The 72,089-nt window shown below is 51.2% G+C and overlaps 1 protein-coding gene across 1 annotated transcript; it reads right to left on the reverse strand.

The window, feature by feature from the left end:
• Positions 1 to 8,914: 8,914 nt before the first annotated feature.
• TMEM151B (transmembrane protein 151B) lies at positions 8,915 to 39,426 on the reverse strand. Its single transcript, XM_073564918.1, has 2 exons — positions 38,852 to 39,426; positions 8,915 to 11,022 (listed from the first exon to the last, which is right to left on the reverse strand). Exons 1-2 carry the CDS (start codon positions 38,930 to 38,932, stop codon positions 9,583 to 9,585), a joined length of 1,521 nt encoding a protein of 506 aa, XP_073421019.1. The 5' UTR covers positions 38,933 to 39,426; the 3' UTR covers positions 8,915 to 9,582.
• Between the last annotated feature and the right edge of the window lie 32,663 nt (positions 39,427 to 72,089).

Raw genomic sequence — 72,089 nt, forward strand, 5'->3', positions numbered from 1 at the left:
GAATATTACCGCCTGTCCACCCCTGAATATTACCGCCTGCGACTGCAGCATGTCCACCCCTGAATATTACCGCCTGCGACTGCCGCATGTCCACCACTGAATATTACTGCCTGCGACTGCAGCATGTCCACCCCTGAATATTACTGACTGCGACTGCAGCATGTCCGCCACTGAATATTACTGCCTGCGACTGCCGCATGTCCACCCCTGAATATTACTGCCTGCGACTGCCGCATGTCCACCCCTGAATATTACTGACTGCGACGGCCGCATGTCCACCCCTGAATATTACCGCCTGCGACGGCCGCATGTCAACCACTGAATATTACTGCCTGCGACTGCCGCGTGTCCACCACTGAATATTACTGCCTGCAACTGCAGCATGTCCACCCCTGAATATTACCACCTGTCCACCTCTGAATATTACCGCCTGCGACTGCAGCATGTCCACCACTGAATATTACTGACTGCGACTGCAGCATGTCCACCCCTGTATATTACTGCCTGCGACTGCAGCATGTCCACCCCTGAATATTACTGCCTGCGACTGCAGCATGTCCACCCCTGAATATTACTGACTGAGACTGCCGCATGTCCACCCCTGAATATTACTGACTGCGACTGCCGCATGTCCACCCCTGAATATTACCGCCTGCGACTGCCGCATGTCCACCCCTGAATATTACTGCCTGCGACTGCCGCATGTCCATCCCTGAATATTACTGCCTGCGACTGCAGCATGTCCACCACTGAATATTACTGCCTGCGACTGCAGCATGTCCACCCCTGAATATTACTGCCTGCGACTGCAGCATGTCCACCCCTGAATATTACTGACTGCGACTGCCGCATGTCCACCCCTGAATATTACCGCCTGCGACTGCCGCATGTCCACCCCTGAATATTACTGCCTGCGACTGCCGCATGTCCACCCCTGAATATTACCGCCTGCGACTGCCGCGTGTCCACCACTGAATATTACTGCCTGCAACTGCAGCATGTCCACCCCTGAATATTACCACCTGTCCACCCCTGAATATTACCGCCTGCGACTGCAGCATGTCCACCACTGAATATTACTGCCTGTGATTGCAGCATGTCCACCCCTGAATATTACCGCCTGCGACTGCAGCATGTCCACCCCTGAATATTACTGCCTGCGACTGCTGCGTGTCCACCACTGAATATTACCGCCTGCGACTGCAGCATGTCCACCACTGAATATTACTGCCTGCGACTGCAGCATGACCACCACTGAATATTACCACCTGCGACTGCAGCATGTCCACCACTGAATATTACTGCCTGCGACTGCAGCATGTCCACCACTGAATATTACTGCCTGCGACTGCAGCATGTCCACCACTGAATATTACCGCCTGCGACTGCAGCATGTCCACCACTGAATATTACTGCCTGCGACTGCAGCATGACCACCACTGAATATTACTGCCTGCGACTGCAGCATGACCACCACTGAATATTACTGCCTGCGACTGCCGCATGACCACCACTGAATATTACCGCCTGCGACTGCAGCATGTCCACCCCTGAATATTACCGCCTGCGACTGCCGCATGTCCACCACTGAATATTACAGACTGCGACTGCAGCATGTCCACCCCTGAATATTACCGCCTGCGACTGCAGCATGTCCACCCCTGAATATTACCGCCTGCGACTGCAGCATGTCCACCCCTGAATATTACCGCCTGCGACTGCAGCATGTCCACCCCTGAATATTACCGCCTGCGACTGCCGCATGTCCACCACTGAATATTACTGCGTGCGACTGCCGCATGACCACCACTGAATATTACCGCCTGCGACTGCCGCATGTCCACCACTGAATATTACTGCGTGCGACTGCCGCATGTCCACCACTGAATATTACCGCCTGCGACTGCCGCATGTCCACCACTGAATATTACAGACTGCGACTGCAGCATGTCCACCCCTGAATATTACCTCCTGCGACTGCAGCATGTCCATCCCTGAATATTACCGCCTGCGACTGCAGCATGTCCACCCCTGAATATTACCGCCTGCGACTGCAGCATGTCCACCCCTGAATATTACTGCCTGCGACTGCAGCATGACCACCACTGAATATTACTGCGTGCGACTGCCGCATGACCACCACTGAATATTACCGCCTGCGACTGCAGCATGTCCACCCCTGAATATTACCGCCTGCGACTGCCGCATGTCCACCACTGAATATTACCGCCTGCGACTGCAGCATGTCCACCACTGAATATTACTGCCTGCGACTGCAGCATGACCACCACTGAATATTACCGCCTGCGACTGCCGCATGACCACCACTGAATATTACCACCTGCGACTGCAGCATGTCCACCACTGAATATTACCGCCTGCGACTGCAGCATGTCCACCCCTGAATATTACCGCCTGCGACTGCAGCATGTCCACCCCTGAATATTACCGCCTGCGACTGCAGCATGTCCACCCCTGAATATTACTGCCTGCGACTGCCGCATGTCCACCACTGAATATTACCGCCTGCGACTGCAGCATGTCCACCCCTGAATATTACCGCCTGCGACTGCCGCATGTCCACCCCTGAATATTACCACCTGCAACTGCAGCATGTCCACCACTGAATATTACCGCCTGCGACTGCAGCATGTTCACCACTGAATATTACCGCCTGCGACTGCCGCATGTCCACCCCTGAATATTACCGCCTGCGACTGCCGCATGTCCACCCCTGTATATTACCGCCTGCGACTGCAGCATGTCCACCACTGAATATTACCACCTGCGACTGCAGCATGTCCACCACTGAATATTACCGCCTGCGACTGCCGCATGTCCACCCCTGAATATTACCGCCTGCGACTGCAGCATGTCCACCCCTGAATATTACCGCCTGCGACTGCCGCATGTCCACCACTGAATATTACCGCCTGCGACTGCAGCATGTCCACCCCTGAATATTACCGCCTGCGACTGCCGCATGTCCACCCCTGAATATTACCACCTGCAACTGCAGCATGTCCACCACTGAATATTACCGCCTGCGACTGCAGCATGTCCACCACTGAATATTACTGCCTGCGACTGCCGCATGTCCACCACTGAATATTACCGCCTGCGACTGCAGCATGTCCACCCCTGAATATTACTGCCTGCGACTGCCGCATGTCCACCACTGAATATTACCACCTGCGACTGCAGCATGTCCACCACTGAATATTACCGCCTGCAACATGTCCACCCCTGAATATTACCGCCTGCGACTGCCACATGTCCACCCCTGAATATTACTGCCTGCGACTGCCGCATGACCACCACTGAATATTACCACCTGCAACATGTCCACCCCTGAGTATTACTGCCTGCGATTGCAGCATGTCCACCCCTGTATATTACCACCTGTCCACCCCTGAATATTACTGCCTGCGACTGCCACATGTCCACCCCTGAATATTACTGCCTGCGACTGCAGCATGTCCACCACTGAATATTACTGCCTGCGACTGCAGCATGTCCACCACTGAATATTACTGCCTGCGACTGCAGCATGTCCACCACTGAATATTACTGCCTGCGACTGCCGCATGTCCACCACTGATTACCGCCTGCGACTGCAGCATGTCCACCACTGAATATTACCGCCTGCGACTGCCGCATGTCCACCCCTGAATATAACCGCCTGCAACTGCCGCTTGTCCACCCCTGAATAATACCACCTGCGACTGCCACATGTCCACCCCTGAATATTACTGCCTGTGACTGCCTCATGTCCACCTCTGAATAATACCGCCTGCGACTGCCACATGTCCACACCTGAATATTACTGACTGCGACTGCAGCATGTCAACCCCTGAATATTACCGCCTGCGACTGCAGCATGTCCACCCCTGAATATTACCGCCTGCAACTGCCGCTTGTCCACCCCTGAATATTACTGACTGCGACTGCAGCATGTCCACCCTTGAATATTACTGCCTGCAACTGCAGCATGTCCACCCCTGAATATTACCGCCTGCAACTGCAGCATGTCCACCCCTGAATATTACCGCCTGCGACTGCAGCATGTCCACCACTGAATATTACCACCTGCGACTGCAGCATGTCCACCCCTGAATATTACCGCCTGCGACTGCCACATGTCCACCACTGAATATTACCACCTGCGACTGCAGCATGTCCACCACTGAATATTACCGCCTGCAACTGCCGCTTGTCCACCCCTGAATATTACTGACTGCGACTGCAGCATGTCCACCCTTGAATATTACTGCCTGCAACTGCAGCATGTCCACCCCTGAATATTACAGACTGCGACTGCAGCATGTCCACCACTGAATATTACCACCTGCGACTGCAGCATGTCCACCCCTGAATATTACCGCCTGCGACTGCCACATGTCCACCCCTGAATATTACCGCCTGCGACTGCCACATGTCCACCACTGAATATTACCACCTGCGACTGCAGCATGTCCACCACTGAATATTACCGCCTGCAACTGCAGCATGTCCACCCCTGAATATTACCGCCTGCGACTGCAGCATGTCCACCACTGAATATTACCACCTGCGACTGCAGCATGTCCACCCCTGAATATTACCGCCTGCGACTGCCACATGTCCACCACTGAATATTACCACCTGCGACTGCAGCATGTCCACCACTGAATATTACCGCCTGCGACTGCGGCATGTCCACCCCTGAATATTACCGCCTGCGACTGCAGCATGTCCACCCCTGAATATTACCGCCTGCGACTGCCTCATGTCCACCTCTGAATAATACCGCCTGCGACTGCCACATGTCCACCCCTGAATATTACTGACTGCAACTGCCGCATGACCACCACTGAATATTACCACCTGCGACTGCCGCATGTCCACCCCTGAATATTACCGCCTGCGACTGCGGCATGTCCACCCCTGAATATTACCACCTGCGACTGCAGCATGTCCACCCCTGAATATTACCGCCTGTGACTGCCTCATGTCCACCTCTGAATATTACTGCCTGCGACTGCCACATGTCCACCCCTGAATATTACCGCCTGCGACTGCAGCATGTCCACCCCTGAATATTACCGCCTGCGACTGCCTCATGTCCACCTCTGAATAATACCGCCTGCGACTGCCACATGTCCACCCCTGAATATTACTGACTGCAACTGCCGCATGACCACCACTGAATATTACCACCTGCGACTGCCGCATGTCCACCCCTGAATATTACCGCCTGCGACTGCGGCATGTCCACCCCTGAATATTACCACCTGCGACTGCAGCATGTCCACCCCTGAATATTACTGCCTCTGACTGCAGCATGTCCACCCCTGAATATCACCGCCTGCGATTGACGCACGTCCACCACTGAATATTACCGCCTGCGACTGCTGCTACGGTGTCTTTCTCCTGCAGCTATGGTGGCTGTCCCTTGCGGCTATTGTGGCTGTCTCCTGCGGCTACAGTGGCTTTCTCCTGCGGCTACGGTCGTGGTCTCCTGCGGCTACTCTGGCTGTCTCCTGCGGCTACTCTGGTTGTCTCCTGCGTCTACGGTTGTGGTCTCCTGCGGCTACGCTTGCTGTCTCCTGTGGCTATGCTGGCTGTCTCCTGCGGCTATCCCTTGCGGCTATGGTGGCTGTCTCCTGCGGCTACTCTGGCTGTCTCCTGCGGCTACGCTGGCTGTCTCCTGTGGCTACACTGGCTGTCCCTTGCGGCTATGGTGGCTGTCTCCTGGGGCTATGGTGGCTGTCCCCTGCAGCTATGGTGGCTGTCTCCTGTGGCTGTGCTGGCTGTCCCTTGCAGCTATGGTGGCTGTCTCCTGCGGCTACACTGGCTGTCTCCTGCGGCTACAGAGGTGGCCTTTCATTGTCAGTTATTCCTGATGAGGTTTTATCCTCCATGTGGAGGGTTGTGAAGAGATTGTTTTCGTAGCATTTGAGCCCCTCTGCCACAGAGGCTGGACAGACATCTGACTGGGATGATTTAGCGAATCCTGCTTTGAGCAGGGGGTTGGACCAGATGGCCCAGGAGGTCCCTTCCAACTCTACAATTCTATATACAAACCCCACAGAAACCGATAGGAACAGAAGTGGGGAAGCATGTGGCACATGGAGGTGCCGCCTGAACCCGATACTCTCTGCCTTCTGATATGTCCCAATTGTGTGCAAGACCCCTGAGAATGACCAGTCAGTAAAATGACTTCCTGAAAGGGAGTGTCAGCAGGGAACAATGTCCAGAAACCAGCACAGGCGCTTGGTGCATCGGGGCGGGGCCAGACATCTCTGTGCACCTGCCCACCTGCTCATTCTCCCTCTGTATCCGTCCTCCTCTGGCTCTATAACACCAGAGCTGTCAATCACAGTGGAGGAGGCGGAGATAGAGGGAGAATGAGCAGTTGGGAAGGTGCACAGAAATGTCTGGCCCCGCCCTGATGCACTTAGTGCCTGGGTTTTGTCCGGGCCATCGTTCCCTTCTGACACTCGCACAAACCAAACTCCTGTGACCGGTGAGAGAATGTAATAATATGTGCTAGTAAAACTGTGACCTGCCATTAATATACGTCACATTATACTAACCAAGCAACGAAGAAGACGATACAAGTAACCATGTGCGCAGCTGAAGGCATGGAGGTGTGCGCATCTATCCCATAATACCAATATCAATTCTATATAGCTAATAACTAATCGTAATATATGTATCTCCAATCCAACCATCAGATACAGTGTACCTGCAAATATAGAAGGGAAGGGATGAGCGATCAATGGGGAGGCGATCGATGGGAGTGTACCATCTACTGAACCCATGATATGAAATCTGGAGTGAGATCCCCTGCGTATCGCTGCTCCACGAGCTTCATCAGGGGGTAATGCTCACCCCTGCTGAGGCTGAATGGTACACTCCCATCGATCGCCTCCTCATTGATCGCTCATGCCTTCCCTTCTATATTTGCAGGCACATTGTGTCCGATGGTTGGTTTGGAGATACATATATTACATTTAGTTATTGGCTATGTAGCAGTGATATTGGCATTATTGTGGGATATATGTGCACTGTGTGATTGCTCGGACCTTCTTGCCATTTGTGATATATACTTTGGGTTTTGCTGTCCTTTATGAATTATTGATGTGCGCTGATATTTGCGGTCACGTTGAAGAATCTCGTTTCTGCGCAGTCAGTGATGGAGCAGATTTATCACTGGTGTTACTCATGCGGTTTGCTGCTTTATGAATAAACATAACGCCATGTCTTCATGGTGCACACCGGCACTTGTACGGTCGTATTCTTGTTTTTATTTAATTAAATAACACGGGACTGTCGGGGGCCGTCAAAACGCGGGACTGTCGGGGGCCGTCAAAACGCAGGACTGTCGGGGGCCGTCAAAACGCGGGACTGTCGGGGGCCGTCATAACACGGGACTGTCGGGGGCTGTCATAACAAGGGACTGTCAGGGGCCCTCATAACACGAGACTGTCAGGAGCTGTCGTAAACATGAGACTGTCAGGGGCCGTCGTAAACACGAGACTGTCGGGGGCCGTCATAACACGGGACTGTCGGGGGCCGTCATAACACGGGACTGTCGGGGGCCGTCATAACACGGGACTGTCGGGGCCCGTCATAACACGGGACTGTCGGGGGCTGTCATAACAAGGGACTGTCAGGGGCCCTCATAACACGGGACTGTCGGGGGCCGTCAAAACGCGGGACTGTTGGGGGCCGTCATAACACGAGACTGTCAGGGGCCGTCATAACACGGGACTGTCGGGGCCCGTCATGACACGGGACTGTCGGGGGCTGTCATAACAAGGGACTGTCAGGGGCCCTCATAACACGAGACTGTCAGGAGCTGCCGTAAACATGAGACTGTTGGGGGCCGTCAAAACGTGGGACTGTTGGCGGTCGTCATAAGGGCCGTCGTAACGCGGGACTGTCAGGAGCCGTCGTAAACACGAGACTTCGGGGGTCGTCATAACACGAGACTGTCGGGGGCTGTCATAACACGGGACTGTCGGGGGCTGTCATAACACGGGACTGTCGGGGGCCCTCATACCACGGGACTGTCGGGGGCCCTCATACCACGGGACTGTCGGGGGCCCTCATACCATGAGACTGTCGGGGGCCCTCATAACACGGGACTGTCGGGGGCCCTCATAACACGGGACTGTCGGGGGCCCTCATAACACGGGACTGTCGGGGGCCCTCATAACACGGGACTGTCGGGGGCCCTCATAAGATGGGACTGTCGGGGGCCCTCATACCACGAGACTGTCGGGGGCCCTCATAACACGGGACTGTCGGGGGCTGTCTTAATGCGGGACTGTCAGGGACTCTATGACTTCACTATTTCCGTGACTCCTGGGTGATGCTCTAGTTTAGGCTTGGTCTACAAGTCACAGAACAATCAGCGATTTTGACTTTTCCTTCTGGAGAAAAGCTTTGTTCAGTAAATGTGGATCCCCGACGTCCTGACTTGGACGGTTACTTATCCGAGGATTCCCTGACCGTAGCTTCCCAGCGGATCACTGCCCGGGCCTGGAGGCTGTGTGTGCAGGATCTGCTGATGTGGTCGGTGGAGGTCCAGGACTGTCCTGGCTTATGAGGTATGATATTCTTATAGTATTGCACCATCCCCCCATATACAGATGAGAAGTCTCCTGACTCACCCGCCAACCATCCACACGGCACGGGACCTAATCTGCCCATATAACATATGTGTGGGCTGACGTGTACCACCCTGAGGATTCCTGCTGTGCAGCCTCAGGCTCATGCCTCATACATGTACACGTGTTCCTAGCGTGTGATGCATCCAGAATCCTGGAGAGAAGTGACATGCAGTAAAGCTTAGAGATGAGAATTATACTTGTGTATATACAACCTGAAGTTCTTCATGCTGAATATACGTAGAGCGGACAGAAATATTCAATGCATTTTATGTTTGGCAGTACTATCAAAGTAAGGAGAGTGACGAGTCCATGGTGACCCCACCTGCGCCAGGCTGTGCATGGTCTTACAGTGATATGTATGGTTCACTTTTCCCACCCTTATAAACAGTCCTTGACCTTCCAGCCCCGCTGTGTGAACAGTGACCAGCGAGAAACGTAACCCCAGTGGGAGATGATCTGGCGATGAATGGAGAGTGAACATGGGTGCATGGACTATTGCCTGTTTGCTACGGAATGGAATACTTGTTCTGGTCCAGTGACGCCCCAGGCTGGATGAAGTTGCTGGATTGTCCAGCATTTTGGTCACATCTGTGAGTTTTTGCTGCCCGGTCCTATTTGGAGCATGTACAGGGCCGCTATGGCTCAATCCACATTTAGGTCTCGACGAGTCCTTGTGTCTCAGCTTGTCCACGTCATAGTAGTAAAATCCAGGAGCTGAAGGCTGAAAATCTCATCTACTGATTTGTCTGCGGCATGTGCTTCACAGATGCCTTGAAGCCCTGATTGTGTTTCTGAGGTTTCATCTGCGTTGTGTTTTTGCATGGTACTGGGCTGTCCATGATCATCGTATAAAACATCTCCACTGCCGTGGTGGCGACATAGAAATATCCAGGATCCCTGGAGCATAGTAACAAGTCTATCACAGTGATGTTTCTACACAAGAGCCGTTTCGGTGGAGACGTCGATGGTCATGGTTTGTACAGCCTTCGTTACGGTGAACAATGAGGATGGGGAAGTAGAGGGCATCTTGATATGGAGGAGGTTCCTCCTCCTCCTGCACAGTCACCTGGCTGGACAGCCGTGTCTGTTCTGTGGGACATCCCTGCTCATTGAGGCTTTCACTACGGCTCTGCCACAGACAACTCCGCCGGGATCCATATAAACGTCCCAGAGAGAAGCGACTGCTGCTGAAAGGGATCCTGGGACTGCCATTGCAGATGCTGAGGGCACTACGGGAAAAGATGGAGGAACTGCTCATGGTACGATGGCATCGCTCGCAGTTTTGGCGATAACCACGGGTGTACCGGCAGGAAGAGTAACCTGAAGAAATGCCTACTAGATCCATCAGAACAGCCTCTGAGTAGCTGGGCACCAGTTGTTGGTTGGACCGTATATGCCACTCTAGCTCTGTACTGTCAATGGTGTTCACACGAGGCATTCTCCGGCATATGGTCCGATCATCCGCCATTGGTGTCACTGGTGTGAAGTCAAAACCAAACAGCTTCTCCACATGATAGTGAACACATGAGGTGCGGTACTCATTAAGGACCCTTAATGGCCATGACAGTGTTAGGAGAGCTGCCACCCAGAAGATGTAGTGAGACACATACCATGGAAGGTTGTCTGGATCGGAAAAAGCAACCATGTATTCTTTGAAATCCACATTTTTGAGGTGCATGCCTTCTCGAGCCTCCATGTAGTCATCCAGACCCTCATTCTCTGTGAAGAACCGAGCCCTCTGTGTCAAGTACGAATTCTCAGACTCCACGTTCGCAAAACTGAAGCATTTGGTAAACCTGAGCCGAGTGACTGGATAGCTGTCCAGGTCAGTCAGGTCTTTGGAAACGTCCTTCACTCCACAGTTGTTGTAGTCAAACTCTGATTCGGCCACATGAGTGTTGACACGCTCGTGGTAGACTTGAGTAGTCGTGTAGGCATCTCCATTGCGATAACGCGTCACCTGACGGGTCCTGCGCACATAGTGATAGCTGATTGCCTTCCACCAGATACATGGCGTTGCCTGCTGCATCCTCTGCACTCGTTCCTGTACACTCTCCACGTCCACCTTGTACTGCAGCTCGTTGCGTGTATAGCAGTGCCAGCACTCCACCAAGTAAACCACATACAGCATAACAAGGAAAGCCAAAGGGATGTAGATGTAGCCATTGGAGCAAGGACTGTCGTGATACATCATGGAGTTGCCTTTATAGGCGCTGTCGAACGTCAAGCGAGTGACTTTGGTAACGTGGCACCAGGTCATAGCCCCCATGCAGCCATAAATCAGGAGAGACAACAGGAGGCATTTCCAGTGGGATTCACGACACAGGGACTTGCTGAGCGACTGCTTCACTGGTCTTTGCTGCAAAGTAAGAAGACAAGAAATAATCAGAAATCATTTGGTAAAATATATCCAACGCCATGCCATCCTGGTCAGTTATTCCATCTCTAGGGGCGCCATCGATGGCCCTGGCATGTCACTACAGGCATGACTTTATCTTCTAGACCAGTGGTCCCCAACCTTTCTGACCTAGAGAGCCACATTCACAACTGAGAGAGGGTCGCGAGCCACATCTAGCTCCCTCCCCCTCACAGTAGTGGCAACCAGAGCCCCCATTACGGGTATAATAATAACCAAAGCTTTTCCACAGAAATCACCCTGAAGCAGTACAACAAGATCCAGTGATCCCCACATTACTCCCATTCAGTATTCTCCGATCCAGCACACCCAACGCTCTGTCACATCCAGCTTCAGGCACCACCTCTCACAGGGGTAGTATCATCCTGTCTCCAGCGTACCATACTTAAATTAAATCGAAACCTCTAAGACCAGTACATGTGCATCAGACCTGCTCTTCTGTGCAGGGATATTCACAAAATTCACCATTTTGAGATGTGCTCCTCATACCTGTTTGCTAGACCTGGAGCTTATGCACCAAGCTGACAGACAGCCGCGAGCCACAATTCATGGGACCACGAGCCACATGTGGCTCCTGAGCTACAGGTTGGGGACCCCTGCTCTAGAGTATGACTACTTGGCCAAATAATTATCACTTTTATGCCAACCAAGAGAATGTCAGAACCTGAAGTGACCCCATAACATCAGAGGATTGTCCAGAACCTAGAGCTTTGGTCAGATTCAGCAGAAATATTGTGTGAAACCTTTATAATGATCTCAGAAGGTTCTCGTGTGGGGCCAGCACTTCAAGCCAGAAGACTTCAATGGATTGTCCACCAGGAGGCAAACTAAAGGTCATCTTAGATAAGTAGCTCAACATGTCAGTGTGTAAGCATTTAACAATACAATGATAGTAAACGTAATCCATCAGATCATACTGATAGGGAACTTAGATCGGGGACAGTGCCGATAATGTCTGTAAAGCGCTGTGGAATTAATGGCGCTATATAAGTGAGTAAAATAAATAAATCAGACTGTGAAGCCAGATAACCATAACAAGCCACTGTAATCAGGTGAGACACATTCATCTCCGATTGTGGAATCCGTGAATGGAACATTATTCACTGTACTTAGGAAGAAGCGTTTGCCATTGCACAACCACTGAGTGAGCCACCATCACTTATTTGCCGATTGTACAATGAACGAGTGTTGGAGGTATCGTTTGGTCGTCTGCCCAATTTATATTACACAATTATTGTATATGATGAATCCTAAGTGTTCACATTGTGGCAATCATCAGCTCATCTGCATCTGATGCCCCTGACCTGATTAAGACCTGCAATCGGAAGAAGTAGATGGGAGGTTTCTGCTGACGACTGCAGCCGGATAGAATTCCTCTAGCGTCCTGTCTCCAGAACCCAAGGGCATGAGGTTGTTCCAGGCGAGCGGACCGAACACTATGTGGCTATATACTGACTGTCCCATTCATCTGCACACAATCTGTCGTAACTGAATGTTACGGATTTGGCCGGTGACTAAATGTGGATTATCTACATGTTGTGCTTGCTAATAGTTTACACTTCAAATATACTGTAGTGAAATATGTATTTGTATGGATGTATGACGAGCAGTAACTTAGCATCTGTTCTAGGCTGCAGCTCATCACAAAGGTCTTGACCTATGTTATCCTGAGAAAGAGACAGTTTTCCTGGTACCAACCCCAGGGGGCCTTCCTGAGAGCACACACAGAACTGGAAACATTTTACACCTTCTAGTGTCTTTGTTGGAGAGACGCCAAATTGCAGCCTGACACTATCTATTTACTATGAGAAAGAAAAGTTATACAAACAGCGTTCAGAGAAAGATAATGTATTCACTGGTAGAGTCGCCATGATCCAGTCACAATACAGCAATTAGAATATTAACATGAGAGGCTGGTCCAGAAATCTGATCTCCAGGCTAAATCTATAAAATAGGCCTTTACACAAAGAAAGATGTTCACAGACTGAGGGACAGCCAAGCTGGTGAGCCATTCCATATTCATCCCCCCTCAGGGAGCAGAATAACAGCCTGCACGGTTTAGATATTTCTGTAAGTTTCTCCCTTTTATTTTATAACTGTTTTGCATATTTGTATGTCACTCTTTATTTCCATATTTTTATATCCGTTTATTGTAAGCTCTGCACCTTTTCTATTAAAGCTTAAAACTTTAATAAGTCTGAACCTTGTTGCTCTAAAGAATCCATAGCCTTAGAGTGTACGCTCCTGGTGATTGGCAGACAGTAGTAATATTTTTGAGACTCATCGCCCGTGTGTGTTCGGTGAGTGGTGGCAGCGTGTATGAGCAGGGTGTGTGGGCTGTGTCGGGGTGTGATTTATGCTCCCATTGCAGCATAGGACAGAGGGTGAATGCTGGACTGAGTGACAGGAGCTAGATTAACCCTTTCAGGCGCAACCCCAAGTCACGTGCCGAGAAGCGGGTACGTGATATATACGCTCTCAGCACTGAAAATGGAACTCAAATACAAAATGGAAAGATTGTGGAAGGGGTTTAAATCACGGGATGGAAATATGTTAATGATTTGCAAATGATAAAAAAAATGAAAACAAAACTTCGAAAATCCCAGCACCTTCAGGCTCGGCAGCTGTCACTTATCAGGGATATAACCCCACACTTTTGTTTCCAATTTCTGTTCCAGTTAGGAACTTGTAGCTCTCTGGCGCCCCCCTTGCCCTCAGGTTATTCAGGGAACTGCACCCAGGAAAAGGAGTCGCCGGAAAGGCTGCCTTGTCGCGTACTGACTATCGGACTCTCTGCAGTGAGGGCGGTATGTATATCACCAGTCGTAGACAGGGAATACACATATAAACCTCCGATCCATCACTGCCAGTGTTCTGCAATACCACCAGGATCCTACCCTGCCACCAGTTCCTCCTTTGATACTAAAGCCTATATCGGGTTAGGAAGCAACCCACAGGTAGCATGATTTGGCGTGGAGTATGTGTCGGTTCGTTCATGGAGCAAGGAGAACGAAAGTAGTAAATTTATAAGTTTACTCTAGAAAATATAGGCAGTGTTTACAAAAATACAAAAGATATTACAAAAGGAGACAAAATACAATATGTACAGACAGTTACAAATAAAAGGGATTAAAATATGAAACTTACTCTATCTCAGTCACAGGTATGACGTGTCGATAAGGGGAGGAGAACCTTCCCAAAGAAAAGATTAAGTCCACAGCACGGATGTTAGCTGTCTTCCCCAGGTTCTGAACACTATCAAAATGGTTGTTCTTGTTTTATGGTTTGCCTATAAGGCTAAGTTCACACGTAGCGGAATTCCCGCGGAAGTTACCCCGAGAATTCCGGATTCCATTCCGCGGGAAAATCGCATTTTAAATTCCCACGATTTTCATGTGGAAAAACTTGCGTTTTGCAAGCGTAATTAGCTTGCAGAATGCTAGAGTTTTCCAAGTGATCTGGAGCATCGCTTGGAGAACTGATTGACAGGTTGGTCACACTCGTCAAACAGAGTGTTTGACGAGTGTGACCAACTTTTTACTATTGAGGTCGCCTATGCGGCATCAGTAGTAAAAGATAGGATGTTAAAAATAATTTAAAAAATAAAAAATCATGTTATTCTCACCTTCCGGCGTCCCGTGCAGCCTTCCCGCCTCTCTCCACGCTCCCGGCATCTTCCAGTCCCAGTAATCCTTTGCGCGAATGACTACGAGACGTCGTGCTCGCGCGAGACCGCAACGTCATCGCGGTCATTCTCGCAAAGGATTACTGGGACTGGAAGATGCCGGGAGCGTGGAGAGAGGCGGGAAGGCTGCACGGGACGCCAGAAGGTAAGAATAACAATATTTTTTATTTTAAATTCTATTTTTTACAGGGATATAGTACCCAGAGCCCGGAGGACAATCTCCTCTCCTCCGGACCGTGGGTACCATCCGCAAATGTTCTGTTTACTTTTCGCATGGTGTGCACAGTCACATGCGGAAAGTAAGCAGAACAATGCATTCCTATGTGGGCGGAATTGGCGCGATTCCGCTAAATTAATGAGCATGCTGCGTTTTTTTACTGCAAAGCGATTCCGCTGCGGGAAAATCCGCAGCATTAGCACAGCATTGCGGAATCCCATAGGATTGCATGGGATGCTTATTTTTCACATTTTTGCGGCAAAATCGAGCGTTTAAAACCGCTGCAGAAACGCGAAAAAAACGCGATGTGTGAACGCAGCCTAAAACTTAGGAGCTCCCACCTCTGTTGACCTCACATATGGGCTGTTCCTGGGAGGACCTCCTATTTTGAAAAGTTATTAAAACTCTTTTACTTTCCATACCTGTGGCCGAGAAGCTCACAGGGTGACGACAGGGGCATTATATGTTCCCCTGCTAATTTACCTTTCTTTTGAGATCGGACACGGCATGTCTGTGTATTACTGGGGGGCAGAAACTATTTCCCCGGTCTCTGATGACCCTAGAGACCGCAAGGCGCTGCCGTGCATAGCCTCACTTCCCCTGATCCTGGAAATCTATCTTTCCTCTCTCTAGGATTATTGTGTGTTATTAAATTCGACCTGGAATAGACAAAGGAAGTTTTGGAGGGAAAAGAAAAAAAACCCCGCACTTAAGTGGCCAGAGTAATAAAAGTGACCATCTGCTGAAGGGAGGGGGGGGGGAGTGGATAGAGTTTCACAGAGGCAGACAGAGAGGGCTGCAGGCGAAGCTAAGGCTGGCACAAACCAATGGGGGGGGGACAACAGGCAGCTCTGGATGTGTACCTAGTATATTAGGAAATAACAAATATTTTCCTGACATCACTGAGGTTATTAATGGTTGTCTGAGCAAGATTCTGCCACTGAATGTACAAATCATTAGGATCCACTGCTGGCAGCTCCTGTGTAATCACCGACAAATGACGTGCCCAATGTGCGGGACAGAGACAAGTCCGAAAACTCTGCTAGCATCTCCTGTGTCATCTTCAACCAATGACGTCCACAATGTGCTCGATGGAGACAAGTCCGAAAACTCTGCCGGCAGCTCCTGTATGATCACTGACCAATGACCAATGATGTCCCCAATGGAGGCAAGTCCCGAGATGCTTCTGGCAGCTCCTGTGTGATCACCGACCAATGAGTGGACAACTTAGAGAAATGGCCTCACCGTTGATGCCATGATTGATTCATTCTGTGCTGCCAGTGACATTAGCAGTCACATACCAAGGCTAAGGCGTCAGTGTCTAAACAAACCATGAGCAGGCGTCTGCACAACGAAGCCGGATGTCTCCACCTCACACCTTCCCTTTGAAAGGATAGCAGCAAAGCAGAACAGCAAAGGAGGTTGTAGTGGAGGTCTGTCCTCTTCAGCGATGAGTCCCACTTTTGACTTGGACACAATAAAGGGCTAAAATTGGCCTGGAGACCACATGGGCAGCGCCATGAAGAGGCTTCACGGGGGATCTTCACACTATTGTTAAGCCTGGGATTATGGTGTAGTGGGAGACAATGTCTGGTAGCAGCACCCCTCTAGTCTTTATTCTCGGTGTACTAACAGCTCAGAGTTACATTGATTTGGTGGAACCATTGGTGCGGCCATTTCTCCAAAGTGTCCCAGGAGACGTTTTTCCACACTACAACTTCAGGTTGCATGTTCTTCACACTACTGTGAGCCGCCTGCATGGCCTGAACCTACTCCAAAGGCTGCAGTGACTTGTCTCTGTTGGGGATGTCATTGGTCGGTGATTACACAGGAGCTGCCGGAAGCATCTCCAGTCTTGTCGCCATTGGTCACATCGGGGACGTCATTGGCTGGCGATTACACAGGAGCTACTGGCAGCGTCTCCGGACTTGTCTCCATCGAGCATATTGGGGAGGTCATTGGTCGGTGATTACACAGGAGCTGCCAGCAGCGTATCGTGATGATTTGTACAATCAGTGGCAGAACCTTCCTCAGAAGACCATTAAAAGTTCAGTGACAGCAGCCGAGGCAGGAGGTGCCGGGATTTGTGCTCAAGGCTCAGACTCCGGACTGGAGAAATTGGGATGTTTCCATATTTCATCATTTACAGATCAGTGACGTCTTGGTCCTGTGATCGCCATCATTCCATCATTTCTCCTTCTTGGCAAGACAAGTTCAGTGCTGAAGAGTGTGAAAACCTAATTCCTCAATTCCTACAAGTAAAGCTCGGTGACAACCATTGATGGCCACCATTATGGTGCAAAGAACACAGCCAGCACTATGGAACAACACAAAGTGTGTCTGTGGCAGTGGCGAACGTAAAAAGAACAAAAGATATGGCGGCACACTGCCAACACCAAGACATGCAGACAATGCGCATGGGGAGGACTTAGCTGCTCTGTCTACGATGCGCCCAGGTGCGTATTGCAGATTGTGATCAGATTGTGTGCGCCCGTCTACATCAGCCAGTCCAGTGTCCGTCAGAGCGGACATAGACCCCATGGCCTCAGCCCGGTCCAGGTCTCAGTCTTCTCTGATCTATCCGTACCCAAAACCCTGCATGTGACAGTATACGTGGCTTTGCCACCAGAAGCATTACCGGACATGTGAATGGGAATTGTCGGCATGTAATTTCTTAATGCAATCTCTTAGAACGGAGTTGTGGGGTCGGCTTTGCCCCATGTCTCCCTGCCCTTGCCTTACACACGTCAGGGTGAGACCTCGCCAGACAGGAAGGAAACGTCCAACTGATCCACGTGAAATTCCCTAATTGCTCTGCTTAACCGCGGCTTTAATCTTACAAGTAATCCCACAAATGGTTTAGGATTAACTGGGGAAATGATCCTCTGCGATTCACACCCAGATATTTAGCTGCTGGCAGAGATCAGTGTTCAGGCCTGGATGATACGGGGTTAAGGACAAGTTTACAAACTTGTTAACAATGCATCCACCTATCATCACCGCATAACCAAACATCTGGCCCCATCGACCCCCAGTGTATAACATCTGGCTCCATCACCCCCCCGTGTATAACATCTGGCTCCATCACCCTTGTATATAATTTCTAGATAATTTCTAGCCCCATCACCCCCGTGTATAGCATCTGGCCCATCACCCCTGTGTATAACATCTGGCCTCATCGACCCCGGTGTATAACATCTGGCTCCAACACCCCCGTGTATAACATCTGGCTCCAACACCCCCGTGTATAACATCTGGCTCCATCACCCCTGTATACAACATCTGGCTCCGTCACCCCTGTATATAACATCTGGATCCATCACCTCGGTGCATAACATCTGTCCCAACACCCCCATTGTATAACATCTGGCCCCATCACCCCCGTGTATAACATCTGGCCCCATCGACCCCTGGTGTATAAGATCTGGCCCCATCACCCCCGGTGTATAACATCTGGCCCATCATCCCTGTGTATAACATCTGGACCCATCACCCCCTGTGTATAACATCTGACCCCATCGACCCCTGGTGTATAACATCTGGCCCCATCACTCCCGATGTATAACATCTGGCCCATCACCCCCGTGTATAACATCTAGCTCCATCACCCCCGTTGTATAACATCTGGCCACCTCACCCCCATGTATAACATCTGGCTCCATCACCCCCATTGTATAACATCTGGCCACCTCACCACGTATGTATAACATCTGGCCTATCACCCCTGTGAATAACATCTGGCCTCATCGACCCCCGGTGTATAACATCTGGCTCCATCACCCCGTTGTATAACATCTGGCCACCTCACCACCTATGTATAACATCTGGCCCATCACCCCTGTGAATAACATCTGGCCCCATCACCCCTGGTGCATAACATCTGGCCTCATCGACCCCCAGTGTATAACATCTGGCCCCATCACCCCCAGTGTATAACATCTGGCCCATCATCTCTCCGTGACTAACATCTGGCTCCATCACCCCGGTGTATAACATCTGTCCCCATCAACCCCTGTGTATAACAACTGGCTCCATCGACCCCTGGTGTATAACATCTGGCCACCTCACCCACTGTGTATAATATCTGGCCCCATCGACCCCCGGTGTATAACATCTGACCCCCCATCAACCCCTGTGTATAACATCTGGCCCCATCGACCCCCGGTGTATAACATCTGGCCCATCACCCCGTGAATAACATCTGACCCCATCACCAACCGGTGAATAACATCTGGCTCCAACACCCCCGTGTATAACATCTGGCCCATCACCCTGTGAATAACATCTGGTCCCATCGCCTCTCCGGTGTATAACATCTGACATCAACCCCTGTGTATAACATCTGGCCCCATCACCAACCAGTGTATAACATCTGGCTCCAACACCCCATGTATAACATCTGGCCCCATCACCACCCGGGTATAACATCTGGCCCTATCATCAACTGTGTATAACATCCGGCCATATCATCCCCGGTATATAAGGCCACACCACCCCCTGGTGTCAGTGTATAACATCTGGCCCCATCACCCCCGGTGTATAACATCTGGCTCCAACACCCCCGTGTCTAACATCTGGCTCCATCACCCCGGTATATAACTTCTGGACCCATCACCCCCTGTGTATAACATCTGGCCCATCACCCCTGTGTATAACATCTGGCCCTATCACTTCCCCGTGAATAACATATGGCCCCATCATCCACAATGTATAATATCTGGCCCCATAACCCAACCGGTGTATAACATATGGCCCCATCACTCCCGGTAGATCACATCTGGCCCCATCACCCCCCTGTGTATAACATCTGGCACCATCGCCCTCCGGTGTATAACATCTGGCCATATCACCCGCTGGTGTATAACATCTGGCCCATCACCCCTGTGAATAACATATGGCCCCATCACCCCCTGTGTATAAAATCTGGCCCCATCACCCCCGGCATATAAAATCTGGCTCCAACACCCCCGTGTGTAACATCCTGCCCCATCGACCCCTTTGTGTATAACATCTGGCCCCATCACCCCTTGTGTATAACATCTGGCCCCATCACCAACCGGGTATAACATCTGGCCCCATCGACCCCGGTGTATAATATCTGGCCCCATTAACCCCCAGTGTATAACATCTGGCCCCATCAACCCCTGTGTATAACATCTGGCCCCATCCACCCCGGTGTATAACATCTGGTCCATCACCCCCGTGAACAACATCTGATCCCATCGCCTCCCCAGTGTATAACATCTAGCCACATCACCCCTCAATGTATAACATCTGGCCCCATCACTTCCCCGTGAACATCTTTCCCCATCACCCCCTGTGTATAACATCTGGCCCCATCACCCCCCAGTGTCTAACATTTGGCCCCATCACCCCCTGTGTATAACACTAAGGAAATGCTTCAGTACAAGACATTGGGGACAATTTTAGCTTCAGCTTTGAGGAAAGAGGTTGAGGAAGACCCTTATCTGTCCCCCATGACTTTGCCCAGTCCACAAGGTCCATATACACAGTGAAGGGAGTACATGAGCAGCTACCAAGAGCCCCATACAGACATAGAAGGGGGAGAACATGAGCGGCCGCACAGAGCCCCATACAGACATAGAGGGGAGAACATGAGCGGCTGCACAGAGCCCCATACAGACAAGGAGGGGAGAGAACATAAGCAGTCACACAGAACCCCATACAGACATGGAGGAGAACATGAGGGCCCCATACAGACATGGAGGGGAAAACATGAGCAGCAGCACAGAGCCCCATGCAGACATGGAGGGGGAAAACATAAGCAGATGCACAGAGCCCCATACAGACATGGAAGGGAGAGAATATGAGCAGCCGCACAGAGCCCCATAGAGACATGGAGGAGGAGAACATGAGCAGCCGCACAGAGCTCCATACAGACATGGATGGGGGAGAACATGAGCGGCCGTACAGAGCCCCATACAGACATGGAGGGAAAGAACATGAGCGGCCGCACAGAGCCCCATATAGACATGGAGGAGGAGAACATGAGTGGCAGCACAGAGCCCAATATAGACATGGAGGAGAACATGAGCAGCCGCACAGAGCCCCATACAGACATGGAGGGAGAGAACATGAGCGGCCGCACAGAGCCCCATATAGACATGGAGGAGGAGAACATGAGCGGAAGCACAGAGCCCAATATAAACATGGAGGGGGAGAACATGAGCAGCCGCACAGAGCCTCATACAGACATGGAGGGAGAGAACATGAGCGGCCGCACAGAGCCCCATATAGACATGGAGGGAGAGAACATGAGCGGCCGCACAGAGCCCCATATAGACATGGAGGAGGAGAACATGAGCGGCAGCACAGAGCCCAATATAGACATGGAGGGGGAGAACATGAGCGGCCGCACAGAGCCTAATATAGACATGGAGGGAGAGAACATGAGCAGCTGCACAGAGCCCCATATAGACATGGAGGGGGAGAACATGAGCAGCAGCACAGAGCCCAATATAGACATGGAGGGGGAGAACATGAGTGGCAGCACAGAGCCTCATACAGACATGGAGCAGGGAGAGTATGAGCGGCCGCACAGAGCCTGGACCTCAGCCCCTTCCAACGCCTAGAACAGAGATTGTGAGCCTGGACTCACCCCAACATCAGGATCGGACTCCACAAATTCTCACAGATGCCTCCAGAATCATGTTGGAGTCCCTGAGAGCAGAACGATCATGTGATATCAATAATAACCTCCATTTAACCCTCGCTCCATCGGCCAAAACACGACATCGGGTTTTGGAAACGACAACACAACATTTTTCAAGATGAATTTCTACGATAGTTTGGTGCCGCTCTATGGTCCTGACCTGGAGATTCGCGCTCCAGAATAAGAACAACCATAAAACCAAAGCTGTTTCTGTTTCTGTCACATCGCTCGGTATAATGGACGGAGTCGTTAACAAATACAACTCGTATGTTAAAAAACAACAAAAAACTAGTACGGAGGAATAATCGCTATGGCTCCAGGAAAAAGGGGAGGAAAAATCGAGAGCACAAAAATGGAAAATTCCCCCGTTGTGAAGGAGTTAATAACCTCAGTGACAGCAGCCGAGGCCAGAGGTGTCAAGATTTCTGCACGAGGATCAGACTCCATCTACCACTTCTCCTTCTGGATAATATAATTCTAGCGCTGGAAAAGTCTTTACACCCCGTGAACTTTACCACATTACAGCAACAAACAAGAATGTATCTTAGGCCTCTTTCACACATCAGTCGCAATCCGTCAAAGCTTGAAAATAACGGATCCTGCGCAGATTGTGAAAAACTGATGTGACGGATCCGTCGCAGCAGCTGTATCCTGAGGGAAACTTTGTCCCTTGTGCTTCTGGATGGAGAGAGAGAGATTATTCCGGGCATGCTCAGTTTTAAAAAACGGAATCCGTTGCTGGATTCAGTCTTTTGACAGACAGCGCCTGATCCTGCGCCCATAGGCTTCCATTACAGCCAATGACGGACGGCGCCAGACCCTGCGCCCATAGGCTTCCATTATACCCAACGACGGACAGCATCGGATCCTGCGCCCATAGGCTTCCATTACAGCCAACGACGGACAGCGACGGATCCTGCGCCCATAGTCTTCCATTATAGCCATTGACGGACAACGCCGGATCCTGCGCCCATAGGCTTCCATTATAGCCAATGACGGACAGCGACAGAACCTGCGCCCATAGGCTTCCTTTATAGCCAATGACAGACAGCGCCGGATCCTGCACCTATAGGCTTCCTTTATAGCCATTGACGGACAACGCCGGATCCTGCGCCCATAGGCTTCCATTATAGCCAATGACGGACAGCGACAGAACCTGCGCCCATAGGCTTCCTTTATAGCCAATGACAGACAGCGCCGGATCCTGCACCTATAGGCTTCCTTTATAGCAAATGACGGACGGCGCCGGATCCTGCACCCATAGGCTTCCATTATAGCAAATGACGGACGGCGCTGGATCCTGCGTCCATAGGCTTCCATTATACCCAACGACGGACAGCAACGGATCCTGCGCCCATAGGCTTCCATTACAGCCAACGACGGACAGCGACGGATCCTGCGCCCATAGGCTTCCTTTATAGCAAATGACGGACGGCGCTGGATCCTGCGTCCATAGGCTTCCATTATACCCAACGACGGACAGCAACGGATCCTGCGCCCATAGGCTTCCATTACAGCCAACGACGGACAGCGACGGATCCTGCGCCCATAGGCTTCCTTTATAGCAAATGACGGACGGCGCTGGATCCTGCACCCATAGGCTTCCATTATAGCCAATGACGGACAGCGACAGAACCTGCGCCCATAGGCTTCCTTTATAGCCAATGACAGACAGCGCCGGATCCTGCACCTATAGGCTTCCTTTATAGCAAATGACGGACGGCGCCGGATCCTGCACCTATAGGCTTCCATTATAGCAAATGACGGACGGCGCTGGATCCTGCGTCCATAGGCTTCCATTATACCCAACGACGGACAGCATCGGATCCTGCGCCCATAGGCTTCCATTACAGCCAATGACGGACGGCGCCAGACCCTGCGCCCATAGGCTTCCATTATACCCAACGACGGACAGCATCGGATCCTGCGCCCATAGGCTTCCATTACAGCCAACGACGGACAGCGACGGATCCTGCGCCCATAGTCTTCCATTATAGCCATTGACGGACAACGCCGGATCCTGCGCCCATAGGCTTCCATTATAGCCAATGACGGACAGCGACAGAACCTGCGCCCATAGGCTTCCTTTATAGCCAATGACAGACAGCGCCGGATCCTGCACCTATAGGCTTCCTTTATAGCAAATGACGGACGGCGCCGGATCCTGCACCCATAGGCTTCCATTATAGCCAATGACGGACAGTGACGGATCCTGCGTCCATAGGCTTCCTTGATAGCCAATGATGGACAGCGACGGATCCTGCACCCATAGGCTTCCTTTATAGCAAATGACGGACGGCGCTGGATCCTGCGTCCATAGGCTTCCATTATACCCAACGACGGACAGCAACGGATCCTGCGCCCATAGGCTTCCATTACAGCCAACGACGGACAGCGACGGATCCTGCGCCCATAGGCTTCCTTTATAGCAAATGACGGACGGCGCTGGATCCTGCACCCATAGGCTTCCATTATAGCCAATGACGGACAGCGACAGAACCTGCGCCCATAGGCTTCCTTTATAGCCAATGACAGACAGCGCCGGATCCTGCACCTATAGGCTTCCTTTATAGCAAATGACGGACGGCGCCGGATCCTGCACCTATAGGCTTCCATTATAGCAAATGACGGACGGCGCTGGATCCTGCGTCCATAGGCTTCCATTACAGCCAATGACGGACAGTGACGGATCCTGCGTCCATAGGCTTCCTTTATAGCAAATGACGGACGGCGCTGGATCCTGCGTCCATAGGCTTCCATTATACCCAACGACGGACAGCAACGGATCCTGCGCCCATAGGCTTCCATTACAGCCAACGACGGACAGCGACGGATCCTGCGCCCATAGTCTTCCTTTATAGCAAATGACGGACGGCGCTGGATCCTGCACCCATAGGCTTCCATTATAGCCAATGACGGACAGCGACAGAACCTGCGCCCATAGGCTTCCTTTATAGCCAATGACAGACAGCGCCGGATCCTGCACCTATAGGCTTCCTTTATAGCCAATGACGGACGGCGCCGGATCCTGCACCCATAGGCTTCCATTATAGCCAACGACGGACGGCGACGGATCCTGCACCCATAGGCTTCCATTATAGCCAATGACGGACAGTGACGGATCCTGCGTCCATAGGCTTCCTTGATAGCCAATGATGGACAGCGACGGATCCTGCACCCATAGGCTTCCTTTATAGCAAATGACGGACGGCGCTGGATCCTGCGTCCATAAGCTTCCATTATAGCCAATGACGGACAGCGACGGATCCTGCACCCATAGGCTTCCATTATAGCCAATGACGGACAGCGACGGATCCTGCGCCCATAGGCTTCCTTTATAGCAAATGACGGACGGCGCTGGATCCTGCGTCCATAGGCTTCCATTATAGCCAATGACGGACAGCGACGGATCCTGCACCCATAGGCTTCCTTTATAGCCAATGACGGACGGCGCCGTATCCGGCGCCCATAGGCTTCCATTATAGCCAACAACGGACGGCGCCGGATGGGTGTATGCTGCTGCTGCTAGGAGGCTGACACTATGCAAAAACAATAAAATTAGCTCCTCCCCGGCAGTATACACCCACCGACAGGCACCAAGCACCTCAGTTGGTGAAAAAGCAGTAGGAGAAGCAACGAGAAAAAACTCGAACCATATGTACCAACTCAACAGGGGACTCTAAGACCCAACACGGTACAACTGAAACAGGGAGGGTGCTGTGTCCCCCAATGAAGGCTCCAAGAAAGAGATTTTACGGTAAGAACCAAAAATCCATCTTTCTTTATCGCCTTATTGGGGGACACAGAATACCATGGGACGTCCCAAAGCAGTCCCAAGGGTGGGAACAGCAAAAAGGAACGAAAGTAACCGAAAGGCTCAGGTCGGCCGGTGAGCCACCGCCGCCTGCAGAACCTTCCTACCAACCACAGCATCAGACGAGGCCTGGGTATGAACCCTGTAGAACCTCGTGAAGGTGTGCAAAGATGACCAGGTTCCAGCCTTGCAAATTTGCATGGCCGAGGCCTGGTGACGAGCAGCCCACGAAGCCGCCACAGCCCGGGTGGAATGAGCTCTTACTCCCGGAGGGGGCCGCTTTTCCTGAAGACGATACGCTTCCAGAATGGTAGAACGAATCCAGCGAGCGATCGTGGATTTGGAAGCCGGAAGGCCCTTCTGGCGACCTTCAGAGATGATTAGCAAGGAATCGGACAGACGGAAGGAGGAGGTCCTGGCAAGATAGACACGCAGGGCTCTAACTACGTCCAGTTTGTGGAGAGACTTCTCAAGAGGATGAGATGGAGCCGGACAAAAAGAAGGAAGGACGATATCCTCATTGATATGGAAAGCGGAAACCACCTTTGGAAGAAAAGAAGGAACGGGCCTGAGGACGGCTTTGTCCTGATGGAGAATGAGGTAAGGGGAACGACATGACAAGGCCGCCAATTCAGAAACTCTTCTGATGGAGGAAATGGCGATCAAAAAGGTGACCTTCCAAGAGAGAAGGGACAAAGGAATGTCCTGGAGAGGCTCGAACGGCGCCTTCTGGAGCGCGCTAAGAACGAGGTTGAGATCCCACGGGTCTATTGGCGAATGATGAGGGGGAGCCACGTGGGAAACCCCTTGTAGAAAGGTCTTGACCTGTGGTAGAGAAGCTAGCTCTCTTTGGAAGAGGATAGAGAGAGCGGAAACCTGGCCCTTGAGCGTACTGAGGGACAGACCCGCGTCTAACCCAGCTTGAAGAAACCCTAGGATAGACGGGATAGAAAACGACATTGGGAAGACTCTTCTATCATCGCACCAACGGAAAAAAGCCTTCCAGTACCTATAGTAAATGCGGGAAGAGGCTGGTTTCCTGGCTCTGATCATAGTTTGAATAACCTGACTGGACAGACCTGATTCCTTTAGAATTGCGGTCTCAATGGCCATGCCGTCAAACTCAGAGACTGAGAATTCTCGTGGTAAAGGGGGCCTTGCGAGAGAAGGTCTGGACGGTCCGGAAGCCTCCAGGGAACGTCCGCGAGCATGTTGACCAGTTCCGCGTACCAAGGCCGTCTTGGCCAATCTGGAGCAACTAGAATCACTGGTACGCCTTCCGATTTTATCTTTTTGATCACCCGAGGGATCAATGCCAGAGGCGGGAACAGATACGGAAGTTGAAACTGGGACCACGGAGTCACCAGTGCGTCGCATGCGACGGCTAGAGGGTCCCTGGACCTGGCTACGAACTGCGGCACCTTGTGGTTCATCCGAGATGCCATGAGATCGACATCCGGGGTGCCCCAACGGTCGCATATATGAGAGAAAACCGCGGGGTGCAGGGACCATTCGCCGGACGCTAGGCCCTGGCGACTCAGAAAGTCGGCTGCCCAATTTTCCACCCCTGGAATATGGACGGCGGAGATTGTCGGAACGTAATGTTCTGCCCAGCGGAATATCTTGGCCACTTCTGGCATTACCTGTTTGCTGCGCGTACCCCCCTGATGGTTTATGTACGCCACGGCCGTGGCGTTGTCCGACTGAATGCGGACCGGCTTGCCGGAAAGGAGGGGCTGCCAGTGAAGAAGGGCCAGGAAAATCGCCCTGATCTCCAAAAGATTGATTGGAAGGAGAGACTCCTGTGGCTTCCAGCGTCCTTGGGCCGCTTTCTGATGGAACACGGCTCCCCATCCTAGAAGGCTCGCATCGGTGGTGATGATTTGCCACTGAGGCGGAAGGAAGGACCTCCCTTGGAGAACTGACGCTGGCCGTAGCCACCAAGTGAGAGACTGCCTCACTCTGAGAGGAAGCCGAATAGGACGGTCCAAGGACATCGTGGTCTTGTCCCAAGCTGAAAGCAGAGACAGCTGGAGAGGGCGAAGGTGATACTGCGCAAAGGGCACTGCCTCCATGGAGGCCACCATCTTCCCCAGGACCTTCATGCCGAACCGAATGGGAATGGGAGCAGGCCTCTTGAGAGTTTTGATGCACTTGGACAGAGTTGTAAATTTTTCCTTTGGAAGAAAAACACGGGCTAGCTCCGTGTCGAATTCCATACCCAGAAAGGTCAGACGCTGGGTGGGGACCAAAATGGACTTCTCCTTGTTTACTAGCCAACCTAGGCGGCTGAGAGTGTCCAGGGTTATAGCCAATGACGGACGGCGACGGATCCTGCGCCCATAGGCTTCCTTTATAGCCAACGACGGACGGCGCCGGATCCTGCACCCATAGGATTCCATTATAGCCAACGACGGACAGTGACGGATCCTGCACCCATAGGCTTCCTTTATAGCCAATGACGGACGGCGCCGGATCCTGCACCCATAGTCTTCCATTATAACCAATGACGGACGGCGACGGATCCTGCGCCCATAGGCTTCCATTATAGCCAATGACGGACGGCGCCGGATCCTGCGCCCATAGGCTTCCATTATAGCCAGCGACGGACGGCGCCGGATCCTGCGCCCATAGGATACCATGATAGCCAACGACGGACGGCGCCGGATCCTGCGCCCATAGGCTTCCATTATAGCCAACGATGGACGGCGCCGGATCCTGCACCCATAGGCTTCCATTATAGCCAGCGACGGACGGCGACGGATCCTGCGCCCATAGGCTTCCATTATAGCCAATGACTGACGGCGACGGATCCTGCTCCCATAGGCTTCCATTATAGCCAATGATGGACGGCGGCGGATCCTGAGCCCATAGGCTTCCATTATAGCCAATGACGGACAACGGCGGATCCTGCGCCCATAGGCTTCCATTATAGCCAGCGACGGACGGCGCCGGATCCTGCGCCCATAGACTTCCATTATAGCCAATGACGGACAGTGCCGGATCCTGCGCCCACAGTCTTCCATTATAACCAATGACGGACGGCGACGGATCCTGCGCCCATAGGCTTCCATTATAGCCAATGACGGACGGCGGCGGATCCTGCGCCCATAGGCTTCAATTATAGCCAGCGACGGACGGCGCCGGATCCTGCGCCCATAGGATACCATGATAGCCAACGATGGACGGCACCGGATCCTGCGCCCATAGGCTTCCATTATAGCCAATGACGGACAGCGACGGATCCTGCGCCCATAGGTTTCCATTATAGCCAATGGTGGACAGCGACAGATCCTGCGCCCATAGGATTCCATTATAGCCAACGACGGACAGCAACGGATCCTGCGCCCATAGGCTTCCATTATAGCCAATGATGGACAGCGCCGGATCCTGCACCCATAGGCTTCCATTATAGCCAACGACGGACAGCGACGGATCCTGCGCCCATAGGCTTCCATCATAGCCAATGACGGACAGCAACGGATCCTGCGCCCATAGGCTTCCATTATAGCCAATGACGGACAGCAACGGATCCTGCGCCCATAGGCTTCCAAGATAGCCAACGACAGATGGCGCTGGATCCGTCTCTGTCCGACTTTTCGACGTAGACAAAAAACGTTCCTATGTCCATTGTCTCCGGATCCGTCAAACAACAGATGAAACGTGCGGCCATCCATCGCTAATACAAGTCTATGAGGAAAAAACAGATTCAGCAGGATCATTTGCTGGATAGGTTTTTTTCACAAAACGACGGATTGTGACTGATGGCAAAATACTGATGTGTGAAAGAGGCCTCACTGGGATTCTCTGTGACACAAAGTGACAAGGAAATGATACGGGGTGTACTAATTATTGTAAAAATATAAAGCTGACAACTGTGCCATGCATTAGTATTCAAACCCCCCCCCGAGTCAGTCCTTTGTAGGACCACCTTTCTCTGCAATCACTGTTGCAGTCTTTTGGGGTCTGTCTCTCTCACCTTTCTCTGCAGTCTTTTGGGGTCTGTCTCTCCCACCTTTCTCTGCAGTCTTTTGGGGTCTGTCTCTCTCACCTTTCTCTGCAGTCTTTTGGGGTCTGTCTCTCCCACCTTTCTCTGCAGTCTTTTGGGGTCTGTCTCTCCCACCTTTCTCTGCAGTCTTTTGGGGTCTGTCTCTCCCACCTTTCTCTGCAGTCTTTTGGGATCTGTCTCTCCCACCTTTCTCTGCAGTCTTTTGGGGTCTGTCTCTCTCACCTTTCTCTGCAGTCTTTTGGGGTCTGTCTCTCCCACCTTTCTCTGCAGTCTTTTGGGGTCTGTCTCTCTCACCTTTCTCTGCAGTCTTTTGGGGTCTGTCTCTCTCACCTTTCTCTGCAGTCTTTTGGGGTCTGTCTCTCTCACCTTTCTCTGCAGTCTTTTGGGGTCTGTCTCTCCCTCCTTTCTCTGCAGTCTTTTGGGGTCTGTCTCTCCCTCCTTTCTCTGCAGTCTTTTGGGGTCTGTCTCTCCAGCTTTGCACATCTAGTGGTGACATTTTGCCCCTTCTTCTTTGCCCCCTCGCTCTCGCTCAGTGACATTGGATGCAGACGTCTGTGATCCGTGATTTTCACATCTTGTCAGAGATTCTCTGGGATTTGTCTCTGGACGGTGACTGTTCACACACAGGAATGTGCTCTAATCTAAACCCTCCATTGTGGCTCTGGCAGGATGTTGAGGGTTGTTGTCCTGCTGGAAGATGAACCTACTCCCCAGTCTCAGGTCTTCGGCAGCCTCTAGCAGGTTGTCCTCCAGGACTGTCTTGCATTTAGCTCCATCCATCACCTCTGACCAGCTTCCCTGCCCCTGCTGAAGAAAAGCCTCCCAACAGCAGGATGCTGCCACCATCATGTGTGACGGTGGGGATGGTGTTTTCAGGGTGATGTGCAGTGTTAGTTTTCTGCCACATATAGCGTTTTGCATTTAACGCCAAAAATTCTCTTCCACAAGCTCGCTGTGTCTCCTACATGGGACTTCCTATGGCTTCCACAATGTCTTTCTTCTTGCCACTGTTCCATAAAACCCAGATTTGTGGAGTGAACGACTAGTATTTGTCCTGCGTAAAGATTCTTCCCCTCAGCTGAGGATCTCTGCGGCTCCTCCTGTGACCATGGGCCTCTTGGCTGCTTCTCATATAAGTGCACTCCTTATTTAGGTTAGGTGGACGGCCATGTCTTTGGAGGTTTGCAGTTGGGCCATACTCCCTCCATGTTTGGATGATGGATTGATGCTCTGTGAGATGTTCAGTTCTTGGGCTATTTTCTATAACCGTATCATTTCCTTGCTACTTTTTGTTGTATCACATTAAATCCCTATAAGATACATTTATGATTGTCACTGTACAATGAAAAATGTGGAAAAGTTCACGAGGTGTGAAGACTTTTTCAAGGTCCTGTATTTAAGAGGTTGTGCAGACGTGGCAAGAATTAGCCACAGAAGTTCTGGACGGGAGGACACGGCGGCCGATGATCGAAGCCAAGTCTTCTCTGCTCCACAGCTGCTGTAGATCAGTCCCTCAGGTGCACGGAGACATCAGACGTGTGCGCCAACTTCCCAAGACAATGGCAGCGGAGCTCGCAGCGTCACTTTCTGCACAATAGTTGCATTATTTCCAGCAGAATGCTAGCCGCATGACTCGGGGCCAGTGGTCCGGCTCGTTGGGCGTAAAGGGCGATATTCAGCCCCCCCAAGAGCAGCACTTTTCATGTGGGTGTCAATAAGGGGCGGGTGGAGAGCGCCTCATCATGGTCAGGTGAGGGGCGGCGTGCACTTCTGTTTGCACCAATCTTAGGCCAGGTTCACATAGCGTTAACACAGCCCGTTGGACGCATGTCACGTTATGCTATACCGCTAGCGGTGACGGAGCCTCAGACGCTGCAGCCTGCGTCCGAGGCTCCGTGAATGACGGCACGTCGCGATGCGCCACATAATGGGGGTCTATGGCAGCGTTAACGGACTGCGTCTCACCGCGTTATACCACTCGTTTAACGGACCCCAGCCTAACTCTAGTCCCTGAGTAGCTCCCAACCGTCCCGGATTCAGCGGGACTGTCCCGTTTCTGCCCCGCCCACCCGCTGTCCTGCCCGGGACTCTATTGTTCCAGCACTGCAGGGAGATAAACTGCACCCCCCCCATGCACCGGCCCCATCCTCGCCCTCCCAGATAGACCCACCGCAGCCCCCCACAGCCTGCAATGACGTCGCTAGGCTGTGCTATTATGTGCGCACTGGACCTGTGATGAGGTCACAGGAGGGGAGGAGTCAGGGGTCACATGATTAGGGGCCTCAGTGTGTGCAGGACTCTGCTGTGCTGGTTGTCATGGTGCTGGATGGGGGAAGTTTATGTGTGGGGTCAGGAGGGGTTTACAGGGGGGATGTAGCAGAGCCATGTGTGTACGAGGTGTACGGAGCGGCGCCGTGTGTGTACGAGGTGTACGGAGCGGAGCCGTGTGTGTACGAGGTGTACGGAGCGGAGCCGTGTGTGTACGAGGTGTACGGAGCGGAGCCGCGTGTGTGTACGAGGTGTACGGAGCGGAGCCGCGTGTGTACGAGGTGTACGGAGCGGAGCCGCGTGTGTACGAGGTGTACGGAGCGGAGCCGCATGTGTACGAGGTGTACGGAGCGGAGCCGCGTGTGTGTACGAGGTGTACGGAGCGGAGCCGTGTGTACGAGGTGTACGGAGCGGAGCCGTGTGTGTACGAGGTGTACGGAGCGGAGCCGTGTGTGTACGAGGTGTACGGAGCGGAGCCGTGTGTATACGAGGTGTACGGAGCGGAGCCGTGTGTGTACGAGGTGTACGGAGCAGAGCCGCATGTGTACGAGGTGTACGGAGCGGAGCCGTGTGTGTACTAGGTCTACGAAGTGGAGCCGTGTGTATGAGGTGTACGGAGCGGAGCCGTGTGTGTACGAGGTGTACGGAGCGGAGCCGTGTGTGTAAGAGGTGTACGGAGCGGAGCCGCGTGTGTACGAGGTGTACGGAGCGGAGCGGTGTGTACGAGGTGTACGGAGTGGTGCCGTGTGTGTACGAGGTGTGCGGAGCGGAGCCGCGTGTGTACGGGGTGTACGGAGCGGAGCCGTGTGTGTACGGGGTGTACGGAGCGGAGCCGCGTGTGTACGAGGTGTACGGAGCGGAGCCGCGTGTGTACGAGGTGTACGGAGCGGAGCCGCATGTGTACGAGGTGTACGGAGTGAAGCCGTATGTGTAAGAGGTGCACGGAGCGGAGCCGCGTGTACGAGGTGTACGGAGCGGAGCAGTGTGTGTATGAGGTGTACGGAGCGGAGCCGTGTGTACGAGGTGTACGGAGCGGAGCCGTGTGTGTATGAGGTGTACGGAGCGGAGCCGTGTGTGTACGAGGTGGATGGAGAGGAGCCGTGTGTGTTTGGAACGGAGCAGTGTGTGTACGAGGTGTACGGAGCGGAGCCGTGTGCGTACGAGGTGTACGGAGCGGTGCCGTGTGTACGAGGTGTACGGAGCGGAGCCGCGTGTGTACGAGGTGTACGGAGCGGAGCCGCGTGTGTACGAGGTGTACGGAGCGGAGCCGTGTGTTCGAGGTGTACGGAGCAGAGCCGTGTGTATACGAGGTGTACGGAGCGGAGCCACATGTGTACGAGGTGTACGGAGCGGAGCCGTGTGTGTACGAGGTGTACGGAGCGGAGCCGTGTGTGTACGAGGTGTACGGAGCGGAGCCGTGTGTGTATGAGGTGTACGGAGCGGAGCTGTGTGTGTACGAGGTGTACGGAGCGGCGCCGTGTGTGTACGAGGTGTACGGAGCGGAGCCGTGTGTACGAGGTGTACGGAGCGGAGCCGTGTGTGTACGAGGTGTACGGAGCGGAGCCGTGTGTGTACGAGGTGTACGGAGCGGAGCCGTGTGTGTACGAGGTGTACGGAGCGGAGCCGCGTGTGTACGAGGTGTACGGAGCAGAGCCGTTTGTGTATGAGGTGTACGGAGTGGAGCCGTGTCTGTACAAGGTGTACGGAGCGGAGCCGTGTGTGTATAAGGTGTACGGAGCGGAGCCGTGTCTGTACAAGGTGTAGAGAGCGGAGCCGTGTGTATACGAGGTGTACCGAGTGGAGCCGTGTCTGTACAAGGTGTACGGAGCGGAGCCATTTGTGTATGAGGTGTACGGAGCGGAGCCGTGTCTGTACGAGGTGTACGGAGCGGAGCCGTGTCTGTACGAGGTGTACGGAGCGGAGCCGCGTGTGTACGAGGTGTAGGGAGCGGAGCCGTGTGTGTACGAGGTGTACGGAGCGGAGCCGTGTGTGTACAAGGTGTACGGAGCGGAGCCGTGTGTGTATGAGGTGTAGGGAGCGGAGCCGTGTGTGTACGAGGTGTACAGAGCGGAGCCGTTTGTGTATGAGGTGTACCGAGTGGAGCCGTTTGTGTATGAGGTGTACCGAGTGGAGCCGTGTCTGTACAAGGTGTAGGGAGCGGAGCCGTGTGTGTACGAGGTGTACGGAGCGGAGCCGTGTCTGTACGAGGTGTAGGGAGCGGAGCCGCGTGTGTACGAGGTGTAGGGAGCGGAGCCGTGTGTGTACGAGGTGTACGGAGCGGAGCCGTGTGTGTACGAGGTGTACGGAGCGGAACCGCGTGTGTACGAGGTGTAGGGAGCGGAGCCGTGTGTGTATGAGGTGTACGGAGCGGAGCCGTGTGTGTATGAGGTGTACGGAGCGGAGCCGTGTGTGTACGAGGTGTACGGAGCGGAGCCATGTGTGTACGAAGTGTACGGAGCGGAGCCGCGTGTGTACGAGGTGTACGGAGCGGAGCCATGTGTACGAGGTGGATGGAGATGAGCCGTGTGTGTATGGAGCGGAGTCGTGTGTGTACAAGGTGTACAGCGCGGAGCCGCATGTGTATGAGGTGTACGGAGCGGAGCCGTGTGTGTACGAGGTGTACGGAGCAGAGCTGTGTGTACAAGGTGTACGGAGAGGAGCCGTGTGTGTATGGAGCGGAGTCGTGTGTGTACGAGGTGTACAGCGCGGAGCCGCGTGTGTACGAGGTGTACGGAGTGGAGCCGTGTGTATACGAGGTGTACGGAGCGGAGCCGCATGTGTACGAGGTGTACGGAGTGAAGCCGTATGTGTAAGAGGTGCACGGAGCGGAGCCGTGTGTACTAGGTGTACGGAGCGGAGCCGTGTGTGTACGAGGTGTATGGAGCGGAGCCGCGTGTGTACAAGGTGTACGGCGCGGAGCCGCGTGTGTACGATGGGTACGGAGAGGAGCCGTGTGTGTACGAGGTGGATGGAGAGGAGCCGTGTGTGTTTGGAGCAGAGCAGTGTGTGCACGAGGTGTACGGAGCGGAGCTCCGTGTGTACACGGTGTACGGAGCGGAGTAGCGTGTGTACAAGGTGTACGGAGCCGTGTGTGTACGAGGTGTACGGAGCTGAGCCGTGTGTGTACGAGGTGTACGGAGCTGAGCCGTATGTGTACAAGGTGTACGGAGCGGAGCCGCGTGTGTGCGAGGTGGATGTAGAGGAGCAGTGTGTATGAGGTGGATGGAGAGGAGCCGTGTGTGCATGAGGTGTACGGAGCGGAGCCGCATGTGTACAAGGTGTACGGAGCGGAGCCGTGTGTACGAGGTGTACGGAGAGGAGCCGTGTGTGTACGAGGTGGATGGAGAGGAGCCGTGTGTGTACGGAGCGGAGCCGTGTGTGTTCGAGGTGAACGGAGCGGAGCCGTGTGTGTACAAGGTGTACGGAGCGGAGCTGCGTGTGTACGAGGTGTACGGAGCGGAGCCGCGTGTGTACAAGGTGTACAGAGCGGAGCCGTGTGTGTACGATGTGTACGAGGTGTACGGAGCAGAGTAGCGTGTGTACAAGGTGTACGGAGCGGGGTGGTGGTTGTGTGTAGTAGCGGGGTGGCAGTCATATGTAGTAGCGGGGTGGCAGTCATATGTAGTAGCGGGGTGGTGGTCGTGTGTAGTAGTGGGGTGGCGGTTGTGTGTAACAGTGGGGTGGCGGTCGTATGTAGTAGCGGGGTGGTGGTCGTGTGAAGTAGCGGGGTGGCGGTCGTGTGTAGTAGCGGGGTGGTGGTCACGTGTAGTCGTAGGGTGGTGGTTGTGTGTAGTAGCAGGGTGGTGGTCGTGTGTAGTAGCGGAGTGGTGGTCGTGTGTAGTAGCGGGGTGGCGGTCGTGCATAGTAGCGGGGTGGTGGTCGTGTGTAATAGTAGGGTGGCGGTTGTGTGTAGTAGCGGGGTGGCGGTTGTGTGTAGTAGCGGGATAGCGGTCGTGTGTAGTAGCGGGGTGGTGGTCGTGTGTAGTAGCGGGGTGACGGTTGTGTGTAGTAGCAGGGTGGTGGTCATGTGTAGTAGCGGGGTGGTGGTCGTGTGTAGTAGCGGGGTGGGGTTCGTGTGTAGTAGCGGGGTGCTGGTCGTGTGTAGTAGCGGGGTGGCGGTCGTGTGTAGTAGCAAGGTGGGGTTCGTGTGTAGTAGCGGGGTGGCGGTTGTGTGTAGTAGCGGGATAGCGGTCGTGTGTAGTAGCGGGGTGGTGGTCGTGTGTAGTAGCTGGGTGACGGCCGTGTGTAGTAGCAGGGTGGGGTTCGGGTGTAGTAGCGTGGTGGTCGTGTGTAGTAGAGGGGTGGTGGTTGTGTGTAGTAGCGGGGTGGTGGTCGTGTGTAGTAGCGGGGTGGTGGTCGTGTGTAGTAGTGGGGTGGGGTTCGTGTGTAGTAGCGGGGTGGTGGTCATGTGTAGTAGCGGGCTGGGGTTCGTGTGTAGTAGCGGAGTGAGGTTCGTGTGTAGTAGCGGGGTGGTGGTCGTGTGTAGTAGCGGAGTGGTGGTCGTGTGTAGTAGCGGGGTGGTGGTCGTGTGTAGTAGCGGAGTGGTGGTCGTGTGTAGTAGCGGGGTGGCGGTCGTGTGCAGTAGTAGGGTGGCGGTTGTGTGTAGTAATGGGTTGGCGGTCGTGTGCAGTAGTAGGGTGGCGGTTGTGTGTAGTAGTGGGGTGGTGGTCGTGTGTAGTAGTAGGGTGACGGTTGTGTGTAGTAGCGGGGTAGTGGTCGTGTGTAGTAGCGGGGTGGGGTTCGTGTGTAGTAGCGGGGTGGTGGTCGTGTGTAGTAGCGGGGTGGGGTTCGTGTGTAGTAGCGGGGTGGTGGTCGTGTGTAGTAGAGGGGTGGCGGTTGTGTGTAGTAGCGGGGTAGTCGTCGTGTGTAGTAGTAGGGTGGCTGTTATGTGTAGTAGCGGGGTAGCGGTCGTGTGTAGTAGCGGGGTGGGGTTCGTGTGTAGTAGCGGGGTGGTGGTCGTGTGTAGTAGCAGAGTGGTGGTCGTGTGTAGTAGCGGGGTGGCGGTCGTGTGCAGTAGTAGGGTGGCGGTTGTGTGTAGTAATGGGTTGGCGGTCGTGTGCAGTAGTAGGGTGGCGGTTGTGTGTAGTAGTGGGGTGGTGGTCGTGTGTAGTAGAGGGGTGGTGGTTGTGTGTAGTAGCGGGGTAGTGGTCGTGTGTAGTAGTAGGGTGGCGGTTGTGTGTAGTAGTGGGGTGGTGGTCGTGTGTAGTAGTAGGGTGACGGTTGTGTGTAGTAGCGGGGTAGTGGTCGTGTGTAGTAGCGGGGTGGGGTTCGTGTGTAGTAGCGGGGTGGTGGTCGTGTGTAGTAGCGGGGTGGTGGTCATGTGTAGTAGAGGGGTGGCGGTCGTGTGTAGTAGAGGGGTGGCGGTTGTGTGTAGTAGCGGGGTAGTCGTGTGTAGTAGTAGGGTGGCTGTTATGTGTAGTAGCGGGGTAGCGTTCGTGTGTAGTAGCGGGGTGGCGGTCGAGTGTAGTAGTAGGGTGGCGGTCGTGTGTAGTAACAGGGTGGCGGTCGTGTGTAGTAGCGGGGTGGCGGTCGTGTGTAGTAGCGGGGTGGAGGTCATGTGTAGTAGTAGGGTGGCGGTTGTGTGTAGTAGTGGGGTGGTGGTCGTGTGTAGTAGTAGGGTGACGGTTGTGTGTAGTAGCGGGGTAGTGGTCGTGTGTAGTAGCGGGGTGGGGTTCGTGTGTAGTAGCGGGGTGGTGGTCGTGTGTAGTAGCGGGGTGGGGTTCGTGTGTAGTAGCGGGGTGGTGGTCGTGTGTAGTAGAGGGGTGGCGGTTGTGTGTAGTAGCGGGGTAGTCGTCGTGTGTAGTAGTAGGGTGGCTGTTATGTGTAGTAGCGGGGTAGCGGTCGTGTGTAGTAGCGGGGTGGGGTTCGTGTGTAGTAGCGGGGTGGTGGTCGTGTGTAGTAGCAGAGTGGTGGTCGTGTGTAGTAGTAGGGTGACGGTTGTGTGTAGTAGCGGGGTAGTGGTTGTGTGTAGTAGCGGGGTGGTGGTCGTGTGTAGTAGTAGGGTGGTGGTCGTGTGTAGTAATGGGTTGGCGGTCGTGTGTAGTAGCAGGGTGGCGGTCGTGTGTAGTAGTAGGGTGGCGGTTGTGTGTAGTAGTGGGGTGGTGGTCGTGTGTAGTAGTAGGGTGACGGTTGTGTGTAGTAGCGGGGTTATGGTCGTGTGTAGTAGCGGTGTGGTGGTCGTGTGTAGTAGCAGGGTGGCGATCGTGTGTAGTAACGGGGTGGCGGCCGTGTGTAGTAGCGGGGTGGCGGTCGTGTGTAGTAGTAGGGTGGCGGTTGTGTCTAGTAGTGGGGTGGTGGTCGTGTGTAGTAGCGGGGTGGTGGCCGTGCGTAGTAGTAGGGTGGTGGTCGTGTGTAGTAATGGGTTGGCGGTCGTGTGTAGTAGCGGGGTGGCGGTCGTGTGTAGTAGTAGGGTGGCGGTTGTGTGTAGTAGTGGGGTGGCGGTCGTGTGTAGTAGTAGGGTGACGGTTGTGTGTAGTAGCGGGGTAATGGTCTTGTGTAGTAGCGGGGTGGTGGTCGTGTGTAATAGTAGGGTGGTAGTCGTGTGTAGTAGTAGGGTGGCGATCGTGTGTAGTAACGGGGTGGCGGTCGTGTGTAGTAGCGGGGTGGCGGTCGTGTGTAGTAGTAGGGTGGCGGTTGTGTGTAGTAACGGGGTGGCGGTCGTGTGTAGTAGTAGGGTGGCGGTTGTGTGTAGTAGTGGGGTGGTGGTCGCGTGTAGTAGTAGGGTGACGGTTGTGTGTAGTAGTGGGGTGGGGTTCGTGTGTAGTAGTAGGGTGGCGGTCGTGTGTAGTAACGGGGTGACGGTCATGTGTAGTAGCGGGGTGGCGGTCGTGTGTAGTAGAAGGGTGGCGGTTGTGTGTAGTAGTGGGGTGGTGGTCGTGTGTAGTAGTAGGGTGACGGTTGTGTGTAGTAGCGGGGTAGTGGTCGTGTGTAGTAGCGGGGTAGTGGTCGTGTGTAGTAGCGGGGTGGTGGTCGTGTGTAATAGTAGGGTGGTGGTCGTGTTTAGTAGTAGGGTGACGGTTGTGTATAGTAGCGGGGTGGTGGTTGTGTATTTTCGCCTGTTGGGGAGACAGGTATGTATCTGAATCTCGTGGCCACAATCTACTCACCAGTTCCCGTACGGCGTCGGTGCTCTCCTGCGGTACGGACCCCGTGCTGCTCTCGCTGGCCGCTGATGCCGGTGGTGACATGGCCAAGGTCTGTAGGAAAGCGCCAGGTCCAAGGCCCAATCCAGGAGGATAGAGTGTAGATCCAGCCGCGGCCCAGAGTCATACCCTCGCCCGGCTCCGCAGGGCACCCCCACACATCTGGGGCTTGTGGCGACTGCGCGGGTCCATGTCACATCTCCGGTGTAGGGCTGCACAACGCCGACTGTTTACACATGTGTACGGGTCACACCTGCCACACATGGACACACACACAGGGTGGACATCACACACACACACACGGGACACCCACAGGACACACAGACACACACGGAGCAGAGCGGTGCAGGGGCAGGAGGGAGGGGGCAGGGGCAGGAGGGATGGAGGGAAGGATGCTGCAGGAGCCGGAGGATGGGAGAGATTCCCAGGGAAGATGGGAGGGAGGCAGAGGAGGAGGAGGAAGAGGAGGAGGAAGAGGAGGAGGAGGAGAGGGGAGAGCAGCTCCACACAGCTGGAGGAATCACTGCTGACCTTGAAAGAGCGCACTCCTTCATCACTGACGGTCTCATCTCTCCATCACTGACGGTCTCTCCTTCTCTGACGGTCTCATCTCTCCATCACTGACGGTCTCATCTCTCCATCACTGACGGCCTCTCCATCACTGACGGTCTCATCTCTCCATCACTGACGGTCTCTCCTTCTCTGACGGTCTCATCTCTCCATCACTGACGGTCTCATCTCTCCATCACTGACGGTCTCATCTCTCCATCACTGACGGTCTCTCCATCACTGACGGTCTCATCTCTCCATCACTGACGGTCTCATCTCTCCATCTCTGATGGTCTCATCTCTCCATCACTGACGGTCTCATCTCTCCATCACTGACGGTCTCTCCTTCTCTGACGGTCTCATCTCTCCATCACTGACGGTCTCATCTCTCCATCACTGACGGTCTCATCTCTTCATCACTGACGGTCTCTCCATCACTGACGGTCTCATCTCTCCATCACTGACGGTCTCATCTCTTCATCACTGACGGTCTCTCCATCACTGACGGTCTCATCTCTCCATCACTGACGGTCTCATCTCTCCATCACTGACGGTCTCATCTCTCCATCACTGACGGTCTCTCCATCACTGACGGTCTCATCTCTCCATCACTGACGGTCTCATCTCTCCATCACTGACGGTCTCTCCTTCTCTGACGGTCTCATCTCTCCATCACTGACGGTCTCATCTCTCCATCACTGACGGTCTCTCCATCACTGACGGTCTCTCCATCACTGCCGGTCTCATCTCTCCATCTCTGACGGTCTCATCTCTCCATCACTGACGGTCTCTCCATCACTGACGGTCTCATCTCTCCATCACTGACGGTCTCTCCATCACTGCCGGTCTCATCTCTCCATCTCTGACGGTCTCATCTCTCCATCACTGACGGTCTCTCCATCACTGACGGTCTCATCTCTCCATCACTGACGGTCTCTCCATCACTGATGGTCTCATCTCTCCATCACTGACGGTCTCATCTCTCCATCACTGAGAGTCTCATCTCTCCATCACTGACGGTCTCATCTCTCCATCACTGACGGTCTCATCTCTCCTTCACTGAGAGTCTCATCTCTCCATCACTGACAGTCTCATCTCTCCATCACTCACGATCTCATCTCTCCATCACTGACGGTCTCATCTCTCCATCACTGACAGTCTCATCTCTCCATCTCTGATGGTCTCATCTCTCCATCACTGACGGTCTCATCTCTCCATCACTGACAGTCTCATCTCTCCATCACTGACGGTCTCATCTCTCCATCACTGACGATCTCATCTCTCCATCTCTGACGGTCTCATCTCTCCATCTCTGATGGTTTCATCTCTCCATCTCTGACGGTCTCATCTCTCCATCTCTGACGGTCTCATCTCTTCATCACTGACGGTCTCAGCTCTCCATCACTGACTGTCTCTCCATCACTGACGGTCTCATCTCTCCATCACCGACGGTCTCATCTCTTCATCACCGATAGTCTCATCTCTTCATGTCTGACGGTCTCATCTCTTCATCACTGGCGATCTCATATCTCCATCACCGACGGTCTCATCTCTTTATCACTGATGGTCTCATCTCTCCAACACTGACTCTCTTTTCATGTCTCCATCTTTGACTGTCACTCCATCACTGACTGTCTCATCTCTCCATCACCGACGGTCTCATCTTTCCATTTCTGATGGTCTCATCTCTCCATCACTGACGGTCTCATCTCTCCATCACTGACGTTCTCATCTCTCCATCACTGACGGTCTCATCTCTCCATCACTGACTGTCTCATCTCTCCATCTCTGACGGTCTCATCTCTCCATCACTGACAGTCTCATCTCTCCATCACTGACAGTCTCATCTCTCCATCTCTGACGGTCTCATCTCTCCATCACTGATGGTCTCATCTCTCCATCTCTGACGGTCTCATCTCTCCATCACTGACGGTCTCATCTCTCCATCTCTGACTGTCTCATCTCTCCATCACTGACAGTCTCATCTCTCCATCACTGACTGTCTCATCTCTCCATCACTGACTGTCTCATCTCTCCATCTCTGACGGTCTCATCTCTCCATCACTGACGGTCTCATCTCTCCATCTCTGACTGTCTCATCTCTCCATCTCTGACGGTCTCATCTCTCCATCACTGACTGTCTCATCTCTCCATCACTGACGGTCTCATCTCTCCATCTCTGACGGTCTCATCTCTCCATCACTGACGGTCTCATCTCTCCATCTCTGACTGTCTCATCTCTCCATCTCTGACGGTCTCATCTCTCCATCTCTGACTGTCTCATCTCTCCATCTCTGACGGTCTCATCTCTCCATCTCTGACTGTCTCATCTCTCCATCACTGACGGTCTCATCTCTCCATCTCTGACGGTCTCATCTCTCCATCACTGACTGTCTCATCTCTCCATCTCTGACGGTCTCATCTCACATGGTGTCCCTCTGTGGTGCATGGTATAATTGTACAGATCGGGGGGGGGGCCGGGATCCCGCCTGCACCCCCCGCTGGGCACAGGTAGTTGCAGCAGGTTATCTGATGGACAGCAGACATGGAAAGTGTGCACAGAGGTATTGTGGAGACGCGGGGGTCAGTGAGTGCTCTCTTCCGCATGGACCTGTGATCATCCCATTGATCGCCCGCTCTCTTTCCTTGTAGGCAGGGTGAGGGTAACACAGTGCGGCCATACTTTACTGACCCACCAACAGATAATAACACGTAGAACAGTCCCAGCAAAATACTCCAAGAAGGTGGAAATGACAGAGACTCACCTCTCCTCTAACTCACTGGGATTAGGGCAGTTGCGATTCAGGGCTTCCAGGGCTGACTACACCCACCAAGGTACCCCACTTTTGGCAAGCACCCACAGAGAGGAGGTAATGACAAGCTTAGGAAGCTGACAGTCCATTTAGATACATGGCCAGGTGACCAGATGGTCCCAACCTGGCTTCTCCAAACATCTCCGTGGGTTTAGTATTGGTCAATAGCGCAGATCTGTATTCCTCCAGCTAAGGCCGTTGTCCCTTAAGCTGGCATCCCATAGAATGTCTCCAATATCCCTTTTAATACTCACATCTGTCCTTCAGGCCATCATTCGCAGGTCAGGGGGAAGGTGGAATGAGGTTAACTCTCATTGTTCGAGTATTGCATCAATTTGCATAGTGTATTTGTCACGATCCATTTTTGGATCTGTGTCAGTTTGGGCTCTTCTGATATAAACTTTTTTTCCTTTCAGGCCATCGGGGGTGAATATCAGTTTTTGCCCCCCGGTGGCCGCTGGTGTAACTACATGTTTAGTCTGCTGGTGGAGACCACTACCACCTTCCTATATAAGGTCACCTGGTACACCAGCTAGCTGTTGGTAATACAGGTCTTTTGCAAACCAACCTTTCTGAAGAGAGGAGCTCTCTGGAGCAGTGCTGTTTGCAGCTTATCTGGAGCAGTGGTGTTTCTGCTGAGAGCAGTGTTCGGGTGCCTTACTCTGCTTTCCGGTGCATGGCAGCAGAGGAAGCTAAGTTGTTTGCTTTTTTCCCTGTCTGTTACTTTCCTTGATGTTGTATTAGTGCAGCGGTGGGACCAGTGTCTGCACTTGCCAATTCCATACTGAGGGTTAGGTGCAGGGTGAGTGAGGGCTGAGGTATCCTGGTCGGCGACGGTTTGAAAGAAGCCGTATAGGGACGTCAGGATAGTCCAGGGCACAGCCTCAGGAGAGTGCAGGAGGTGTCCCTTTCCCCGTGCCCTATTGCAGGCCCACCGTTGTAATTGTGTCCCCGGTGTCCCCTTGTCTGTCTTGGTTGTTTTTGTGACCGACCGATCGTCGGTTTGCGTTACGCAGGGCCAGTCACTTCGTGAGAGTATTCTTCAATATTAGCAGGTCAACAAACTGCATGGCAGGGTACAATGCATAATCAGCATATTAGCAAACATCACTTGTTCAATAAGCCAGCCTCCCTGTCCTCCAAGGATAGCAACACAATAATCAATTCAACAGTCATTGTTTAGACTTATATCAACAAAGGCCTATGTCTCTTGACCCACAGTAGAAAAACATATCAATTCAAGAGTCAACATTTAGGCTCATATGTCTATGCCTATGTCTCTTGTCTCATATGTCTATGCCTATGTCTCTTGACTCATGGAATAAAAATATATCTGGCTTAATTATGAAAAAATGCTGTGTCCTATTCCCATCTTAATTATAAATTAAGAATAGAACAACTCCAGCTACTTCTCCCGCTTGAGGCTCTGGGTCCCAATGTGACCAACAACTACTGAATTTGGGCTGCTTGGGATTTGGTATTTGATTCCAGACTGACACTGGATCCTTGATTCAGAAGGCAGTTCAATTCCTCTTGGTCAAACTCATCCTCCTCCTTGACATTCTGGGTATCCCAAAGGACCAATTGCTGTATCATACCCAACCAAGCGTCGGTGGCCCTGTATTCAATCAGTCGAAGCTGGCACAACTTCATGTAGTTGCCGTTTCCTGTTGAGGCTCTATATCCACTCTGGTCCTTTTCTCAAGGCTGGGCTGGTGGGGTTGGGCATGGTGGCGTCCAAAACCTTCTATGTATGCCTCATCTATGGATTGCTGGGACTGTCTACCACCCTGGTTGTGTAGCCCTTCGACGGTGTTTATGAGCAACAGTCCCCTGCAGCTTCCCCAGATCCACTGGTCTGAGTAGTAGCCTGCTGCTGACAAGTGGGTTCTCTCGCCCGCTGGCCAGACTATCTTGAAAAAGATCACATGGACCAAGGCTTATCGCACTGCCCCCAGAGGAAGCCACAGCGAAATGCGCATCGGGGCACCTGCGCTCTGGTAAACGCATCCATTATGGGTAAGCATTACTTAGGTCTTATGGTGGAATAGGGTTTTTTCATATACTTTGGCCATGTTGTTCCTTAATGGGCACATGAGCCTTATAGTACCTTGTCAGCTTGCATTTAAAAAAAATTTTTTATAAAAAACTTTTCTGTATCTCCCTCCCCCTGAGCCGTGCTTTAATGGGCATGTATCCTAGGATATGATGCACTTTGCACAAGCTTAGGAAGCGGACAGTCGATTGAGGTAATTGGCCAGGTGACCTGATAGTCCCAACCTGGCTTCTCTGAACGTCTCCATGGGGCCAGGTGACCGGAGGGTCTCAACCTGGTTCTCTGAACATCTCCATGGGGCCAGGTGACCGGGCTATCCCAACCTGGCTTCTATGAACATCTCCATGGGGCCATTTAACCAGGAATTGAAGCTCGAGGTAGATAATTTGCTTATTTCTGGTGCACTCTGGGAAGAGCGAATAGTCGCCGCCAGTCTGAAGATTTTTGGTTGTAGATGGATAAAACGGCTTGAAGGAATTTGTCAAACCGTGAGCCTGACGGAGAGTAAATCTTTATGGTGATTCCACAGAAATTCATTTGGTTCCACATGGGGAAGGAGACTACTTATATTGCGGGCTACAGTGTGCGCTAAATGTTTACAAACTCACCAGAGGAAAAGACAAACTCTACGTGCCAGAAATGCAGCTTGTGACTGTTAGAGGAAAAGGTGCAAAGTCTTCAGGAGATGATAGCTACACTGAAGCACATCACAGATGATGATTTCCTGACAGAGCAGAAGAATGTCCTTGGAATATCCCAAGAGAAGAACTTCTCATTGTTACTGCAGAAGATAATGACAGTTGAAATAACTGTCTAGAATGTTCCAAGAGAAGCACCTTACAATGTTCCTGCAGAAGAAGTGAAATGGAAGCATGTGACCCAAAGAAACAGAAGGATGAGGAGGCAGTCTGCACCAATACCGCTGAAGAACCGCTACCAGGCTCTCACGCAGGACAACTATGAAGAAGTTCATCAAAAAAGTGCTTTGCTCACAAAGAGCACTCCAGTAAGAAATCCAAAGCCTCTTGAAGGGAGAAAAACAAGCGCTGTGGGGAAGAAGAAAAGGAGAGTGGTGGTCATGGGGGATTCCCTACTGAGAGGAACAGAAGCCGCTATCTGCCAACCGGACATCACCTCACGAGAAGTGTGCTGTCTTCCAGGTGCCTAAATCAAAGATGTTATCAAGACTCTTCAGCGCTACAGACAACCATCCAGGTCTTTTAATACACGTAGAAACAAATGACACAGCAAGAAAGGACCCGGAGACCATATGCAGAGACATTGAAGACTTAGGCTGGAAAGTAAAGGAACTGGGATCTCAGGTCGTCTTCTCATCCATCCTCCCATGGACATGGACCAAGGAGATTGAACAGGATTCTACAGGTGAATAACTGCCTACGTCGATGGTGCCTTGAGCAACGTTTTGGGCTTCTTTACTATGGAATGAATTACCTGTATGATGGACTCCTTGCTAGAGATGGGTTGCATCCTATAAAAACAGGAAAACACATACCGCATTTGGTAGACGCATTGCTACTCTCAGGATTCAAAACCAGCAGCTCTTGTGCACCAGGCGACAAGCTCTTCCCTCTTCCCAGTGAGCTATTCAGCTCCTTGGACAGTTCCTTGCTAAATCAGATACTATTACCTGTGTTCCTGATGTCTCCAATGCAAGTTCCTTAATGGCTTACCCTGTGATCTCCTGATTGAGCACCTTACTTAAACCTTGCACTTCACTTCCTTCATTGGGAGATTATTGAGCTCCCAGGCTCCAGTCAAGCTTCTTCCCACCTGCTGCTTACCCTCAAGATCCTACTGCTCCATGTACCGACCTCTGGCTATATGCAGATGTGACATGCAGAAATAGTGCTAACTGCTGTTGCATCAAAAGCATCCAGCAACTAGAGGGGTTAACACAGTGACAGGAGACAAGGAGTGGTGAGCAGAGCCCCAGGGGAATTGTGGAAAACTTGTTTACATTCTGGCAGCAGCCAAAAGGGATGAGTTGTGTATGATCTGTCTCTTAAATATGTTCAGGCAAGTGAACCATAGGGACACTAGACTCCATTACAGAGTGGAGCTGGGCTACCCTTATACTGTGACTTAAGAAAGTCTATCAGGAGCAGGAAGATAAGTACAATAAGAAGTTGTGTTACAAAGATAATCTTCCTCAGCAAACCCCCCTCTATCTCACTGTGCTAGAAGAAATGCTGTGTACTGCTGTGCCTTTGTAAAGAGTCTTGATCTGTGCTGAACTGTACTAACAAAAGAGACTGTTAGTCAATGTGCCTCTAAGAAGCAGCTGTACTGTTATAAATCCTGTGCTTAAGAGACTTGAATTGTACTGAATGTGCTGTGACATTAAACTACACTGTTCATGTTCATGAGGAGTCTATTAGTTGTATCTGTGTGAGCAAGTGGATCCATCTTGTGCCTGAGGAAGCTGCAGTACATGGTCACCCTAAGTAATGGTTCCCCCAGAGTTTCAAATAATTCATGAGACCTGTTCCTCCCCTGTGCTACATGTAAGCTGCTAGGTTCAGATAGGTTCTCAAATTCTCTTCCTTGGTCATGGTGTAACCTCATAGGGAACCCAAACTTCGAAGTAAAATCATTGAAGATCTTCACTGCCGCTGTTCGACCAGATTTATTAGTGATGGCATATGCTTGAGCAAATCGAGTAAAATGGTCCATCACCATCAAGATGTATTTGTAACCTCCCTTGCACATCTCGACATGTAAAAAGTCTATTGAGACCATCTCAAATGGATACGTAGTCTGGATGTTGCCCATAGATGACCAGGTTGATGTGTTGGGACGTTTATCTTTCAGACACCCACAGTCCCTGGTCATGTACCTCTCAATATCTCTCTGCATGTACGGCCAGAAGAAACATTCACGGATCAAGTTTGTTGTTCTTCCCACTCCCAGGTGTCCAATGTTTTCATGGAGTTCTTTGAAGAGCAGCCTACAGTACACTCTGGGTAGCACCAACTGCTGTTTTTGTCCTCCTCTACGATACAGGATACCATCTTCACTGAGGCAAAGCTTCGTCCATTCTTTAACTAAAACCGATACTGCTGGTGACTCATTATCTCTCTCTCGTTTACTTGTAAAACAATTTTCGACCACATAAGGAAGTACTCTGCTAAATACCTGATCTTCCTGTTGTGCTCTACGGAATGTTCATTTTGGTAGTTGTTGAATGGACAGGGGGTGATCTCGTTCTTTCGCTGTTACGGTGGTTTCCACCGTCAATGGACACCACCATGGTATATCTTCCTCTTGATGAGCTTGTACTGCTGGGTAGTGCTCTCAGTAGCTTCCAGACTGACTTCCTCTGAGCATTCTTGCATGAACTCCTCAGGCTCTAGTGGCATTCTCGACAATCCGTCAGCATCTGCATTACATTTCCCCGGCCTGTACTTAATACTGAAAAATTAATGTCAGCAAGTTCAGCTACCCATCTCTGACCCGTTGCATTCAGTTTGGCTATAGTGAGAACATAGGTCAAGGGATTATTGTCCGTGTAAACCTCAAACTCTTTGCTGTAATAGAGATAATCTCTAAATTGTTCACAGATAGCCCATTTCAATGCCAGGAACTCCAATTTTCCAGAATGTAGATGGTAATTTCTCTCGGCGTTTGTCAATGTTCTGGAACTGTAACCGATGACTCTCAATTTCCCATATTGATGCTGATACAGGGCAGCTCCCAGTCTAACTTGAGAAGCAACACAATAAAGAACAAATGGTAAGTTGAAATTAAGATATCCCAATATGGGTGGTTTTACCAGATACTCCACTAGTTGTTCCAATACCTCCTGGTGGTCTGATGTCCAGACAATGGACTGCTGGGATGAAATGGCATTGTTTCTTTTAAGTCATTTCCTGCCTGCATTCTTCTTTTTCTCCATGGATGATGTTGACTCTGTCGTCCAACCCAAGAGGAGATATAGTGGAGTGGCAATCCTGGAGAAGTTCTCGATATAAGTACAATAGTAGGAGAGGAATCCTATGATCTGCCTCACCTCCCTGACAGTAGAAGGCCGCTTATCTTTAAGGCCAGTTGTTACGTGTTACAGAACCACTCAGCACCCAGAATATGTTGTGCAGTTATATGTATGTATAATAGGTTCTATGTGAGATGCATGTCCCTAATGCATCAGCCCACAGGCTGCGACCCCTGGGCAGAGGGAACATGATATTCTCCTTTTGTCCGCCCTCCCCCCACCTTTGTAATTCCTACAGTAAACATCGGCAGGCTCCGGCCACCTGCGGCTTTTGTAATGCATGTCTGGCCTGCCGATTTTCTATTGGCCTGCCCTCTGTAGCTGTGTGATATATTCTGTGTCCTGTGAGTAAAGTGTTGTCAGACTGGAAATACATGGAGAAGCAGTGATCTTTTATATGTGCCCATGTAACCAAGGAATTCCAACCAGAGTCATTCATTCAGACTCCAGCCAACGCAGAGCGGACCTCCGAAAACACGGGGTGTTACTGAAAGAAGTACACCAGCTTGGGTAGACCCCGTTACACTGGTGGCAGACAGCGGGATTTGATACCCCTTCTACAGGAGGAAAGGAAAGAATGGAAAACAACTACCAGAAGTTAAAGAGGACTACATTAAAAGATCTGGTGGAAGCCCGAGGGTTGATCGCCAGCAACAAAACAAAAGCGGATTTGATAGCAGCCATCATGGAACACGACAGTGCAGCGCCTCCCAATGTGAATGTGGAGGAGCCCGAATTCCAGAGGGAGGTAAAGAACAGACTGCCGTTCTATGGCCTAAACCCTGCAGTAGAGATCATACGAGAAGTGATGGCTGATGTGCGTACTGATATGAAGGAAAAGATGGCCGAGCGGACCAGGATAGAGCTAGTCAAGATGGAGATGGAAGAGCGGACCAAAGTGGAGCTGGCCAAGATGGAGATGGCAGAGCGGAGAGAGGAGAGTCAGCGAGCAGGGGGAGCTCTGGCCTTCGACCAGGTACCTTCAACAGTAAGCCACAAAAAGATCCAGTATAATGCCTTCCGACAGTTGGGGGAGGCAGAAGAAGACATTGATGGCTTTCTGCAGGACTTTGAGCAGCAGTGTGCCCTTCATCAAGTGAAGCCGGAGGAACGGGTTCAGATTCTGGCCAGCAAGCTGACAGGCCGGGCAGCGGCCGCCTATCGCACGGTACCTGATGAGGACTGTATGGACACGGTCCAGATGAATTACACCCCAGAGTACTGAAGGAGATAGCAGAAGAAATTTTTGAACCCCTCTCCATAATCTTTGAAAATTCTTGGAGAACAGGAGAAGTGCCAGAAGACTGGAGAAGAGCAAATGTTGTTCCTATCTTCAAAAAGGGGAAGAAGGTGGACCCAGGCAACTATAGGCCGGTGAGTCTGACTTCTATACCAGGAAAGATCTTTGAACAAATTATTAAACAACATGTATGTCAATACCTGGATAAGAATGAAGTGATTAAACAGAGTCAGCATGGGTTTGTAACTAATAAGTCATGTCAGACTAATTTAATTTCCTTCTATGATGGTATTACTGATTGGGTGGATCAAGGAAATGCTGTAGATATAGTATATCTTGACTTCAGCAAAGCATTTGACAAAGTCTCTCATACAATCCTTATTGAAAAAATGACTAAGTATGGAATGGACAAGGCAACTGTTAGGTGGATTCATAACTGGCTTAGTGATCGGACCCAAAGAGTGGTCGTAAATGGCTGCACATCCAGTTGGAAGAATGTGTCAAGTGGGGTACCACAGGGCTCTGTCCTGGGCCCTGTATTGTTCAACATCTTTATCAACGATTTAGATGAAGGAATTGAGGGTAAACTGATTAAATTTGCTGATGACACAAAGCTAGGAGGGATAGCTAATACTAGAGAAGAGAGAGAGAGGATTCAAAAAGATTTAAATAAACTGGAGAAGTGGGCAGCAACTAACAGAATGGTTTTTAACAGGGAGAAATGCAAAGTACTACATCTGGGCAATAAAAATGAAAAAAGCATATATAGAATGGGAGGAATAGGGCTAAGTGACAGCACATGTGAAAAAGACTTGGGTATACTAATAGATCACAGACTGAATATGAGTCAACAGTGTGATGCAGCAGCAAAAAAGGCAAATGCAATTCTAGGATGTATTAACAGAAGCATACAGTCTAGATCACGTGAAGTAATTATTTCCCTCTACTCCTCTTTGGTCAGACCTCATCTGGAATATTGTGTCCAATTTTGGGCACCACATTTTAAAAAAGACATCAACAAACTGGAGCAAGTTCAGAAAAGAGCGACCAGAATGGTGACCGGTCTGCAAACCCTGTCTTATGAGGAAAGGTTGCAGGATTTGGGAATGTTTAGTTTGCAAAAGAGAAGACTGAGAGGAGACTTAATAGCTGTCTACAAATATCTAAAGGGCTGTCACATTGTAGAAGGATCAACTTTATTCTCATTTGCACAAGGAAAGACTAGAAGCAATGGGATGAAGCTGAATGGGAGGAGACACAGATTAGATATTAGAAAAAACTTTTTGACAGTTAGAGTGATCAATGAGTGGAACAGGCTGCCACGAGAAGTGGTGAGTTCTCCTTCAATGGAAGTCTTCAAACAGAGGCTGGACAGACATCTAACTGGGATGATTTAGCGAATCCTTCTTTGAGCAGGGGGTTGGACCAGATGGCCCAGGAGGTCCCTTCCAACTCTACGATTCTATGATTCTATGAGCGGATCAAAGAAGTGATCTTGGCCCGGTATGTGCTGACACCAGAGGCCTACCGTCAAAAGTTCCGCGGACTTATAAAACGTGTAACCGATACCCACGCTGAATGGGCCTGTAAATTGCGGCGGTCACTGCTACAGTGGGTACAAGGGAGCCAAGCAACCACTAAGGAGGACGTCCTCCAGCTCTTCCTGTTAGAACAATTCTTTAATGGACTAAACCCCGAGACACAGGAATGGCTTCGGGACTGCGGCCAACGACTCTTGAGGAAGCCGCTCGTCTGGCCGATGAACATCATGATGCCAGGAGGCCGCAGTTCTCCGGATCAAAGGTGGTCACTAGGGGCCCACCCATTGACCTGGAGGGCCCCAAACGACCGAAGATTGTAGGGGGACCAGCAAGAAACCCGGCCTACTACAGTCCCCCTGGGGCGCGATGCCACACCTGTCGTCAGCTGGGCCACCTGCAAAGACAATGCCCCAACCGGACTCAGCATACCCAGTGGCCAAAGGCGGGAACAGCTACCTTCAGCCGGGCTGCTGTACACTGCTACCAAGGCGAAGCTGACCCGGCATTGGGGGCTACGACTAACCAAGGGGTGGAAGAGATGGAGGAAGTGCTGCATGAAGTAGACCCCGTGCAGGCAGCCCGGGCAGATAATCGACAACAGCATCGACAGGTCATGTGGGTTAATTGGAAATGTATGCAGGGACTAAGAGATTCCGGGGCAACTTTGACCCTTGTGAAGCCTCATCTCGTCCGGGACCAAGAGAAGACGGACCGGACAGTGGCAGTCCGTGTAGCAGGGGGAGCTATGCATCGACTGCCCACTGCCAGGATTCACCTGAACTGGGGAGTCGGGGATGGCATTGTTGAGGTCGGCTTGATGGAGGATTTGCCTGCAGACGTCTTGCTGGGAAATGACTTGGGGCCCATGTTGTCTGCATTCTTGGTGGCCCCTCTGGCTGAGACCTATCCTGTGACCACCCGGAGACAAGCTCGAGCTGCGGAGGCGGAATCACACTCAGAGGAGGCCCAGGTAAGACATCCCAGCCCTACACGTATTCCCATAGCCAGACACATTTCTTGGGCCACCCCAGATGAATTTAAGAGGGAGTTACATGAGGATCCTTCATTAGAGGGATATCGTGGGAAGGCACAGGAGGGGAGAGGAGTACTGGAATGAGAACAGTTTGTATGGAAGCAGGGACTCCTCTACCGGATCACAGAGCAGCACCACACAGGGACGAGCCCCACTATAAAACAACAGCTGGTAGTTCCCAAGAAGTATAGGCAGGAGTTACTGTGAATCTCTCATGACATACCCTTGGCCGGGCACTTCGGCGTCAGTCGCACCAGGCATCGTCTGACACAAAACTTCTTTTGGCCGGGGGTAACCTATGATGTTCGTCACTACTGCCAGACCTGTGACAGTTGTCAGCGCATTGGCAAGAGGGGGGATCGATGCAAGGCCAAATTATGCCCCCTCCCCATTGTGGAGGAACCATTTAGCCGAGTAGCGGTCGATCTGATAGGGCCGTTAGCGAAACCCAGTCCGTCAGGGAAAAAGTATATATTGACAGTGGTAGATTATGCCACACGGTATCCAGAGGCGGTTGCGTTACCTAACATACTGGCAGAGACGGTGGCAGCCGCCCTGCTCCAGGTTTTCTGACGGGTTGGATTTCCCCGGGAGATTATCTCGGACCAGGGTACCCAGTTTACAGCAGAGGTGACCAACCAACTGTGGAAGCTGTGCGGTGTAAAGTCCATTAGAAGCGTCCCGTACTACCCGCAAACCAATGGGTTGTGTGAACGCTTTAACGGAACATTAAAACAGCTCATTGGGACTTTTACCAGGACCTACAGGGACTGGGAGAAATTCTTGCCACACCTCCTATTTGCCTATCGAGAGGTGCCCCAAGAATCCACGGGGTTCTCCCCGTTCGAGCTGGTATACGGGAGACGGGTAAGGGGACCCGTAGACTTAGTGCTGGACCACTGGGAAGGGGAGGGCCTCATAGAAGGGGTACCTATTGTCCCCTATGTGCTGGAATTCCGGGACCGCCTACAGGAGCTGACCCAGGTTGTACGTGAGAACCTGCAGGCGACACAGCGGCGCCAGTGCGTATGGTACGATCGGAGGGTCAGAGAGCGCACTTTGGAAATAGGACAGAAGGTCCTGGTGTTAGAGCCCACTAAGCAGAATAAGTTTCAAGCTACATGGCAGGGGCCCTACCAGGTAGTGGGGAAAATAGCCGACACAACCTATAATGTCGCCGATTGTGACGACCCCAGGGTTATCCGCATGTTCCACGTGAATATGCTGAATCCCTACCGGGAGCGCCCTGAAGAGGTAGTGGCCATCTGTGCACCTGAAGCAGAGGATTTAGCCGGACTTCCCTTGCCGGATGTCTTAAGGGAAAGGACTCAGTCTAAAACATGGGACCAGGTACACTTGGGTGAAGACCTAGGCCCCCAGGCGAGACAGCAGGCGGAGGCGTTGTTGAGGCGTTGTTGAGGATGTTTTCAGAGAGACCGGGGTACACTCGCCTGGCACAACACAAGGTTGAGACCCAGAATCAGACCCCCTGCGACAAAACCCCTTCCGCGTCCCTGAGTTTGTACGAGAGGGGATGCGACAAGAGATACAAGAGATGTTGCGTTTAGGGGTCATTGAAGAGTCAGATAGTCCCTGGGCATCCCCCGTAGTGTTAGTGCCCAAGAAGGATGGGACTACACGGTTTTGTGTAGACTATCGTAAGCTCAATGAGAAAACAGTGACGGATGCATACCCCATGCCGCGTGTGGATGAGTTGTTAGACCGGCTGGCGGGGGCAAAGTATTTGACCACCATCGATCTATGCAAAGGCTACTGGCAGATTCCCCTTAGTCCTGACGCTATTCCCAAGTCGGCATTTGTCACTCCGTTCGGCTTATTCCAGTTTCGAGTTATGCCATTCGGGATGAAGAATGCCCCGGCGACGTTCCAAAGGCTGGCTGACCGGCTTCTGGATGGTCTCCAGGACTATGCTTGTGCCTACCTGGACGACATCGCCATCTACAGTGCGACATGGGAAGAGCATCTAAATCACCTACAGACAGCATTGGACAGGATCCACCAGGCCGGAATCACCCTGAACCCAAACAAGTGTCACGTGGGCAAAGCAGATGTTCAGTATTTAGGGCATTGGGTGGGAAGTGGGAAACAGCGACCAGAACCAGCCAAGATTGAGGCCATAGTCAAATGGCCCATCCCACGCACTAAAACCCAGGTCATGGCGTTTCTAGTGACAGCGGGGTATTACAGGAAATTCGTTCCCAATTACAGCAGCGTAGCCAAGCCCCTCACTGATTTGACCCGTAAGAACCAACCCCGCCAGGTAACCTGGACCTCAGAGTGTGAGGAAGCCTTCTGCCAACTAAAGGACGCCCTCACCAATACCCCTGTATTGGCCGCACCCGATCCAACTAAACGTTTCCTTGTTCACACAGATGCGTCTATGTTTGGATTGGGGGCAGTACTGAGCCAAGTCGGGCCGGACGGCCAAGAACACCCGGTAGCTTACCTGAGTTGGAAACTACTGCCCCGTGAAGTAAGCTATGCAGCCATCGAGAAGGAGTGCCTGGCGGTAGTATGGGCACTCAAGAAGTTGCAACCATATTTGTATGGACGACAGTTTTCCCTCCTAACGGACCATAATCCCCTAGTCTGGCTTAATCGGGTCTCCGGAGACAACGCCAGATTGCTACGGTGGGGTTTAGCCCTACAACCTCTGGACTTCACCATCCACCACAGACCCGGCAAACAAAATGGTAACGTCGATGGACTAAGTCGACAAACGGAACTTGTACCAACCCCATAAACTTCGGTCATCCCCAAACCGATCCGTTGAGGATCAGACTGTGTATGCCGATCGCGTCGCTGAAAAGGGGAGCCGTGTTACAGAACCACTCAGCACCCAGAATATGTTGTGCAGTTATATGTATGTATAATAGGGTCCATGTGAGATGCATGTCCCTAATGCATCAGCCCACAGGCTGCGTCCCTGGGCAGAGGGGACACGATATTCTCCTTTTGTCCGCCCTCCCCCCACCTTTGTAATTCCCACAGTAAACATCGGCAGGCTCCGGCCACCTGCGGCTTTTGTAATGCATGTCTGGCCTGCCGATTTTCTATTGGCCTGCCCTCTGTATCTGTGTGATATATTCTGTGTCCTGTGAGTAAAGGGTTGTCAGACTGGAAAAACGTGGAGAAGCAGTGATCTTTTATATGCGCCCATGTAACCAAGGAATTCCAGCCAGCGTCATTCATTCAGACTCCAGCCAACGCAGAGCGGACCTCCGAAAACACGGGGTGGTACCTCTTTCAGTAGAAAGAGGTACCCCAGCTTGGGTAGACCCTGTTACACCAGTACTGGAGCGATTTCTGCTGGGTCCATGGTATATCCTTCTCCGGACACAATTTTCCCTAGAAATCGGACTGAGCTGCTTCTTAGAGGCATATTGACTAACAGACTCTTTTGTTAGTACAGTTCAGCACAGATCAAGACTCTTTACAAAGGCACAGCAGTACACAGCATTTCTTCTAGCATAGTGAGATAGAGGGGGGGTTTGCTGAGGAAGATTATCTTTTTTTTTAAATTCGTTTATTGAACAAAAAGGAGAATAACATACATATTGGCTTATGATAATAAAATACACTCATAGCCCTTACAAATATACAGAAAACAGCCGGTTATACAATGTGAAGCATGCATATCAGTTGACTTTCACCAGCTGTTATCATATTATTAATTCAGATAATAAAGAACATTCCTAAACTACAACTACAACTATATCAACTGGTGCCTACTACTGCGCAGCCTAATATCTTATATCATGTTATCTCGCATATGATGACTCAATTTTGCAATGTAAGGTGAGAGGAATTCCACCTCTCTCAGATCTTCGTAAACTTGCCCGGCCATACCCTATTTTGATAAAGCGTACGTTCGTATGGAACAATCGAGTTCACCAGGTCAATCCACATTCTAAGGGAGGGACATGAACCCCCCATCCACCGTAGTGCCATCACCTTCCATAAATAGTGTTTCACGCAGAAAAGTCCCGTCATAATGACCCCAATTCTCCTCCTCCCATACCCCAAACAAGCAGACCAGTGGTACAAGAGGAACCGGGGCCCGCATCAAGGATGACAAAAGCAGGGTCACCTCTTTCCAGTACTGTAAAATAATGGGGCATTGCCAGATCATATGAACAAAATCTGCATCTGGTGAATGACATCGCAGACATTCTGATGATTGAAGTCGACCCATCCTGAAAAGTCGTGTCGGAGTTAAGTATGATTGATTAATTATATACAGCTGTATCATTCTATTATTAATAGATGGTGATACTCCGATCGTAGATTCCAGGATCTCAAAAAAGAAGAAAGAAGCCAGCGCTGCTTGTGGTTAGAACGCATAACATGAGGTGCATATGCACATATTAACATCTATCTGTATTCAAAATGAGACATTTGGCAAAATATTGATCAATAAATTGAGCCACCCTGCCGCGCCAAGGCAATCTCATGTGGGGGGTCCTACTCTACATTATTATAATTCACTGTGCCATTACGGCCTCCTAAATATTTTAAAATCAAGACCATATCATATGCAATCCGTACCTGAAACATGTCTGAATCGCTCCCGTGCAGCCAGATGAAGCAAGTGCAGATAAAGGCCAACCAGGTCTGAACATAGACATCTCAGGTTTGACCTCCACACATTGCCTGACCAGCAAACACAGATGAAGGGCGATGCAGGCTCAGACACAGGTGCACAAATTAAATAAAGCCTGGGGCAGGGCGGGGCTGCTGTGTGTGTGCACAGCAGCCTAGATCCATCACAATGAACACAGCAAAAATGGCGAACATAATCCAGCACGCACGGCGGCAACAGTGGTGGTCAACCACAAACCGATGTGCAAAAAAGAAGAAAGAAGCCAGCGCTGCTTGTGGTTAGAACGCATAACATGAGGTGCATATGCACATATTAGCATCTAACTGTCTGCCTCCCCGCCACGCCAAGGCAATCTCATGTGGGGGGTCCTACTCTACATTATTATTATTATTCACTGTGCCATTACGGCCTCCTAAATATTTTAAATATTTTAAATATTTTAATTTGTGCACCTGTGTCTGAGCCTGCATCGCCCTTCATCAGGCTGCACGGGAGTGATGCAGATATGCTTCAGGTACGGATTGCATTTGATATGGTCTTGCTTTTAAAATATTTAGGAGGCCGTAATGGCACAGTGAATAATAATAATGTAGAGTAGGACCCCCCACATGAGATTGCCTTGGCGCGGAGAGGTGGCTCAATTTATTGATCAATATTTTGCCAAATGTCTCATTTTGAATACAGTTAGATGTTAATATGTGCATATGCACCTCATGTTATGCGTTCTAACCACAAGCAGCGCTGGCTTCTTTCTTCTATTTTGCATATTCCAGGATCTCCTCCCACTCCTCTCCCTGAGCATCAGGGATGAGTCTGTCCCTTTTCCTTTTAATAGAGCTTATAGCAGATTCCGTTCCCACCGACAGCATGTACGTGTATAAAGAGGAGATGAGACCCTGGGGACCCTGCGAATTAAGGATTCCTATCAGAGGCAGAGATGAGCTGGTACGGTCCACATCTCATGTGTGATTGAAGAGCCGACCTCAGCTGTAAATAACGGAAAAACTGGGATCTCGGAATATCATGTGCAACCTGTAATTGCTCAAAAGGCACCAAGGTCCCCTGGCCATACAAGCCTCCCATCGAGGAAACATTATGTTGCATCCAAAAAATAGTGGATGGGTGGCTCAGTAGTTCTGGGAAATAATCATTATTCCATAGGGGCATCTCAGCTATAAAATCTTTAAACCCAATCGCTTTCTTAATCTGTCTCCATACTAATCGCGCCAGTCAGAGCAAGGGTAGTAGACGAGGGACATTAGTCCTCTCCAACTCAAGGAAACCTAGTGTGCAGTCAGTTCGCGCAGCATGGAGTAGGTGGCTTTCCGAATTGGGGAGGCAATTACCCGGCATTCATTTATTTAAAGCTTTAGCTTGCCCAGCCAAATAGTATAAGAAAAAATCTGGTAACGCCGCCCCAGCTCCCTTGGTCTCTGCAGGGTGGTGAATTTATGTTTGGGCCTAGTTTTCCCCCAGATGAAAGATATGATCTGGGAATTGAGATTTACAAAGAAGGACTTGGGTACTATTACAGCACTATGCTGAGGGGAGTAGCTGAGCTTGGGGAGTAATGTCATTTTAATTAGGTTTATACGTCCGGCCACAGGCAGCGGGAGTTGGCTCCAAGTTGTGAATTTCATTTTAACTAGTTCCAGCAGTGGGTGAATATTGAGTTGTGAGTCAAGAGCACTATTTTGAGATATATATACCGAAATATTTAAAACTAAATACAATAGTCAGTGAGGAGAGAGTCTCTAACTGGGGCATTGGGGCGTGAGAAAGGGTTAGCAGAGCGGACTTCTCCCAATTTATATATAAACCTGAGAATTTACTGAATCTATCTATAAGGCAATTACTTGTGGTAGAGTCTCCTCTGCTTCATCCATGAATATCACAATATCGTCAGCATATACGCCAATGGTGTCTACCCGACCCGCTATATTTATACCTTTAATATCAGGGGAAGATCTAATACGTATTGCCAATGCCTCAATCGCAAGGGCAAATAGGGCCGTGAGAGGGGGCACCCTTGACGAGTCCCCCTATGCAATGGAAAGGACTCAGACACGTAGTGTTCACTATAATACGGGCCTTGTGCTTCATACTGTATATAGTATTTTGATCCATTTTATAAATTTATCCCCAAAGCCATATCTTTGCAAGCACGCGGAGAGGAAAGGCCACTCAAGAGAGTCAAAAGCTTTGGCGGCATCTAGCGATGCCAGTGCCCACTTGTTGTCAGGCATTAGAGAGCTACATTGGGCTATTGACTGGACCCGTCTGATGTTAATGGAAGTGCTCTTACCAGGCATAGAACCTGTTTGATCAGAATGTATAAGGCTCAATATAATCGAATTCAGTCTGGTAGCTAGAATCTTAGTAAAAATGTTATAGTCCACATTTACTAACGAGATAGGGCGGTAGGATCCACATTCCAAAGGGTCCTTCCCCTCCGTCTTAAGCACTATGATATTAGCTTCGTAAAAGGATTAGGGCGCTGTCACGGGGGCTTAGTTCAACTAAGGCTGAAATACCCGGGGCCCCTGTGGTGTCCCTTTTACTAGGGGAAACCCTGTCTGACCCTCAACCCAGGGTTTTTGCTGAAGGTGCAAATGCCTGAGCCTCTGACCTTTCCTTATCTCCTGCTCAGCCCTGCACTTAACCCTCCACCCTCCACCCAGTGAGAAGTCACCACCAAAGCTCCCACACAAATAATGACAGACAGGGAGAACTTAAACTGCACTGCGCCGCACACACACAGGAATATACAGTAATGTGAACAGGGCACAACTAAACACAAATATGGGAAGGAGAAAGGATAACGACGGATCATACGACACCAGATACGAATCTCTCTCTGCAACACCTCCAATCCAGACCGGAACCACTTGGTATGAAACACAAGCTATAATCGGCGACGCCCATATGCCAGTATGACTATTTAAAGACCGTGGGCGTGACTAACCTTCCAACCTGGTCTCCAGCAGGATTAACCCCCGAGAGCCTGAAGATCAAGCCGGGCGCCACTGAGGCTATAGTGGCTGGAGGTGGAACTACCTCTGCCTGCCGGACGCTGTGGTGTGAACAGCGTCCGACATGACAGTACCCCGTCTTCTACGAGGGACCCCAGGGCCCTCAAGACTCATAGGACCCGGCTTGTCCGGATGACGACGGTGAAAAGAACTGACCAGCCGATCCGCATGTATGTCTGAGGCTGGAACCCAAGACCTCTCCTCCGGACCATACCCCCGCCAGTGCACCAAATACTGAAGAGTACGGCGTACTACTCGAGAGTCCACTACCTTGGCGACCTCGAACTCTAAATCGCCATCCACCATGACTGGAGGTGGCATCGGCGTCGTGTCCACCAAGCCTACCACCTTTTTCAATAAAGCCCTGTGAAAAACGTTATGTATTCTGTACACCGCAGGAAGTTCCAACCGATAAGCCACTGGGTTAATGATGGCAGAAATCCTAAAAGGCCCAATAAACCTTGGACCCAGTTTTAAAGATGGGATTTTGAGTTTTATGTTCTTCGTAGCTAACCACACCCATTCACCCACACACAGGTCCGGACCTGGCACGCGTCTAATGTCAGCCACCCGTTTGTACCTGGCACTCATGCTCAACAAACGCTGTTTCACCCGCCTCCAGACTGATGACAATTGGGCTCCTAGCTGATCCTCCTCCGGGACACCCCCGGAGTCACCCTGACGTAAGGTACAAAACTGAGGATGTTGACCGTACACACAAAAGAATGGAGACTCTCCTGATGACTCTTGGCGGTGATTATTTAACGCGAATTCGGCCAGAGGAAGGAAAGTAGACCACTCCTCCTGGTTGTCGGACACAAAGCATCGTAAATACCGTTCTAGATTTTGGTTCATGCGCTCAGTTTGTCCATTAGACTGTGGATGAAACGCCGATGAATGTGACAACTTGATCCCCAACCTTGAGCAAAAAGCTTTCCAAAACCTCGCCACAAATTGCGTACCCCTATCAGATACTATGTCAGACGGTACTCCGTGGAGTCTGACCACCTCCTTCACAAATACCTGAGCCAACGTCTTAGCATTGGGCAAAGAAGACAACGCCACAAAATGCGCCATCTTTGAAAAACGGTCAACCACCACCAGGATGACCGTGTTCCCTGCCGAGGCTGGCAAGTCAGTGATAAAATCCATGGAGATTTCTGTCCATGGCCTATTGGGTACCCCCAGAGGCTGTAGCGTGCCAGCAGGACGGGTTCGGGGTGACTTAGCCCTAGCGCACGTGATGCAAGCTGCCACGTACGAGACCACGTCCTGCCGGATTTTGGGCCACCAGAAACGACGCGATACCAGCTCTAAGGTGCCCTTCACCCCTGGGTGACCAGCCAGTACCGAATCGTGGTGTTCCTTCAACACCTTAAGCCGAAAATGCAGGGGTACAAATGATTTGTTGGCGGGAAGTCCTGGTGGTACCTCCTCTTGGGCCTCGGCAATCTCCGCCTCTACCTCAGTCGTGAGAGCCGAGACCACTACCCCTTTCTGGAGGATGGGTACCGGCTCTTCCCGAGGTTCTCCCCCTGGAAAACACCTAGACAAAGCATCCGCCTTGGTGTTTTTAGCCCCGGGACGGTACGTCACAAGAAAATTGAAACGAGTAAAAAACAATGCCCAGCGAACCTGCCTAGGATACAGACGTTTGGCCGACTCCAGGTAGAGCAGATTCTTATGGTCGGTGATAACTGTGACCTGGTGAGCCGCCCCCTCCAAGAAGTGTCGCCATTCCTCAAAAGCCAGTTTGATGGCCAACAACTCCCTGTTGCCGATATCATAATTCCGTTCGGCCGGCGACAGCTTCTTGGAGAAGTAGGCGCATGGATGCATCTCGCTCAAGGACGAGCCTTGAGACAGTACTGCCCCCACTCCCACCTCCGACGCATCAACCTCTACCACAAAAGGTTTAGACACGTCTGGTTGCACCAAAATGGGGGCTGAAGCAAAACTATTCTTCAGACGCTCAAATGCACGTATAGCCACCTCAGGCCAGTTCGCCAGATCGGCACCCTTTTTTGTCATGTCCGTGAGCGGTTTGGCGACAGTCGAAAAGTGTTTTATAAATTTCCTATAATAATTCGCAAACCCAAGGAACCGCTGGAGCGCTTTCAGACTCTCCGGCCTCTCCCATTGCAGCACCGCTTGCACCTTAGCGGTGTCCATTTTAAAACCGGCTGCGGACACAATATATCCCAAAAAGGGCAACTCCTGGACAAAAAATAAACATTTTTCCAGCTTAGCATAGAGCTGGTTCTCCCGGAGCAACTGTAACACCTGCCTAACATGCTCCAAATGAGTGTCCCGATCGCTAGAATAAATGAGGATATCATCCAGGTATACAATCACAAATCTCCCCAGGACATGAGCAAATACATCATTAATAAAATGTTGGAAAACAGCAGGCGCGGTGGTCAACCCAAACGGCATAACCAGACTCTCAAAATGACCCTCAGGAGTGTTAAACGCCGTCTTCCACTCATCCCCCTGACGGACCCTTATGAGGTTATACGCCCCCCTGAGGTCCAGCTTGGAAAACCATTTCGCCCCCGCTACCTGGTTGAACAAATCCGGGATCAACGGCATTGGGTAGGGATCACGGATAGTAATCTGGTTTAACTCTCGGAAATCCAGACACGGGCGTAACCCCCCATCTTTCTTCTTAATGAAGAAAAACCCCGCTGCTACAGGCGAGGACGAAGGCCGGATGTGACCTTTGCTCAGACTCTCCGCGATGTAGTCTTTCAGAGCTTGTCTCTCAGGACCAGAAATATTAAACATCCTGGCCTTAGGTAATTTGGCCCAGGGTTTTAACCTAATCGCACAGTCATAGGCTCTATGTGGAGGCAGTTCTGAGCAACCCTTCTCAGAGAAAACATCCGCGAAATCCTGCAAAGCCTCCGGCAGGCTGGGCGTCACAGCGGACACACATGTGGCCAAGCAATTGTCTTGGCAGAAACCACTCCATTGTACTATGTCCTGAGTTTTCCAATCAATTACCGGGTTGTGCCTGGACAGCCATGGAAAACCCAGGACCATTTGAGCTGGGAGATTACGGAGGACCCTACATGTAACCGACTCAGAATGTAGGACCCCAATGTGGAGTTTCACCTCTGCCACAAACTCAGTAATCTCCCCTTGAGGGAGGGGAACAGCATTAATGGTCACCACCTGTATGGGGTGAGGAAGTTTTTCGATCTTAAACCCGGCGGTGTGTGCAAACTCCTCATCTATGAGATTGGTGGCGGAACCGCTATCCACAAACACTGATATAGGTAGCTCTCTGCCGGCGATAATAACCTTGGCAGAGAGCATACATTGAGATACCATCATGGAGGATATGCATACGCTCAGTTGGGTCTCCTCCATACCCTCTGAGCGTAACAGTTTTCCGCCGGTGTGACCCTCTTAGGTAGTACCGGGCAAACGTTAACATAATGACCTCCTTTACCACAGTAGAAACATGCTCCGGGCTTCCGGAATCCCGGAGCGCGAGGCTGAACCTGTGCCACGCCAGCAATCTGCATAGGTTCAGGGGACTCATCTACTTCAACCACACCTGCACCTCTGTTTTCCCCCAGAGGCAGCGTCTCCTGTTCCCCCTGACGAAAACGGCGATCAATACGTATCACCAAACTCATGGCAGACTCCAATGATGCCGGAGTCTCATACATCAGGAGGGCTTGTTTCACCCTCCCTGATACCCCATGAATAAACTGGCTCCGCAGTGCTGGGTCATTCCACTGTGTGTCTACAGCCCAGCGGCGAAATTCCGAACAATAGTCTTCTGCCAAGCGCTCCCCCTGGCGGATGGCGCGGATTTTAGATTCCGCTAGAGCCAGTCGGTCAGGGTCATCGTAAATGAGCCCGAGGGCAGAAAAAACATTATCGACCGAATGAAATGTAGCAGAGTCAGCTGGTAAGGAAAATGCCCATGCTTGGGGGTCACCACTCAGTAATGACAACACCAGCCCTACTCGCTGGGCCTCATTACCTGAGGATATTGGCCGCATGCGGAAGTATAATTTGCAGGCCTCCCGAAATACGACAAATTTGCTGCGATCGCCTGAAAATCGTTCTGCAGCGGAAACTTCGGCTCTGCACCGATACCTGCAGATGCCGTTTGCACCTTTCCTACTACCAGGCCCTGCTGCTGAACTGCCCCTTTCAACTCGGAGACCTGTAAGGACAGCGCCGCCAACTGGCGGGTTATGGAATCTAATGGATCCATGGACTCCTGAAAAAATGTGGGCCGATTATAATGTCACGGGGCTTAGTTCAACTAAGGCTGAAATACCCGGGGCCCCTGTGGTGTCCCTTTACTAGGGGAAACCCTGTCTGACCCTCAACCCAGGGTTTTTGCTGAAGGTGCAAATGCCTGAGCCTCCGACCTTTCCTTATCTCCTGCTCAGCCCTGCACTTAACCCTCCACCCTCCACCCAGTGAGGAGTCACCACCAAAGCTCCCACACAAATAATGACAGACAGGGAGAACTTAAACTGCACTGCGCCGCACACACAGAGGAATATACAGTAATGTGAACAGGGCACAACTAAACACAAATATGGGAAGGAGAAAGGATAACGACGGATCATACGACACCAGATACGAATCTCTCTCTGCAACACCTCCTCTCCAGACCGGAACCACTTGGTATGAAACACAAGCTATAATCGGCGACGCCCATATGCCAGTATGACTATTTAAAGACCGTGGGCGTGACTAACCTTCCAACCTGGTCTCCAGCAGGATTAACCACCGAGAGCCTGAAGATCAAGCCGGCGCCACTGAGGCTATAGTGGCTGGAGGTGGAACTACCTCTGCCTGCCGGACGCTGTGGTGTGAACAGCGTCCGACATGACAGGCGCAGATTTCCCTTCCCAAATTCCCCGAAATACTTTAACCAAAAGTGGCGTTAATATTTCCCTATATTTCCTGTACAATTCAATAGGGAATCCATCCGGCCCCGGGGCCTTCCCGGAGGCCATGTCTGTTAGGGCATTGTCTATCTCCTCCGCAGTAAATTCAGCATCCATAAGGAACCACTTCTTAGGGTCTAATGTAGGGAATGTCACATCTGACAGTCTAAACACCCCAAGCTGTCACTGTCATGATCCCAGTGCGGGTTTTTGAGCTGCACACCGGGGGTTAATGTCTGGAGCTCTGTGCAGGTTTTGACCTGCACACTTGGGGTTAATGATTGTGGCCTCTTTCTGGTTCTGGGAGAGCTTCATAAACCCCTGGGTAGCTTCAATCCCTGCCAGTTATACTTTTGCCTTTGGCCTAGTGTGCTGACCCCCGTGTGCCTGTTTGTTGCTATAGCTTGTTTATATGGTTCTGACCCGGTTCTGTTTCCCGTTGTGAGTTTGCCTGTTGATTTTGTACTGCGTTATTATCTGTGTATGACTCATTGCCTGTGACCTGGTTACTCTCTGCTCGCCCCCTTTGGTACCCTACAGCTATCTCTGTGTGTGACTCATTGACTACGTCCTGACTATTCTCACTGTCTATGCCCCTTGGTAACTTTGTCTCGCAGTTACTCTGCTAGGAGTTCTCAGCTCCTAGCTCTCTGGAGTTTAGGCCACGCCCCCAGCAGTCACGTGCTTCAGGTCCTGCAGCTCTGAAGTACGCATCTACTCGGCTGCTGCCCGCTCCACAGGTAGCTTTGAGCACAGTTCGCTTTACTCAGGACACGCGCACTGGCTCAGTGAGTAAGTTCAGTGCAGTGTCTCTGACATTATAACTGGCCTACAATTTTTTTTTTTTTTTTCTCTTTCTCTCTCCTCACTTCTGCAGCATGGACCCAATGTGTGCTTTATCTGAGCAGGTGAAAAGCTTGACTCAGTCACTGCAGAAGCTTAGTTTGGAACACCAAGCTCTGGCCCAGTCCCAACGGCGGGTTGAGGACTCAGTTCAGGGGGTACTTTCTGCAGGCTTCCAGCAGGCGGGGAATAGAGATGTCATTTTAGTCCCACCTGAATCCCCGGTTAAATTACCAGATATATTTTCTGGTAACAAGGATGATTTCAGGGCATTTAAGGAGGGCTGTAAGCTTTTTTTTTCTTTGAGACCTCGCTCCTCTGGGGATGAGAAACAGAGGGTGGGGGTGGTGATGTCCCTGCTTAGGGGGTCTCCACAAGCCTGGGCGTTCTCGCTTTCCTCTTCTGCCCCTGAGAGAATGTCTGTGGATGCATTTTTTGAAGCCTTAGGGCTTATTTATGAGGAGCCTGATAGAGTGCGGTTGGATGAGGACAAAGTGATGAGTGTCTGTCAGGGGGAGCACTCGGCCGAATGGTTCTGTACTGAATTCAGACGTTGGGCAGAGGAGATTTCCTGGAGTGATGCCGCCCTTCGGGGGCTGTTCCACAGAGGCCTGTGTGAACGTCTGAAGGATGCCCTGGCACTCCATCCTCCGCCTGACTCCCTGGAGGATGCCATGGTCCAAGCGGTTCGCATGGATCGCAGGCTGCGGGCTAGGGGCATTATGCAACGGGAAACGCCCTTATTCTTCAGTGGAGATGAGACCCGGACTCTTCCTATGGCTATGGAGGTGAGCGCTGTCACCTGTGAGGGAAAAGAAAGAAGACGCCGCCGGGAAAAGCAGTTGTGCTTCTATTGTGGGAAATCTGGACATTGGAAGAAGGACTGCCCCTCCTGTCCGTCATCCTCCAAGATGGCGGGAAACGACTAGGTCTGGGTAGTAATCGAGGAGGCTACCCAGACCTTCAGGTACAATTTTCCTCATGTGCAAAAATGGTGCTGCAGGTGGAACTGGAACTTGGTTATGGTCCTGTTCAGACTACTGCTTTTATTGACTGCGGTTCGGCTGTGAACCTGATTGATACCAAGGTTATGACTCTTAATAAGATAGGGACAGTCAGGCTTCACGATCCTGTTAAACTTGTGGCAATTGACTCATCTCCTCTTAACCAAGACGGTATCTGTTGCAGGTCTGAACATTTTTCTCTAAAAGTGGGTTCCACTCATGTGGAGAAACTAAGTTGTCTGGTGCTAGATAACTTGCCTGCAGGACTGGTACTGGGGATGCCTTGGCTTCAACGCCATAATCCTACCATTGATTGGGTTACAGGGGAAATCACTCAATGGGGATGCAATAATGTGGTAACCGGGGGACATCTTGTTAACGCTGTTAAATCCGTGTCTGTGTCGTCTGTCGATCTGGAAGGTATTCCGGAGTACCTGAAAGATTTCGAAGACGTTTTTTCCGAAAGTGAGGCTGAGGCGCTGCCACCACATAGACCCTATGATTGTGCCATTGATTTAGTACTCGGAGCCAAGTTACCTAAGGCTCGATTGTTCAATTTGTCTGGGCCTGAGCGCCAAGCCATGAAGGAGTACATAGCTGAGAGTCTCCGCAAAGGGCATATCAGGCCTTCTGTGTCACCTGTGGCAGCAGGGTTCTTCTTTGTGAAGAAAAAAGATGGTGGTTTGCGGCCGTGCCTCGACTTTCGGGAACTGAACAAGATAACGGTTAGGAACTCTTACCCGCTTCCCCTCATCCCAGACTTATGTAACCAGTTAGCTGGGGCCCAATGGTTCTCCAAGTTAGATCTGCGGGGGGCCTATAATCTGATAAGGGTTCGGGAAGGGGACGAGTGGAAAACGGCATTCCTCACGTCAGAAGGACTCTTTGAGAACCTGGTAATGCCGTTTGGGTTAACTAATGCACCCGCTATTTTCCAAAATTTCATCAATGTTGTGTTTTCTGATCTGATAGGCCGTTTTGTTATTATTTATTTGGATGATATTTTGGTGTATTCCCCGGACAGTCAATCTCACTTGCAACATCTAAAGACAGTTCTCCAGAGACTCAGGGAGAACCAATTGTTCGCCAAATTGGAAAAATGTTCATTTTTTGTACAGGAGCTGTCTTTTTTGGGGTTGATTGTGTCCTGTGAGGGGTTTCGTATGGATCCTAAGAAGGTGCTGGCGATCGCTGACTGGGTTCAGCCTCGAGATCTCAAGGGGCTCCAGCGCTTCTTAGGATTTGTGAACTATTACCGGAGATTCATTAAAGGTTTCTCACAAGTGGTGAAACCACTCACGGATCTTACCCAGAAGGGAGCTGATGTAAAAAATTGGTCTGTACTCGCTAAAGGAATCCTTCTCAGCGATTAAGAAATGTTTTATGTCTGCCCCGGTGTTGGTGCAACCTGACCCGTCCAAACCATTCATTGTGGAGGTGGATGCTTCTGAAGTGGGGGTGGGGGCTGTGCTGTCCCAGGGTCCGGCCACCCTTACCAATCTCAAACCCTGTGCCTTCTTCTCCAAGAAGTTCTCTTCAGCTGAGAAAAACTATGATGTAGGCAATAGAGAACTTCTTGCGGTCAAGCTGGCGTTTGAGGAATGGAGGCACTTTTTGGAAGGGGCGGCTCACCCTATCACGGTTGTCACGGATCACAAAAATTTGGCATACCTTGAATCTGCTAAGAGGCTTACTCCTAGACAGGCCCGTTGGTCACTTTTTTTTCACGATTTCAGTTCTCAATTACTTTTCGACCGGGGTCCAAAAATGTTAAAGCGGATGCCCTGTCCAGAAGTTTTGATCCAGTGTCTCCCCCTGAGCCGCCGTCCTCCATTCTTCCCCCAGGGGTGGTAGTGGCGGGGGTCTCAACTGAGTTGGAACAAGAAATCCTAAGGGCTCAGGCCGTAGCTCCGGCAACCAGGCCAAGCGATAAACTGTTTGTTCCATATTCATTGCGGCCTAAGACTTCTGCAGGAGTTTCATGATTCTAGGCTGAGTGCTCATCCAGGTATCACGGCCACTAGAGAGGCAGTAGCCAGGGGTTTTTGGTGGCCTTCGTTAAGGTCCGATGTCAAGGAATTTGTTTCTGCTTGTGGCATATGTGCCTGTTCCAAAAGCTCGCATAACCGACCGGCTGGGGAACTCATACCTTTACCGATTCCTGATAGGCCATGGACTCATCTTTCCATGGATTTTATTACCGGCCTTCCACCTTCCAGGGGCAGTACCGTGATCTGGGTGGTGGTGGATAGGTTTTCTAAACAGGCCCATTTCATTCACTTGGCAGCATTACCTTCAGCAGAAACGTTGTCAAGATTGTTTGTGCAGCATGTGGTCCGATTGCATGGGGTACTTCTGAATGTTGTGTCTGACAGAGGTGTGCAGTTTGTGGCCAAATTTTGGAGGGCGTTCTGTATGAAATTGGGCATCTCACTCTCCTTCTCGTCGGCATATCACCCGGAGAGTAATGGTCAGACAGAAAGCACCAATCAATCCCTGGAGCAAATTCTCAGGTGTCTGACCTCCGCCAGACAGGAGGATTGGTGTGATGCTTTACCGTTGGCTGAATTCGCTTTTAACAACCGGGTGAGTCAGTCCACCAACATGTCCCCATTCCTGATTAACTATGGCTTTAATCTGCATTTTGGGGAGTTTTCTCGGGTGGATTCCGGTTGTCCAGGAGCAGAAGGGTCCGTTCAACGGTTAAAAGACCTCTGGGCTGAGGTCCAGCGTAATATCTCTCGAGCCCAGGGGAGATACAAATATTTTGCGGACAAAAAGAGAGCCTCGGGAGACATGTTTCAGGTGGGAGAGAAGGTTTGGCTCTCCACGTGTAACATCAACTTAAAGGTACCATCAGTTAAGTTGGGACCAAAGTTCATTGGTCCGTACGAGATTATGGAGATAGTCAACCCTGTGGCATATAGGTTGCGTCTCCCCACCTCCTTAAAAATATCTAATGTGTTCCATAAGTCTCTGTTGAAACCAGCAGGATCTGTCAAAGAGAACTCTGAGACTGTTGTTCCTCCAGTGCTGGTGGAGGGTCAATTGGAGTATGAGGTCGGACATATTGTGGACTCTCGGCGGGTGCGCCGCTCTTTGCAGTACCTGGTCCACTGGAAGGGATATGGACCAGAAGAGCGCTCATGGGTCCCTGCTCGCTTGGTACATGCAGATCGCCTGGTTCAGGCGTTCCATGCCAAGTACCCGGGGAAGCCTGGGGGTCCGGAGGCCCCCCGTTGAGAGGGGGGTACTGTCATGATCCCAGTGCGGGTTTTTGAGCTGCACACCGGGGGTTAATGTCTGGAGCTCTGTGCAGGTTTTGACCTGCACACTTGGGGTTAATGATTGTGGCCTCTTTCTGGTTCTGGGAGAGCTTCATAAACCCCTGGGTAGCTTCAATCCCTGCCAGTTATACTTTTGCCATTGGCCTAGTGTGCTGACCCCCGTGTGCCTGTTTGTTGCTATAGCTTGTTTATATGGTTCTGACCCGATTCTGTTTCCCGTTGTGAGTTTGCCTGTTGATTCTGTACTGCGTTATTATCTGTGTATGACTCATTGCCTGTGACCTGACTACTCTCTGCTCGCCCCTCTTGTACCTTGCAACTATCTGTGTATGACTCATTGCATGTGACCTGACTACTCTCTGCTCGCCCCCTTTGGTACCCTACAGCTATCTCTGTGTGTGACTCATTGGCTACGTCCTGACTATTCTCACTGTCTATGCCCCTTGGTAACTTTGTCTCGCAGTTACTCTGCTAGGATTTGTCTTGCAGCTCCTAGCTCTGTGGAGTTTAGGCCACGCCCCCAGCAGTCACATGCTTCAGGTCCTGCGGCTCTGAAGTACGCATCTATTCGGTTGCTGCCCGCTCCACAGGTAGCTTTGAGCACTGTTGGCTTTACTCAGGACACGCGCACTGGCTCAGTGAGTAAGTTCAGTGCGGTGTCTCTGACAGTCACAGTCACTTTTAGATTCATATAATGACCTGTAATAATCATAAAAACAGCCAAGCATTTCTTCGGTTGAAGATACCAATGAATCATCCGGCTTACGAATCTGTAGGATTGTATTTGAGGTGTTATGTTGGCGCACCAAATAGGCTAAGAGTTTGCTTGCCTGATTTCCCAGCTCAAAATACGACTGTCGAGTAAAGAATAGTTTACGCTTGGACTTAGTGTCCGTATGCTGAGCATATAACCTCTGAGCAGCCAACCACTCAGTCCTGTTACCGCTAGTTTGGTTAGATATATATGCAGCCTCTGAATCTTTCAATCGCCGCTCCATCTCATCATCCTCCCTTGAGGTTACCCTTTAATATAAGAAATCGTGGAAGATAAGCAACCCCTCAGATATGCCTTAAGGGCATCCCAAAATAAATTGATATCTCGAGACTCTGGGTGGGACGAGATGAAGCAATGCAACTGATCGATCGTTCTATCTGGAGTCACCATCAACTTTAACCAAAAAGGATTCTGCTTCCAGAACATCCTATTATTTGGCTGCCCATATTTAAGTTTAAGAATGACCGGACTATTGTCTGAAATCCCCATACTGCCATGTTCTATGTTGTCTACCCACATCGCCAGACCGCTGGATCCGAATATGTAATCTATGCGCAATAGAGACCGCTTAGTGGATGAGTGGCAGGTATACTCCCTTGATTCACGGTGACGCCTCCTCCATAAATCTAGCCACCCGCCACCTTCCATAAATAATGACAGTTGGGTCACATTCAGCGAAGAGACTCCCCCAGACGTGCCTCCCTCTAATCTCAATTTGTCAAGGTGGGTATTCATGACCATGTTGAAGTCTCCCATGCAGATAACATCGGCATCTGAATGATTTAAGGCAAAGCTCATTGCTTTTTGAAGAATGGATGTATTGGCCGGTGGGGGGTTATAAACACATAGGATTACATATTCCCTGGCATTTATCAATGCATGTACAAAGACAAAGCGACCTTCAGGATCCCTCCGGGCCTCCCTGGCTTCCCACCTAACGTCTCTATGTACCAGCAATGAGACCCCTCTCGAATAACTAGTGTGAAATGCATGGACAGACCATTGTACCCAAGGTTTCTGCACGCACCGAGCAGTATCTCTGGTCAGACGCGTCTCCACCAAGGCCACAATGTGAGGATGATAATGTCTGATCTGCGAGAAAACCTTGATCTTTTTCTGAGGGCCTTTATACCGCTCACGTTCCATGTCATACATATCATCTCAGACCCCATACCCACTCCGTTGAATATGGCATACAGTACTACCCGAGCAGAATTTAGAGGCACCACATAGAGATTGAGATTGCCATTGGCTGCGACTTTTACCTAAGTGACAATCAAAACTTGTTATGAATGAGTCACCGTAGGAGGCTAAAACAGAAATACTAGCTAAGTCCAGAAAACCAGAGAAGTTGGCAGCTATAGGATTGCAGACCCCTGAACCTATCAACAACAACTAGCAGTAGCCGTGGGGGGTTCCTACGGTGCCCTAGACCCCTCGATCAAAGCCGGAGAACTAAATAGCCTAA

This window comes from Dendrobates tinctorius, unplaced genomic scaffold, assembly GCF_039654945.1.
Source record: "Dendrobates tinctorius isolate UK_male_01 unplaced genomic scaffold, ASM3965494v1 ptg000501l, whole genome shotgun sequence".
In the NCBI taxonomy this organism is placed as follows: Eukaryota; Metazoa; Chordata; class Amphibia; order Anura; family Dendrobatidae; genus Dendrobates; species Dendrobates tinctorius.

What these genes read in the sequence shown, in the direction of transcription:
- TMEM151B (XM_073564918.1), bottom strand. Translation starts at nt 38,932, where the DNA reads ATGTCACCACCGGCATCAGCGGCCAGCGAGAGCAGCACGGGGTCCGTA. An exon ending in CCGACGCCGTACGGGAACTG is followed by an intron (nt 11,023 to 38,851) that starts GTGAGTAGATTG and finishes CTTACTTTGCAG; the next exon opens with CAAAGACCAGTGAAGCAGTC.